This window comes from Battus philenor, unplaced genomic scaffold (assembly GCF_028537555.1).
Source record: "Battus philenor isolate CCGP_79_NKW_IND1 unplaced genomic scaffold, ilBatPhil1.0.hap1 SCAF_1, whole genome shotgun sequence".
Taxonomy (NCBI): Eukaryota; Metazoa; Arthropoda; class Insecta; order Lepidoptera; family Papilionidae; genus Battus; species Battus philenor.
In genome coordinates, this window is record NW_027181661.1 from 4551189 (window position 1) to 4623277 (window position 72089).

The 72089-nt window shown below is 33.3% G+C and overlaps 2 protein-coding genes and 1 long non-coding RNA gene across 3 annotated transcripts; 1 reads left to right on the forward strand and 2 right to left on the reverse strand.

The window, feature by feature from the left end:
- Positions 1 to 287: 287 nt before the first annotated feature.
- LOC137926897 (calcitonin gene-related peptide type 1 receptor-like) lies at positions 288 to 11133 on the reverse strand. The gene is made up of 12 exons (XM_068770672.1): positions 11010 to 11133; positions 10354 to 10480; positions 9687 to 9777; positions 8566 to 8657; positions 7828 to 7954; positions 7416 to 7517; positions 5671 to 5786; positions 4422 to 4495; positions 3214 to 3320; positions 2758 to 2865; positions 1257 to 1374; positions 288 to 396 (listed from the first exon to the last, which is right to left on the reverse strand). Exons 1-12 carry the CDS (start codon positions 11131 to 11133, stop codon positions 344 to 346), a joined length of 1239 nt encoding a protein of 412 aa, XP_068626773.1. The 3' UTR covers positions 288 to 343.
- Positions 11134 to 30495: 19362 nt separating this feature from the next.
- LOC137921554 (calaxin-like) lies at positions 30496 to 35420 on the forward strand. Its single transcript, XM_068764354.1, has 5 exons — positions 30496 to 30616; positions 32304 to 32373; positions 32984 to 33164; positions 34231 to 34341; positions 35235 to 35420. The coding sequence occupies exons 1-5, from the start codon at positions 30496 to 30498 to the stop codon at positions 35418 to 35420; spliced, it is 669 nt and encodes a 222-aa protein (XP_068620455.1).
- Positions 35421 to 41819: 6399 nt separating this feature from the next.
- LOC137921123 (uncharacterized) lies at positions 41820 to 43922 on the reverse strand. The gene is made up of 3 exons (XR_011107363.1): positions 43623 to 43922; positions 42656 to 42828; positions 41820 to 42065 (listed from the first exon to the last, which is right to left on the reverse strand). It is a non-coding gene; the product is annotated as an uncharacterized lncRNA (long non-coding RNA).
- Positions 43923 to 72089: the final 28167 nt, after the last annotated feature.

Here is a 72089-nt window from a genome sequence, read left to right on the forward strand (position 1 = left end):
ATTGAGTAAAACCTTTAAATCTTATAATCAGTAATTATCATGGGTAAGTATTAATAATACTCTGTTTATTATTAAATATCAACAGTTTGATTAATTTTAATACATAATGTTAATAATACCAAGTATTCAATAGCATAATTTGCATTTTATAAAGATTGATTGTTAAATATTATATTATAGTAAATATAGAATATCTTATTCTAGTTAGAGCTAGTTAGTAAGACAATTTTAAAACATTAATCAATATTTTTTTTTGTTATTTATTAATTAATATGAATGTTAGCACGATTTCAATATTTTAAAATAAAAGTAAAAGTAATAATGCGTGAACATATTATAACATTTAAACGACATCCTCTCGGGTGTCAAGCATCACGTTCTCGCCTGCAGTGGTCCCTGGTAAAGAGAAATAAATATGTACATTAGTTTCAAATCGCATTCACAATGGTTTATGTTCATAACATAACTGCTATTAAATTGGGTACCAGTAACCGTTTCGGTTTATGCAATTTCGAGTATAAATCCAATATTACTAAATTGAATTTTTTGTTTTATAATTTTTATTGACCATAGTTGATATCAATTGAACCATAAGGCAACCACTTGTATCCGGCTACAAGCCATTTTGATTTTCAACAAGATCAATTAGAAGAGGTCTGCATCCGGCATCTTCAGATGGACGTCTTACGCTACTCTTGCCGATCCGTGGTCTCAACTCCAGAATCTTAGGGCCACCCATACCGATCGCGGCGTAGCTTGGCCACTGCGAATTCACCGGCCAATCTTCAGGGTTATGTCGGTTAATTTAGTTTTTTTCTCCTATCTCTTAATTTCTCGATTCAACTTCGAGGAGAAATCCCGAGCATTGATCGAATTGAAACACCAATTTTCAATTCTGTAAGACAGAACTGGTAACATTGATTGTTGATTTTAGGTTATTTTCCGAATGCTGCCCAGTCGAAATGGATTCGATTATTCGCATCTTTCTTTAAGCTGGATTTACAAAGTCTGATTGCTTTAAGATTCGTAGCATATAGACGCAAGGAATGAGCGTCCACCACAGAATTTTATGGTAAGATAAAGCATAATCTTTCATTGATTGTATCAAACATACGCATTTATTTAAAAAACCAAATTAATAATTTTATTTCTTTAGTTGCGAGTAAATTGTAACAGACAGTAGGTAAAATAAAATCAAAGATTTTATGATTTACTTGTCAAAAAATGTTTTTGTAGCAAAAACAGATAATAATTACTCGTGGCAGCAGTGGTAGCCGGTGCTTCTTTTTTACACATTATCTTGTTTATTTGGTTCTTCAGCGCGTTGATCACGTCTTGGTTAGTGAAACAGAAGAGCACGGCCATGCAAAAACCCTGTTAAAAGAAGCTGATTAAAATTCGAATTCATAATTTCTTTATTGAGCATACGATTGGTTACACCTCTAATTCACATCAAGTTAAATCAACAACCTGTTAGTATAGTAATTGCCTTCGAATAAAATCGGGTGAAAGAAACTCAGCGGTACTAAATATTTTTTAAATAATGCGAATTACATGTTTAATAAAAATTGGAATAGCCTGGAGACAAACACGTGGTTCTTGAGGTGTAAAATCTTCTATCAGTCGTTTTTTGAGAATTTAAATCTAGCAATTGATCTTTTCTGAACGTTATCCGGGATTCTTCTTTTTGACTGTAAATTTATTTAGGTTTCTCTTAAAATTTTACTATTTGGCACTATATTACTACTTTATATAAAAATAACCTTACTCTTAATACTTCTTCCCTAGGCCTAAAGTATAAATTATGTTTATTTATTTTATTGACTTTTGCAAGTTAACTTTTTTCTATTTCTAAATCTGGTTTCCTTTTGTTGCATTATACATCATTTTTATACCGAATTCTAGGAATGATGGGTGCAGGTTGTAGTTACCCTTGAAAGAGGCAATACTTCCTTCTTCTATCTTTATTCTTAACTTAACCCTGAGATCAAGGCGGAGTTCCAAAATACAGGGCAACCGGTAATCTCTGGTGTCCTATTGTAATATATCCGCGATCTTGTCTTTTTGCCGTGAATACCGTGAATGCTGCAGCGCTAAGTCAGCTTGCCGGCCGATCGGCTATTAGATATAGAGATAGATTGCTTGGAGAATTATTACGATCTTCGTTATTAAAAATAATAATAAACAATTGATATTTACTGCTGAAATAACGTATTTGGTTTTTTTACTATATAAAAAATATATTTAAATTATTAAAATGTCGTTTGACATAGTAAAAAATTGTAGAGAAATTGACTGCATAAAATAGATGTTATGAAAAACATAAGTTAGTATAAAAATAATATATAACAAGGAAAATAGATGAAACCTAAAAAAGTAAATGAAAAAGTGCCAAAAAAATTATGAACCCGAATTAAAGGAGCCTGCCCTTAGTCGGTAATGGTTTCCAGGTGAAGAAGAAAAATTTGTCCTATAAGGATTTTTATATGATATTATTTCAATTAAAATAATACAAGCTCTACGATCTTCATTTTTTTATTTACGATATCATGATATAGAGTTGAATTTTTATCTGTTGTTATCAAATTAAAGTTGTTTCGTTTTCTAGTTTAGACTTTATTTAAGAAAAAATATTTAAATTATAGAGTAAATAATTTAAAAAATCAAAAAGTAAACAAATGAATATAGCGTGGTAATAATGTAAATAAGGGTAAGAGTTAGTGTCAAAGATGAAGAACTTCGATTTACAGTTGTTACCTGTAAGCTCGTCATAATCGCCGCAAATATTTGATAAAACTTCTCACTAGGTGACTCCGGGGGCGGTCGAAATGGTATCAGCAAGAAGTGAAGACCAAACAATGGAATCTGCATTAGACAGAACAGGATATACAACGAAATGTGAACATATACCGTTGTTTGAAATCAGGATGTAAATGTTCAAGGTATAAGAGGTATATAAAAAAGAGCCTTTAACAAACTTGGCGTTTTTTTTTTGGAGATCACTTTCACAAACATGAATATTAGAAAAGTAAAAACAATTAATTGTCAATAAATTATATCAGACAACAATTTTTTATACTGAGTTAGTTTTTGTACTAATATTTATTTAATAAACTTTACCACTATAAAGAAGCTACTAGTATAATGGAGCATGGTCACATGTATCATCGCTATATTTCTAGGAAGTGGCGATGTTTGACTAATATATCTTACCAGAATACAAGCGGCGCGAATGATCTTCTTAGCAGTCATGGCCCGGGTACGATTCTGTCCTGGATGCAGCTTAGTAGCAAGAACCCTCAAGACGTTAGCCAAGAACACTGTGTTATTTAAAATATTCATTTGATTATCCCTCGATAACCCATCATTATCAATAAAAATAGCAACAAGATTTGATTAATTCATCGAGAACAATCGAAAATTTAAAAATAACTAGCAGCCACGGTTGGCAAAAGTACTTCTGTCTTTCGCAGTACACGTGAAAAAAATGATGTCAATTAATTTTATATGAATAATAATGATAATATCTGACAAAATTAATCTTTACACTTCATCATTGCAAGGCTTTAATAATATCATAACATTCTTCTTGGTTTTCAACAACGTCAAATGTTTGACACAAAAAGACGTCTTTTTATTTAATCTGTGCTTTAAAGCAGGAAATTGAGTCTTTCATCGTCATACAGCTGCATGCTTTGATGATGATCAAGTAACATCAAGACAGGGCTGTCAAATTGGCTTTGTTTTAAACTACAAATCCCTTTTTCTCAAAAACGCGATACGTTGTTATGTCACCTTGTAGGTGGTAATGTGGCAAAAAGTCATTGAATAAAATAGCATCTAAATATTATATATTAACATACACACACACGCTATATATATATATATATATATATATATATGCCTGGAGTAATATCCCTTTGCATTTCCCCTATAAATACGCTTTAAAGCATGTAAAAGAAGAGATACAGTAAACGGAGAACGCTAAGTGTTTATTAAAAAAAAGTTTTAACCTTATTGGGCTTACCGGGCGAATTAAGTACACATTAGTAGATATTATTGTATTAAAATTTTACATTGGTAAATTATAATTTTTATTAAAGTAAATTTAATTTTAATTTTAGTAAATTTATATTTTTATTAACATTTAGGCTCACACTTTAAATTTTAATACACGCGTGTCATAAAGCTCTGAAAGTTCAAAAGCCAATAACGCATAGGCACAATGAAAACATTCAATAACATGTATGTTTGTGAATTTAGGACTGCTTATTGGTACAGTGAATAGTACAACGGATAGTAATTAAACCTGTCAAAGCTTTTTCCGCTTACATTCACTGTTTACGTTAGAGTTGCCGTTCAAAGTTGGCCTCGGTATAAAATGAAAATGTAATTTGTTTTTGGTTATAATAATACTTTACCGCAGGACGACACGAGACATATAATAACCGGTACGTTGATAATCCAATTAATATTGCTCGATTCCATCCAGCACCTTGAAAATAACATTCGTATAAACTAAATAGAACCTGTCTCTACTATATAGATATAGAGAGTAGTAGATGCAATAAAATATATAAATAGCTTCGATCATAATTAAATAAATCTACACTAATAAGCTATGAAATATTAATATTTTAATTACCAGAAATAGAACAAGATTACAATTGATTTTAATTATTAGGCAATTAGAAATGTTAAAGGATTAACATTTCTAAAACCAAAAAGCATTGATTTTTCACAACTTAATTATATATTTTATTAAATTATAACATAATGATAAATTAAATTATATTTTTTTTCTTCTTTGTCCTTGATCTTTCCAACCTTAGCAGAGGTTTTAAGATAATCGCTATTGTGGTAGAGACGGCTCAGTACATCCTCACGGAGTGTACAGCTTGTGTTGAGCTGCACCCAAAATTCACTGAAATTTCGGGGATAATTTTTCATTGCCACCCTTCATTAGGGCAATGAATGGTACAGAACGACCGGCCATGCGGCCCTGGTCTATAGCCTTCTGCCATAAAGTAAAATTGCAGAAGTAGGCTGCGGGAAGAGAGAGTGAGGGAGAAAAAGAAAGTGAGAGCTCTTCCTCCGTAGCCGGAGACCAGGACGTCGAAGGCGGCCATACCAGGCCCTTTTTCAACTCCCATAGCAAGGTCTTGACGACAAAATTTGGGAGATCCACCACCCGTGTGTCCTGGCACAGCAGTGATGCGCAAGATGTTATTGATAATGGGTGGAGATTGCAGCTCTACCCTAAGGAGTTGAGATAATAGTCCAACTCAGTTGGAACTGCAGTAGTAGTAGAAGGCTCTCCCGTAGTTTTAAGAAAAGAGGTAAAAGTAGAAGAAGACTGTGATGTTTTAGCCGGTAAATTTCCGGCATAATTTTTACTTTTTTTTGGAAAGGTATACAAGCAAGATTTCCCCACGAGAGAAAATGGACTAATAAAAGCAATTAAATGAGATACAAAATAAAATATTAATTTTATCAGTAATATTATTCACACAAAAGAGGCATTTGATCGACTGGAGAACACTTCATAACGTAACAACGTTATTAGATCGATTTCATAGTCGATCGTGAGGGAACTCACGGAATCGAAAACGGAATCAAATGTATTTGAAAAACATATAATAAAACTGATTATTTTTGTAACTGGAATACCTTTGAGTTTCATCAGATAATATTCGCACAGCGGCGTAGGCAGCGATGATCAACACAGGCAGCAACCAACCAAGACACATGAACCAATGCATTGCTGCTTTCTCCTTTACGAAAACCTGAAATAAGTCTTTTGATGGAATGCGAACCGTAAATCTAAAAATAAAATTTAAAGAATGTCATCCATTGTCTATATTTTGCTTTACGAATAGTAGTTAGAGAAATATTTTACAACAGTTTTTTTTTGAGAGCCGTGCCTTAGTAAAAATTAGGAACTAAGTATAATAATTTACGTATTGTATAATAATTTTGAAATTCGAACATTTACCAGAACTATGTTACACTTAACCCTTGCTTAGATAAAGAAGTCAATTTCATCTTTAAGCCATAAGACGCCTTAAATCTACTAGACATAAGACTCTCCCTTGTATTTCTAATAGGACCATAGGTAAAGAAGTAGCCGTCGTAGTCGTTTTAGCCCACAAACGCCACCTGCAAGTGATAGGCTTCACCCAAAGATATTTATTAGAAGATTTACCTTAAACAACACGCTTGGCAGACGGGATAGTTATCGCAATTTCGTATTATGGTAAGGGGAGGAAGCTGCTGGCGATCCTCTGGAAACTTATCTCGGAACAGTTGCAATCATTAATAATGAATGCACATTGTTAATTATATAAAATTGTATCCCGGGAATCGAACTCGCTGCCTACGAATGCAAATTTTAGACCTCTAGCGCTGTTGAAGGAGTACGTCACACAAACTTACAAAACCTTTTAACTAACTTATGATTAATTATTGAGTTATAGTGTGTAGAAATTATTGATGTGGAGTGGTGAAAAGCAATTCTATCAAGCGTGCTAATGTGAATCAGATAATAAGAAATTATTGGATTAAATGGAATGAAATATTTGTTATTAACTTGTTTATTTTTCGGTTTATCCTTTTTCAGAGTTCATGGTTTCATAAAAAAAAAATTTAGTACGTAAATAGTTACTTGCACATGTATTAAAATTGAATCAATGCAAAATATCTCCTTACAATTTTTTGGCATTTTTTGACGCATAATACTATAAAAAAAGAGAAAATGCTATATTAACTCTGGCCAGCAAATGTAACAGTAAAATGGTTAGTACTTATTTCGATAATCGAAACTTTTTGTAAGATCATGAAAAAATTAAAAAGTTAATTTTGAGGAACTTTTTGATACATTGCAGGCCTTTAACAAATCAGCTTGTTTACCGAAATATACAGCAACTACAAAATCGCCAGAAAGTCTTAAAATTTTTAATAATAATTCACATTGACTTATATACTAATATTTAATATTGTTCTTGGTAAAGTAGATTTACACCTATTATAATTATAAAGAAATAATAAAGACTACCGATAACAATTGCGCTTACTTATAAAATGCGTAATTTGTTTATGCTAGATATAGCAGCATTAGTATTTCTGTTCTAAAAAAATATCTTTCTTTTTTGGGAGAATTATTTAAACGTGTACTTTTATCAAAAACATTAAAAATTATGTTTAAATTTTTTTGTTCTTTATATGAATGAAGTATCGGAAAATCGAAATACAAAAATCTTGTTTCCGAAGGGAAAAAGCTGATACACAATCACATCAGTATTAATAAACTTTTACAAAGCGTGCAACTATAAAACACGAGCTTCGTGTTTCGTGGTAACATATTGGTGGTATATTTGCATAGTCTTAAAAAAAAGACTAAAAGAAGATAGACTTACCACGACAAGGGATAGATGCAGATGCAATCCAGCGCAAAACATCCAGATATAGGACGCCAGCATAAAATAGTTTGTAAGAACATGCAGAACTTGACACCATTCCTGACAGATAAATGAAATGTGTTAATATTGTAATAGTGACTGAACTTTCTTTACAAAAACTTCTTCATTCTTTACAAATTTTTAGCAGGAAACGAATATTTATACTTGTGTAAGATACACAAAGAACTTTCTACGTTACAGGTTCTAGTGCCACGCAGTGAACGTATTAAGTTACAAAGGAAACCACATGATAAATACGAATAATATGTTACAAAACAATATGAATGAATTTTAATAAGAAAAAAAAAACATTAAACTTATTATAAATTATTCGCATATAAGTCTATAGTAGTTAAAAAGGATAACTCACAGTATTATTCTTCACAACCTCCACACGGCTAACAACACACTTGTACCAGATTATCCAAAGCACGTTGTGGAAAGTAAAGGAAATAAAAAGCTGCATGTGGATGCTTACGCGGGTACACTGGAGAGCTCTGTGTATTAAGAGATATGTGATATAATTGTTGAAGCTTTCAAATGGCGTACGCGATAGAACACAATATTGTTGTAAAGAGAGTATGCAGTTTGAACATCGTCGTGTGATTCATCAGTTTAAAAATTTTTGCTCTCAGGGTACCGCGGTTTCATTTTTAATCTTGTTAGACCGAGTTCATACTCGTCTTTATTTTTTAATGGCCTCCATTTTTAGAAACTGCTCATTCCCCTATAATTTTTGGGGACACGTACTTTTATCTCAATAATTTTTTGCATATTACAAAAAACTGAACCGGTATGCCGTGTCTCTATTCATCACGGTTGAAATATATGTTTTGTATTTTTTTAATTCAAATTTGCCTAAGTATTATTCTCAGTTTAAGTTGACAACTTAAAAATAGAATATATACTTGAATTGGTATGTATAATCTCACTATCACCTTTACGATACATATAAAAAGTAAATTATTATCAATTACTGTTAAATAATTTTCAATGACAATAGTTTTAAAACATTGCCTATATGATCAATTGGATAATGAAGATATTATTTTGCTATGAAGTGATATCATCAAAGAATCTTACGGAGAAGCAGTTAAATGTAACTTACTTTAAGTACTTGAGCACCATCAGACTGATGATCAGTGCTACAATCGATATTGCGTACCCTGTCACGTATATATCGTTGACATAGCTACGAAACTGAAATAAACGAATTACTTTAAATTCTTTATGTTTGACATTTATTAAAAGTTATTGCGATTTTCCATAAATTCTAAATCGATTTTCTGTTATCATCATCATTGCATCAGGCGACAGATGCCCACTTCAAGACTTAGGTCACCCCCAAAGATCACTACGTAGACCGGTATTGCGCTGCACGCATCCAGCGTATTTCGCGCATTCCGTGACCTTAACTGTGACGTCAGTCTACCTAATGAAGAGCCTACCAACTCCACGTCTACCAGTTCAGACGAGAAACAATCGAGGTACATCCGCGAGGTGGATTATTCTGCGGATCGCATTTATTATTCGATCTCGTCCCGATGCTCCGAGCCCTGTCCATCGCTCTCAGGGCGACCTGTTATAATGTTCTAATAATTATAAATTATTTCCTAAATAAATATACAATGGTAATTATAAAAGTTAAACATATCACTTGTTTTATTTAGCATTGCTGTTTTGGTTAAGTTAGTTATTACGTTTAGTTAATTAATACGATTATTATTATTTATCAGATAACTTTAAGTTTTGTTAATGCTTTCGTTAAAAGTATATTTTTTACAGAAGTTATTGTTTCAGAAATTAACTCTTCTGATTGGCCCAAAATCTTCTTTTTTAAATAAAGAACAAGGACATTTTTGGACATATTTAATAAATATGTTAATCTCGACATAATTAAATTCGCGAGAAGCCGCTGCACGTAAGCAGCGGATTCCCCAGTCATCGTGACGATCTTTGAGAGAGGTTTCTCTTACCGGTTGAAAAAAAGAAGAAAAAATAATACCTTATCAAAAGTTTTAATTGTATTTATTAGATGCTTTAACATAAGAAGGTTATAATAATAACGTCGACTGACTGTTTATTAAATAATAAAAAAGTTAACTGTTTCTATATGACAACCTACGAAGTTAGCGTTCAAGACGCTCTAAGTTCGAGCTAGCAGTCGATAATACAAAACGGTACTGCTCGGAGTCTACAATTAAAAAAAAACATTCTTTTATTACTTACCTCTAGATCTTCAACGTCAACGCAAGTAGTGTAGTTGGTCCATGCTTTAAGTGATTCAGGATGAAGTTCCCAGGTACCGTTTTCTGAGCACCTAAAGTTGATAAATTGAATTAAAATTCTATTAAAGTTATAAAATAGCAGTTTTATTTCTTTTTTATTTTTAAGATCGCCACTATGACCAGTCTTACGCTGCCCGCATCTAGCGATTTTCATGTCATTAATCCACCTAGTGGGGTGTCAGTTAAAAGATTCACAACGTAATTGTAGGTGCTGATCAGTTTTAAGGTCATACATAATTTTTTTTGGAGTTTGTAAATTGTTAGAGAAACCTTTTGTTTTAAATAATATACTTTAAATAAACAATTTCGAATTCAGAGTTTACTAGTATATTTTAACTAATTATCGTTATTAGTATCAAAGAAATTTTTGTTATTGTAGCTGATTTGTCTTATAAAAAAGGAAAATAATTATTTAACTGCTTGTCTTGAAAAAATCACTAATTAAATCCTTACAAAATAATCAGTTGAACGATTGCAATTCTGTAAAGAACAACATGAAGTTTACTTAATAGCTCCAGATTTATTATCATTTATCCACTTTTGATATTTATTTGTGAATCCTAAAACACCAAATGAATTAGGAATTCTTAAACATAAAAGCACTGTACCTTTTGAAAGAAGTTCGACGTGTGTCAAACCCAACAATGAAGTCAGGGCATGGCTTATAAACAGTGGTGGCTGCTGGTGTTTCATCCCAGCAGGTGAAACCATCGAAGATCCGGGGGCAAAAAGATCCTGACACAAGCATATGTTAATTTATCATAATATTCTTAAATTTAGTTGTTAAATACATGTTAGTCATTGGCAAGGGTTTTGTTGATAAACAGAAATTTGAGTGTTCTTTTCAAAATATGAATAAAGTGTTTTACTGTTTTTAAATATCCTCAACACGCCTCCAGGAAGTGTGTTGATAATAGTACCTAATTATTCCGATGAGCAGTGGTAGCCCAGCGGCAGAAGACTGAGACTTGCGATCTTAGGTCACTTGTTCTAGTTCCAGAACACAATGTTATAATATTCTCATTTTGTGCATTAATTATATAGCATAGCCACTGCTCACAAACAAGTTTCCAGAGGATGCAGTGAATGACTATGGGCTAAAACAACGATTTCGATGAGGCCAGAACTGGCCATTGCGACTGAGTTCAATGAACTCACTTTTTAAGCGAACGTATCTTCTATCATATAAATAAAAAGAGTGTTATCTATATGTAAGAATTATCAATAACGAAACTTATGAAGAAATGGTTAATTTATTATTTACCGCGATCATGTGGCGTAGGTTTAGACGCAGTTGACGAGTAGCACTCTTCCATTAACTTGTTGAAAAACTGATACACCGTGGAGTTTTTAAATTCCTCGGTGGAAGTCTTGTTCAGTTTTTTCATATTTACGAGTATTTATATTAGTACACTTGAGGTCTAAAAAGGAAAAAGATATCAAAGTATTGACAATTATTTCATAAAAAGAATTTTTGATATAAGATATATATATATAATGAATGATTTCTGGAAATATGCTTTTGTTTACACTGTATGTATCTGTAGTTAATTTTAGCTATTATCATAGTGCATGGTGATGATGAGACAGAGCAGGGGTCCATGCGTGCACTATTTAACGATAAATTCATTACCTAACCAAGCTCGTGACGTGACATTGACCTTCTGGCAATAATACGATTTAGCTCTAACGAACTTTTACCCGCTGATCTATCGATCGCTATCCGGTGCCTAATTTCAGATTTTTAAAATGCATTTTAATAACATGGTAAAGGTCACCCAAAAAATTCACCTTTCGGTTATCGTTGTTTACATTTTGAAGTTAATAATTGGTAAAACGTAAAATTTCGATTGAATGTACTTTTTGAAAGAAGCTCCTATTAAATATATCCGATATTTACATTAGAATTCCAAACTATTTCGCGTTTAATAGACGTTTGTTGTTAATGCACCTCGATGCTGTCGTCGTCTAATTGGTAAATTGAGATTTACTTCGTACGTATCAATGACACTGTAATAAACAATACCTTGCCTCCAAGCACATGTTTAAGATCAGACTTGCATACTCTGTGAATGGAATTCTCTATAAGAGTGTTCGTACGTACGTACTTACGTAATCAGTTCAATACGTAACTTTTTATGGAAAACTGTCTTTATTAAAAGGAAGAATGGTATAATTATTTTTTATTTAATTATTAAATTAATTTATCTAAATTAAGGAGTTTATTCCTATTATACCGCCAAGAAACTTTTACGTGGTAATAAAGTTTGGGAGTGAATTGATTTACTACTATTTTCATAAATATGATTGTTGTGGGCTCTTCTCAGATGAAGCGGAATTTGGAACCCTTAACATTCTGAGGTGGTTCAATCTTCTATGATATTGGTATTTGTGTTCTATGGGCTGCTTTACAATACGTATTTATTTAAATATTGTTAAAAATGGTAACAGAAATAAATTTCGTTTTTAAATAGTTAACAAATTCTTCACAGGTCTGAGTGTATCCATAATAAAGTTCCACAAAATACCTTACACCTCTCTTTTCATTGTTTTAAATGTATATTTAAAAAATGATTATTAAACTTATATTATTATAAAATTTAATGGCTTTTACTCATTTATATGGTTAATATTATACTTAGTTTAGAAATTGCAAAAAAATGCAAAATTGTTTAATTTAATTAAAAAGCAAATAAAAACTATTAAGCCAGTGGCAGCTTACTACTTAAAATATCAAATAAAATAATCGACGATTCGAAAGCGCATGTAAACGCTTACTTGAATAAAGATATATAATTTTATTTAAAAAATAATTATTTTATACATCCTAATAGTTTAGGTGGTTTTTTGATAGTCAGCAAATACAGGCGTTTCGTATGCAGCACCAATATTTGAAAGAAAAGATAGGTGTCACGGTATTACCCACCAAAAGGTGTTTAATAAAACCCATCCACACCAAAAAAACTAATACATACGTATTAAATATAATTCGAAAATATTAATTATGCATTTATCTAATGTAATTGAATTAGAGCGTTACGGGTTATGAAGTGCCTTATTAGAGTACTTAATTTAAAATTGATTTGAAAAAAATTTATTTGAATTGAAATTGAAAAACAAAAACTGCTTCAGGTAATAATATTATTATAGTAAACAATGATATGAATTACTTGCTCAATTTAATGTTAGTTTTCACGGTAACCCAACTTTATTTTGGATCATCATGATCGCACCTTTATATATATACACTAATGTATATATATAAAGGTGCGATCGTATCTAAATACGATGTCCATAAACGCAAGGCCTATAGGCCTCCTATAAACATATCTATAGAGGGATATATCATAATCGCCACCCTTGGTCGGCGAGTTGATGGGTTGGTTCGCAATGTTGTATTATGATAGGCAGAGAACGCTGTTTTTCATCCTCTGAAAACTTCTTTGTGAGCAGTGGCAATCCTATATATTTAATGCACAAAGTGTGAATTAAACATAAGATTGTATCCTGGGAACCGAACCCGTGACCTACAGTCGCAAGTCTCAGGCCCTTAAGTCGGGTTACCACTGGCAAAGGTTGAAACTAGCAAGAGCTTCTAATAATTAGCCACTTTTAGTCAAATTTCAATTTCATATAACGACTTGGACGGATTGGGAGAATTATCCCTGAAAACTTTTGTTTATATAACGAAGAAGACGCTTAAAAGCTCTATTTGAACAAAGAATAGAAATGTAATCTAATACAAAGTCTGACGTTTTTGCCGCCCTATGGAATATAATGGAGGATTATAATCGATGCATAGGTGACGCACGTTGTCTTACCCGTCAAGGACAAGCATGCGAAGGTGTTTTACTTACGCATATTAATAACGTCTTTTGTTATAAATTTATATCTATTTAAGTATAATTTATTACAGGGCGTTTTCTAAGAACTTCCCCCCTCTTGTCGTGTTCGCCGAGAACAGTGTTTATTTTAGATTTTAAATTATTATACCATCGTTATATCACCCGATAAACGCTCATTGCAAAGCACAAGTTTTTCTCGAAGATCATTACGATTTTATTTTATTTTTTATTTTAGATTGTTATTTAGATTTTATTTTAGATCTTGCGTTGCCGGCATCCAGCATTTTCCTGGAACCTTTCTGTTATTATTTGTATTATACTTAATACAAAATAAGCGACAAAATAGTCTATCGAAGAATCAAAAGTTTTGGAAGTAAAACAAAACGCGGAAAGGCCATTAAGTTGGTATCACTTAGTAGTCTTTATTAATTATTATTTGATTTAAAACCCCTACGTTTTATTAATTATAGTGACACTTGAATAACAAATATGACAGAAAAACTTACACGCATTTCATTGCTTCACTTCAATACATTCAATGAAATAACTTTATGAGTTTTAACCCTGAAATGCCGATGAAAATAAATTCTATTTGTTTTACGATCATCGGCCGAGGTGTAAATAAATCTGTAATGTATTGCATACATACGTTAGTTTGTTATTTTGTCTAACATTTCCGCACTTGATACGTCTACATACGGACAAATGTATTGAAAGACCACTATGTATTAGCTGTCAATTCGATGGGCAACAGTTAAGGGATTAAGCCCAAACTGTTTCATAGATTTCGACTCATTACTTTCATTTTTCAATGTATTTTTTTTAATTTTCCTCTATTCTTTGAAACAACATGTACTGATCGTCTGTAATATATTTACAATGATATATACACACAAATACATATATTTATACATATGTATATAATTAAATAAAGTAATTTTAGGTCAACTATCTTGAATTATAAACGAATATCTAGTGACAAGATAAGAAGGTTTACTTTGAAATTTGATACTAAAAAGATCTAACCTTTTCAGTAAGTTTATAATTTTAAAAAAGATCTAAACCTTTTTAGTGTCAAAGTTTAGACAAAGGGCATTTTGTTATGTACCATCGTTAAAAAAATAGTGAATTGTTTGTTGTCTGTTCTTACAGCTTTGACGGTATTTGTTGCTTGGTATTGAACCCTAAAATTATATAGTATAAAAGTCTAATTCAGATGAGTAGTTTCCGGGAAGCTCAAAAATATCTTTTCGTCTAAAATACCACAATTTCTGAAGATGGATGTCTATGAACAGTGTGTGTTTTCGGTGATGACCTATAGATATGAGACGATGGATCTTATCAGAAGGTTCAAGATTATCGAGAGAGGAATGGAGCGGTCTATGTTCGCAGTTTCGCTGCGACATTGCATCAGAAAGAGAGAACAGACAAGGGATATATAATTAAAACCAAGATAGCCGCCGTACTCTAAAAGAATTCCACATCTGAAGTGGCATGAAAAATAATACTATGTAAAATTAATTACGGTACACCTTTCAAAGCTAAATCTTAAACTAAATTACCTTTAAGTGTAGATCACTCAGAGAACGGTCGAAATATAAACCGTAAGAACGACGATTTACACAAGAAAGTTCGAGATAAATAAATAAATGTCTTCACTCAGGCGTAAAGTAGTACACCTGCGAAATAGATTTATAATATCAATGTTTGAGATTTATTTCGTAGAGCGTCAATACAAAAGTGTAAAAGTAATTTATTTATTGCAAATATTAATTTCTATTTTTCTTTAAAAAAAATATGAGAGGAAAGACATGCTAGTGTGAAGATAGAGAGGAAATAATTTACAATTGACATATAAATTTTGATGCAATTTACATTGTGGTTTTACAACATTTGCAGCTTAATTACTTGTTAAGACAATTAATTAACATAAATAATATTTTACATAAAAATAAATAACTTTTATTAAATAATTAAACATTTTTGAATTAATGATTCGGTTTACAATTCTGATATTCATGAGGAATTCAGTTTAGAAAGGAAAAAAAAAAAAAAGAAATTTGACATAAATTTTTCCGCGCTTGTTTGGATTATATCAAGTAACGTTTTGTGATGCTCTTTTTCCAGCAGTGGAAAGTAAGCAAAAGGCAAGTGATAAAAAAAATTGTATCAAGAAATCGCATCATTGAAAATAAATAAGTGAATATTAAAAGCAGTATAGAACGTTTTACTATAATAATTCCAATCACAAGGGGTCTTACATACGGTAGTGTCCGCAGTCTATTCCGAAGTTTCTGGAATAGTATCTGTAGCAAAACCGCATATAAAGGCTTCAAATCTCCAAGAAAAACTATTTAAAAGTTTTATTAATATTTATAATCCTATCTCGAAATCTGAATAAAGAATTAAGCAAGAAAATACATTACTTACTGTTTGCTGGAGGAAAAATGTCGACAATGATAAGATCAATTCCCTTTTTTTAAACAAAATTGTATAAAACGCAAGAATAATATTTAATTTGACGTCACAACCGAAATTTTTCTTCACAGACGTGGAATCGATTAAGAAACTTTGCGAGGTCTTTGCATAACCGAAAACATGTTCTGCTACGACAACGTCGGTAAGAACACTGATTTTGGCAGCTATCCCTACTATTGTCGAGTGCCAGTGATTATGTATAGCTTTTCTCTTCGATACGACTTTTGTATATAAAAACGCCCCGACGGCTATGATTTGAAAGCGTTAGTTTGTATATATAATCAGTTAGAGTATATATACATGCCTATACTACCTGATCAGATAGAGGTATACTTGTATTTACTATGAATAATCAATTCGAAGTTTCATAAAAAAAAAGATTAAAAAAAAAACACGACCACATTGTTACTTCTATTTTGGTGCATTAATAAATAATGTTGTTACTTTCAACACATTAACCAACGAAGTATAATTGGTCAGGTAAAAATAAGTATTTTCAAGATTGTCACAAACATTAAACTACCGCATTTTCGATTTATTTATCAATATTGCTTGTACAAGCTTTACCGGAAATCGTTACCAAGTTATATTTCAATCGATAAGTCATTTAAGACATATCTTCTAAATATGAATTTAATAGTCTAAAATTACTGACAATGTTGTGTTTTAAGTAAAGGGTGTAAATTTCATAATCGTTTACCACGAGGAAAAAGCTCTGCTGATCACGCGTATAAAAGGTTTCATCGTCCGGTCTTAGTTTACTTTTACGCGCACCATTTATAATTAAGATAAAGTATTTGTTTAGATAATTTGTTTCTCTGTACAGTTTTTATTTTAAACAACAGTCTACCGTATAGTCAAAACATATTAATTTTGGTATTCAAGTGGGTTAAATTATTTACGGTTTTATAATTGTTCTTGAAAGTGTTTGGAATATAATGTTATAAACTGCTGATTTTATACTTAAACAGATGTCGGGCCTATTTCAATAATATGAAGCTTACAAGAACTAAAGTAATGTATTTTTATTTATAGAATTAACAGTTGACCTTTAGAAAGTGACTTGAAAAAAGCTCTGTTACAAACGACGACCAATTTTTCAGAAAAAAAAAAAACATTTTTTAAAATGATTTTTGTTTCGAAAAAGTAGTTAGGTAGGTTAACTACAGTTCATCTGTTACTTATTATTTATTACTTATTACAAAGGAATATATCTTCTTCAGCTATAAAATCACCAATCCTCTACCACTGGGTAGGCCAGTTGCTACTTTATATTTAATAGATAATGAATTAATAAATTTGGAGCACCCTCACTGCAAGACGAAGACCGCTCTCAAAGATCGTTACTAATACAGCGACTTCTCGAGTAAGAACGTGTCGTATTGTGAATATAATAAGCTAAGCTTATGAAAAAACTTTTTTTTTTAATTTAAAAATTCCGAAAACCTTTTATTTATACCTTATCATTTCTAATAGTAATTATATAGTTATTTTAGTCCCTTAAATTTTAACCAAAAAACTAAATATTGTGTTTTCTGAAGAGATTTTAATTGTATGTATTTTTATTACGTCCAATCGTGTACACGTTAAAACAAGCCGTTGGCTTTCGACTTAATGTAGCATAATTAATGCATCGAATGATTTGAATGACGTTCTTGCTAACAAGTTTTCGCAAGAATGACTCCCTTATACGAGGGGAAGAATACGATTAAGAAATGCTAGACTTTGTTAATATTCAGTTAATATTATAAACATAATTATTTAGTGGAGAGGCAAATATTTATTTAAATTAAAAATGTAATGGGTAGGGTAAGATGTGCTTTAGGACACTTCCTGTTTAAAACCTTTATAGATGTGGGACACTATTGTTTAATGGAAAGATGTGGGTGTCGTCGGGAGTATAGTTAAAACCAACCCTATAGCTGTATTGTTTTGACAGTTCGACTTGAATCCGCGTACAGCGAGCATTGCCTAAGTTTAATTGCATCACAGTTGTATATATTGTAAAACGGATCACAGTACAAATTAAATATCTGAGTCTTTTGTGAAACTTACCTATAATTACATAGAATTTTTTTTGACTTTGTTTCATCCCAGGTTTTAGTATTAACTTATTAAACTATAGAGATAAGAAGAAACGCAACAGAGAAAATACTATTTATTAGATATAATTTAATTTTTTTGTTATTGGAATATCTACTTTAAATATGTATATTTCTTGGTTGTTATATCGGATGAGAAAACGACAATAACTAATTGAGATTTTCAAATTAAAGCAAAGTAATTATGGCCAGGTGAACTATTTTCTGATGAATTTTTTTTTCAGACTCTTGCAGCGCCTAATACCACTTACAAAGCTATATGTTTTTATCAGAAGCGCTTTTGATTTTTTTGTATTACTTGTTCTATCTTGGGAATAAAGAACTGATAACGAGTAATTTATTTTAAACCAGTTTTTTAATTATGCACACATCCCGATAGTTCAAAACACAGAGTAACAAATTTATGTTATTCTTAATTTCTATATTTAAAAAAAAATATTTTAAGATATAAAGGGAAAGCAGCAGTACGCAGTAACTCATTTAATTCCTTATTAATGAGTTACTGCGTATTGAATTCGTTTTATTTCATGTTTTCGGAAATCTATTGTAAAATTCTTTCAACGGTTTTCATATTCGTATTATGCTAAAGTTCAGCGAAAGCATCATTCGTGCAATATTCGAGGAAATTATTACGTGGATATTTCATAATTCCACGTAATTATTCGTATTCAATATATTATTCGTTCGAACATACCAAACGTTATAATTTACTAAAAATATCTTTACACTCCGGGTGAAAATATTTTATATTTAAATGTAAACCTAATTAAATATTAGATTATAGATTTTTTTATTACTAGGCTACCTCTGTAACTCTATGCAAGGGTGACTTATTCCAACAGCTCAGACCAATTGCTGTTCGTCTTTTATTTGGATAAAAATTTCTGAATTGGCCCTAAAAATTCGTAAATAAAACATTCAAAATCAAGTCAAATGATAAAATTTGTAAAATAAATTGTAAAATTTTATTTTAAGAGTCCTTACTACTTTATTGAGAAGATTCATGTCCCTCCTCAGGTTTAATATATTTACAAACGATTGATGCGATAAGATTCCGTAGTGGCTCGGCGAAACAAAACTTCCCGGCGGCCGAAAGAATCCACGCCGGAGCTGCATTCAATATGCACGAAGCCACGGCTTGTTTATTTATATTTGATGTGTTTGAAGTTGCGCTGCTAGCTGATTCATCCTTTGTGCAGCTTCATAAAAATTGAGGGCGGCGGGCTGCCCTTCGGGTAGAGTGGTTTTGCCCAGGCTGACGTAACCGGAGACGGAGGAGGCGGGAGGGGTTCTTCTTCGCATAAACAAAAGAGGCGGTTCGGGCTGCATCCTCGGGCTGTATGAGTTACCTGTTTAGGCGTTGATAATTCAGGGGGGAGCCGTCGATCTCGGATTACGTAGGTTCAACAATAAACGCGATTGCGTGTAAATGCTGTGAGAATGATAGAAAATACGAAAGATCTCTCTCTTTTTTTAGAGAGGGTGAAAATAAAAAGGTTTATATCCAGGTTCATTTCCCAAAAATAGGACGCGGTAAGGGTGGCCCCCTCAAACGAGAGCCATGACAATTAATCCGATTAGTGGCTAGAGGTGAGTTACCACCCGAGCTTGTACCTTTCCCTTTACTGAGCGGAGGTCATCAATATACACAATTAGTGGTTGTAGGTGATTTTATATCCGAGCATGTATTATTCGATGATAGTAAGTCATGATGGTGGAGGAGGTGTGGTGTCAGAAGTGGGATTGAGATGATATATATTTAAATGTTTACAAAGGCTATTTACAATTTACACTTTTAACCGGAATACAATGGCTCCGACCACTTGACCACAACGGCGTTCGAATTTGAGTTCGAAGGCACAACAATGATATAGCATTCAAAAGTGTAGTGTTCGAAAGTATGAAGCGTAAACGCTACATGTAATACATTTGAACCGTCAGATGTATTCATTTAATGTTGTCACTATTTTGGAAAGGTACGCGGTTTGCTGTAACACAGTTTATAACTAGTATAGCTAACAATGAAATATTAGAAGTAAATATGTTGTAATTTTAAATAAATAAATAATAATAATCGTCATATATAATAATAATATTATAAAGTATATAATTTATTATTTATTAATAACCTTTTGAAGATAAGGCGTATGTACGAGGATAACGCTTTGTTCGTCGCATCGCAATCTTGTTGTTTATATAAGAGTGTGATGTGGAAACACGTTTATTTAATTATTAAAACAATTTGTGCGCGGAAAATGAATAATTCGCCTACGCGCGGTTGCGCATCGAACCATGGCTCAAATCCGACTCCCAGAACTCCAACGGCCGCGGGCGCACGTGCTGCGCGTCTTGGCTACCTGCCAAGAGCAAGCAAGAGCGCGTATCGTGCACGCCGTGCGAGTGAGCGAGACGAGTGGGCGAGACAAACAAAAGGTTGAGCGTTGTGACGACGTCCGCGGGAACTTTCACATCTGGCGGCTTTTTATATAGCAATATTATTACATACTCCCCCTTTTGACCAGGACCAGTGACCTCACAACTGGTCAAACCGACACAAGCTTTCGCGGTCGGCCGCGAGGACGTTTTGGAGCCACAGGCTCAGGAATCTCAGTGCATTCACCCTCTCGCGAATGATAGCGTCTTAAGTCAGAGACATGATACTTCCCAATGGTAATGTCGGACTTATCAGGAAACGCTAACAGGTACGTAGTTGGGCTAACTTTCTTCTGAACGACGTAAGGCCTGTCTCGTTTAGGTACGAACTTAGCGCTGACTCCTTTTGCAGAGTTGCTGAGAACGTGCGTTTTCATCAATACGAGGTCGCCGACGTCGAGACTGTCACTTTTACGAATTTTATCTTTAACAGCTTTGCGGAGGTCTTGTTGGTGTTCAATACTTTCTTTGCTGGACTGGAGAGTATCTGCGAGTCTTAGCAGATAAGGTGTGATTTGCGGCACGTAGTTCTCCGCTTCGACAACTGCACGCAAGTCCGTCTGAGCTGCAATTGGTGAGCGAAGTTCGCGAGCAAAAGTCAGGTATGCAGGAGTCTGTTGGGTTGCTTTTGTCAACGATGTGTTTAAAGCGAAACGAATAAATGGCAGAGCTTCAGGCCATTTTTGATGGTGATTTTCCACGAGGATAGCCATTTGCACCTTAAGGTCCCTGTTCTTCCTCTCCACAGGATTCGCTTCTGGATGATACAGGGGCACCAGATTCTGCTTAACACCCAAAACAAACATAGCTTTCTGCATAACATCGGCGACGAATTGGACACCATTGTCAGAAATTAATCGCCTAGGAACACCAAAACGAAGGAAAACCTCCTCTATCAAGATCTTAGCACAAGCTTCAGCAGTAGCTTCAGTAAGCGCAAACAGCTCTACCCACTTACTGGCGGTGTCTTCGACAATAAGGACCCAACGTTCACCCTTGGGACCCTTAGGAAGTGGACCGAACAAATCTACTGCTACAACTTCGAAGCGCTGTGCGGGTACTGGAGTCTGCAACAAGCCTGAAGGCTTCTCATTTGAAGGCTTGTAACGCTGACATTCAGTACAAGAATTGAGATACTCCGCTACAAAACGACGCATTCCAGGAAAATAGAACCGCTGGGAAATACGATGCAAAGTCCTATCAACACCACCGTGACCAGCTGTTGCAGCGTCGTGACATTCAACCATAACTTGCTTCCGACGGTTGACTGGTACAACAAGCTGCGGTTCTTCCGTTTTTGCTTCTGTATATCGGTAAAGTATCCCCTTTGACATATGATAACCTCTATCTGTCCACCTACAAATCTCCACTTCTTCCTTTCCCTCCAGGCCCAGGATAATCTTCGCGATTTCAGGATCTGCGAGCTGATCTTCACGAAGAGCGGTTGCCTCCCATCGTGGCGTTTCAACCACCACCGTACAGACGCCACAAGCATCTCGAGCCTCCTCAACGCATGGCGGTCGACTGAGAGAATCTGCGATGACGTTTGCCTTTCCTGGGGTGTAGTCCACTTGGAGATCGAAAGACTGCAACTTCATAGCCCAACGGACCAATCTACCTGCAGGAGACTTCAAGGTTAGTAACCACTTCAAGGGCTGGTGGTCGCTGGCGACGCGCATGGGATGACCATCGATGTAGCCGCGGAACTTCTCGACTGCCCACACAACTGCAAGAGCTTCACGCTCGGTAGTTGAGTAGTTTCGTTCCGCCGAAGTCAGAAGGCGGCTGGCGTACGCGATCGGACGCTCCTCGCGCGGCGACTCCCCCTGCAAGAGAGCTGCACCTAGAGCATAGCTGCTCGAGTCAGTCCTAAGCACAAAAGGAAGACTATAATCTGGCTGGATGAGGATTGGAGAAGAGGTAAGTGATTTCTTAAGTTCCAAGAACGCGGTGACTTGAGCTTCGCCCCACAACCAAGACTGATCTTTCTTCGTCAGCATAGTCAATGGTTGCGCAACCTTTGCGAAGTTCGGCACGAACTTGCGGAACCACGAGCACGTCTGTAAGAAGGATTTCAAGTGCTTCACATTCGTTGGCTCGTTCATATCGACGATGGCGCTGATTTTGTCAGGATCCGGCGATAGCCCTTGAGACGAAATCACGTGACCTAGATACTTAACACTTTCTCTAGCAAACACGCATTTAGCTCGATTGGCGCACAGGCTGAAGACACGAAGGCGATCGAAAACAGCTCGAAGATCCTGTAGATGCTGAGCAAAGTTTTCAGAGATCACGATGAGGTCGTCTATGTAACCTAAAATAGTCACGCCTTTTAAAGCAGACCCTGAACGAAACCTGTCAATCAGACGCTGGAACGTCGCTGGAGCGTTGCGCAAGCCAAAAGGCATACGCTTGAATCTGAAAACGCCAAATGGTGACACGAAGGCGGTCTTGTCGCGATCCTCTTCCTTGACAGCAACCTGCCAGTAACCTGCCTTGAGGTCGATGGTGCTCATGAAACAACTTTTGCCAGTATACTGCAGTAGATCGTCGATCACCGGAAGCGGATAGGAGTCAACCTTTGTGACGGAATTCAATTTGCGATAATCCACACAAAATCTGTAGGACCCATCCTTTTTAGGTACCAACAGCGCTGGTGCTGCCCACGGAGACTCACACTCTTCGATGACACCCTCCGACAGCATCTTATTAATTTCAGCCTCCATAACTTCTTTTTTCGCAGGCGTCAGGCGGTACGGCGGGACGGCGATCGGCAGGTGGGTGCCGGTGTCAATGCGGTGTTCAGCGAACGACGTCGGTCCTCCCCCTTCTCGGAAAATGTCCTCGTATTCCTGCAATGTCTGCGCAAGGCTTTCTCTTTCAGGTGGTGACAGCATCATACCCTCGTCCGAACGCAACATGTCGGCAGAGGCGCACCCGATGAAGTTACGTGATTTCTCACAACGCAAGGGGTGAATGACCTGAGGTTGATCAGCTGTGAACCACGTTTCATTAAAAATCACAACATCAATAACCAAACCAGCTTTACGTATAAAATCAATGCCTAGCAATGTTTCATTGTTAACTGCATCTGGAAAAATTATAAATGTGATAGGTATTGATGCGCCCGCGAGCATCACCACAACGTCCACCAGTCTGACTGTCACGTCACGCACTACACCGTCAGCAAGTTTTACAGTCATGACGCTGCTACGCATCGGCTGCCCTAACTTAAGCAACAAGGAGTACAGCGTGGATCCGGCAACGCTACGTTTAGCCGCCGTGTCTAATAGACCGGTACCGCGATAGCCAAAAATCTCTATGTCCAAAATTGGACGGCCTTTGGTACAAACATCCGGACGCAAGCGCTCGGTACGCGAGTTATCCACTGACCGCGCATCAGGCACATCATATACATTACAAACAGAATTTAAAAAAACAGTATTACAATCAAAAGAAACATGGGCTTGACATTGCGATGCCTCGGTTTTGGAATATAATTGCCTATTTGTGGACATAAAATCGCATGAAAAGAACGAATCCTTAGTGTCCGTATTTTTTGTATTACAGTTTACACAATTAGCACGAATAACACCTTTCGTACCACAACCGTAACACGAAACTGTATGCGGATCACTTTTAGATTTAAGTCTTGAGCACTCATCACGATCATGTCCACTCTTCTTGCAATAAACACAAAACCGTTTACCTCGATTCGGCGCATTCGCTGCGCTTACTACAGCAGGTACGGCGGCGGCGGCGGCGGCGGCGGCGGCGGCGGCGGCGGCGGCGGCGGCGGCGGCGGCGGCGGCGGCGGCGGCGGCGGCGGCGGCGGCGGCGGCGGCGGCGGCGGCGGCGTTGCACGTAGCACGCGCGCGCGAGCCCGCACTCCCTGCTCGCTGATCGCTTTGTACACTTTCTCGTGTTAATTTGAAACGAGCCGTGCAACCGGCGAAGTTTCCCGACGGAGACGGATGAGCCGAAGACGACGATGGCGATGGTGATGGCGAGGGCGCTCCTGTGGTGAAGGCCGGCGATCGCAGCAAAAGACTCTCGATTAGCTGGCGGTTTGACTCCGCTTGAGCCTTGGCGAACGCCGCCATGAACGACGATAGCTGCCCCTCGGTCATGAACCTGTCCGAGTCCTCATCCTCGACGTTGTTACGGACGGCTGGAGCCTTGCGACGCGGCATCGCAAACAACAGATGCAAACCACTGACGAAATTCACTCCGATAACGCACAATTGTTAAATTTTCGATGGGATTCTTCTACGACGCTAAGATGGCGAACGGTTGAATACGCGATTTCGTCGATAATTAGCGTGTAGGCCCCACGTTGGGCGCCAGTGTGATGTGGAAACACGTTTATTTAATTATTAAAACAATTTGTGCGCGGAAAATGAATAATTCGCCTACGCGCGGTTGCGCATCGAACCATGGCTCAAATCCGACTCCCAGAACTCCAACGGCCGCGGGCGCACGTGCTGCGCGTCTTGGCTACCTGCCAAGAGCAAGCAAGAGCGCGTATCGTGCACGCCGTGCGAGTGAGCGAGACGAGTGGGCGAGACAAACAAAAGGTTGAGCGTTGTGACGACGTCCGCGGGAACTTTCACATCTGGCGGCTTTTTATATAGCAATATTATTACAAGAGGCTTTTACTTTATAAAAGCTTGTCATACGAAACAAAAGATTCTTTTTCTTATTTTTAGAGACAGGTTTTACTTAACTCTACATTATGGCGCTACGTCATGGTTCAGTTTATAGTCACGTAAGACGTCTACAGGTAATTACATAATGAAAAATGTGCTATTTTAATAAAAATAAAAAATTTATCCCTTTTACCTTTAAAATACATACATTTGGTTATAAATGTATAAGCTATAGTTGCAGAGATAATAACGTAATGATGCTAAAGTCCCGTAACTTAAAAAAGGCGTTCTAAATAATCTACGTATTTAAATTATTTATTGTTTGCTATCTGTCCTTGCAGAGTCTCAACTACCAAGTTTGTTGGTCTGTCGCATTATCGTTTTTCAGAATGTAATTAATTTTATAAAGGGATGATTGAAAACTTTATAAGTTTTTGCTAATAAATGGTCTATGCATTCACTACTTATTTTTACATGCATAATTAAAAATGAAAACATGTTTTAGAAAATATGCAAATATATTTTTCACGTAATAACTGTTGTCTTATATCAATCAGTCTTTGGTTATCTGTGTACTATGGTTAATAACACAATCAATGATATTTTTGCCTAAGGTGATTTACAGATGGAATTAGTTCTTGACTAGACAGACGGAGAAAATGAAACCCTTTATCTTCTATATTTACCCTACGGTGTTGTAGATACAATCCGCCCGCCCAGCCCTACAGTGTCTTGTTCCGTGTGCAGCCGGGCGGATTTCAAAAATTACCACGTACTTGGTATTAGTTCCATGATCGCAACCGACATAAATTTCTCTTAGCTTACATGGACTGCGAAACGGTCAAACCATAGCACGAGATAAAGTTAGCGTCATCTATCGTCAATTATATTAAGCTTTCCACGACTTGAAGGATCTTTAACTTCTAATACAATTAATATCCTTATAATATTTGTATTATTAATAATTTAGAAAATTCACTAAAACACTTCAAATAAACAGCATACTTGAAAGTGTATATAGTATAAAATAAGAAATAAGTTATACCACAATAACACATAATTTAACTTCTCTACTAAATTATGTATCATAATTTATTTCTTATCGGTTATCGTTTTTCTTTATCTCTGTAGCTACTCTTTTAAATATGTTATTTTATTTAGCCCCCTTAATCATTTTTTTGAATCATTCAGTAATTTTTATTTAATTTATTAAGGTCGCTGGAAGACACTAAGCGTAGGTCGCTTCCAAACGAATGTTTTTGTAGAATATCCACGGGAAAAGTCTATAGACGCAGCATGTCAGTCAAAATAAATTTCAATATTTTATTTTTATTACACTATTAATTTCTTATATACATTATAAATATACACTTTTAATGTTTGTAATAAATTGTAACACATACAGTAAATTACAAAGTCATCACAATTAAATTTGTTTGTAGTTATAAAGAGCAAATTATAATAAAGGGTTAAAAACTTACACATACATTTTATAAATAATAAATTATAAAAGAGCATTAGACTTTACAACGTTTTCATGGTGTAGCTTGGTCGTGACATACTTCAAGTCAAAGTCTATGAATTGGTGCATAGCTGAGATAATTTTACTATTTTTAAATTCATTTTGGCTCTGTTGAAATATCCCTCCACGATTTTTTTTCTAAAATATTAAGTCAGGCCGTCAATGGATGCTTAGCATGCATACATATGAACAATCATTCTGGAAAAATATAATTAAAACATATTATCACCATCATAATTTCAATATATTTACGAAGGCGATAAGGAAGCAATCAAAATTTGATTTTGACATTGCATTATGTCTTTACGAGGTATACGTATATGTTATTGAAGTAAATCTTCGTTCAATAACAGGTGTGTAGTTAAAATGGCTTACTATATATAATGTATTAATAAAAAATGCTTTGGTGAATTGATGAAACAATACCATAACATTTTCCAATTGGTCGCTCTAGCTTAAATTTTGATATTGTCCGTGGTCATCTATCTGTCGTTAACACAAGTGTGTTGGCAAAGCATGTTTTGTGTCAAGCTTGATGACCAAGTTGATCGAAGTTCTTGACATTTGCAGCAATGATATTATAGTTCTGTTCAATACAGCCGACGCCATCTAGTGGTTTGTGATAGATAATTGTTACTTGATCAGTCAAAGTTGGTACAGCGAATTTTCTTAGTATTGCCATATGCAAATTATTCCGTATTATTTAAAAACCAATATTTTGATTAAATCAATATTAAAAATATACGTTTTTAATATTATATAACATAGAAGTCTTGTGTGTAAATTTATAAATACACCTATAAAATTTGTCCGCTTACAGAGAAAATATAACGAAATAAACATGGATGAACGTTATGAGATGGAAGATCGGATCAATAAGTTCGCACGCAGGGTCGTCTGGGGTAACTCCTCCCATCGGCTACTGGAAACAGATATCATAGAGTCGCTTTAAAATAAAATTTTTAAATAATTGTCTCTTATGATAATTTTTTTTTAAATACTTTTTTTAAAACTATTCAAGATAAAGGATTATAAAGTATATAAAAATTGATTGTAAAACAGGTGACACCTATAACACTACACTCTATATAAAAATCAATGACGTAAAGATAATTTGTTTTCAAATAAATTATTGTTATTACATTATTAATTACAGGTATTATCTGTGCCTGTAGACTGACTATTGTGTTTGTCATGTCCGTCGCATTTCAAAAGAAAAAATAAGGTAACATATTTCAGAGTGATCATCAAGGCTTATATGAAAGAAAGTGGTATAAAACGTTGAAAGGTTTTTGGGAACAAATGTGCTTTATTCGTGCAGTGGTGTTTAAGCCTCTTACGTCTAAAACCAATCACCTGTATAAGATTTAATCCGTCTTTCGTCACGTTATGGCGTAGTATATATATATATATATATATATATATATATATATATATATATATATATATATATATATATATATATGTATATATATTAATATATATATATATATATATATATATATATGTATATATATTAATATATATATATATATATATATATATATGTGTGTGTGTGAGAGTGAAAGTACTTTGCTTTTACCGATTTAATGTAATGATTCCTTAACACACTCTATAAAAGGTATTTATTATATAAATAAAAAAAAGTCACGTAGAATCAAATAAATTAAAGAAAAATATATGATTATTGAAACTTTTCGTATTTAATACTTCGCTTTTGATCTTTGTGCGTTTGAAGATACGCATTTAGATTCAAATTGATTATTCATAGGTAAGACAAAACAGGTCAGCTGGTTATTTATAATATATCGCCACAATGTCGCCTGACGTATATCGAAATAATTTATGTTCGTAAACTACGTCTTTGTCTACGATGTTACAGATTAGGAACAGGTCACCACTATTACATCAGTAGCTAAGTGTATGGTAAAGGAAAACAAGAAACTATTAGAAATTCACGAAATCAGACATTAAAAAGTAAACTGTACATGTTGAGACAACAATTAAAACTTCATCTCAATAAAATGCAAAAAGCTATCGCTCTAGAACTGTGTTAGCGTATGATAGCTAATATTAAGGTTTGCTTACAATAGTGAATTGCAAGAAATGATCATCACTTCCATGATATTCTTTTCAAAAAATTAAATCTGCGAAACTTCTTGTTTTAAAACTACAGTAAATATTTTATTACTATCCATTTGTTGTTGATTCAATTTCAAAATCAAAATATTCTAGCTCGACTTTCTTTAGTATTCTTATTATTCGTACTTCTTACTGTACATATTAACAACATTTTGTTTTCTGAAATTTCATTGATCAATATTGATCAATAAGAAGTCGCATGCGACCTTTACGCTGTCTGACGTCAGATCGATAGACGCTACTTATTGCAGGTGATCTAGGCTAAAGAAAACATCCACCCAGGCAAAACATTTTTGGTCGTCTTATTAACCCACGACTCCATTATTAGCTCATGACCATGAACGGCAGCAAGCGCACAGAACAATGGCTACTGGGTTCTAAAGGTTCTGGAGTCGGACCACGGACTGAGAATGGCAGTGTTGCTATCTTTTTTTGTTTTGCTACCTAAATTTGTTTTGTATTCGAGCGCTACCGTAGTACACCGGGAAAGGCTTTTTACAAGGACGAACTTTCAGCTTCATTTTGAGGTCTCTGTGCATTGCCTTACGTTTTCAATATAATAAGCAATATACAGCCTTAATACATCTCCACTCATGACAACGTAGCTGTAGAGACCTGAAGAGAGATAGAGAGAGTCTGTACGTCATGAGACCAGACTCACAAGAGGAATCAAGATAATTCAAACTTAAAATAAGGTGACTTCTGCAAATTCCGGACAATGATGTTACAATAAAAAAAATATACATATTTTTAACCGATACGTAAACAACCCTTTTTTTAATTATTCCATCATATTCAGTAGGAAGAACTATGGCATCATGAGTTTAAATTTATTTTTATATTCTATTCAAAATACAATTTTTGGTTTTTATTTTGGAATAAGTTGTGAATAACGGTTATTAATTTTTACAAGTCAGACGTTGAACTCGTATTATATACCGTGAATTGAAAATTCGAATAACATTATTTTGTAATGAGATTATAATTATTATTTTTTTATTAAATTTTTGTACAGCTATATTCGCTTATAATAAAAATAATCATATTTTTATGTAATCTTTTAAGCTTTATTGTCATATTTTTGTAACAATCACTGGTGGATTTATATATAATAAATGAATTTATTTATTATTTATAAATGCATAGTAATTATTTATGAACGTAATAAGGAGACTGCCAGAAGAGGTCGAATTAATAAAAACTATGACAAATTTAAGATCTCCTATAATGGAATCGTTCCTTTTGAATTTACTTAGCTACGAAACTCCAGAAGGGCTCTGACGAGAAGACTTCAGCGAACTGTCGGTTGTTTTATTAATACTTTTACATCCCTAATATATGTAGAGCAATTCCTTCGTGACACCATGTAAGAATGCGGTTTAGTAATAGATTTTTTACTGGTTTATGCGTTATAATTGGCACTCTACACAAAACAGTTAAGAAACATTCGCGCAGTGACGTTTTAAATATTTTGACAGAAATATCTCGAATATTTGTTTACAGCTGTCACAATAAATTTACTATAAGTGCATTTATTTAATCTTTCCGTTGTAATACATTATCGGTAAAATATTTCAACATGTCGGCGTCTTTGGATTCAGATTTAGATCCCATGGAAGAAATCCGTTTTCGGAAAAAACACGGTGGGATGTGGGTGGAAATTCAAAAGACTACACATTTTAATTTTGACGAGATTGAAAGTAAGCAATATTTCCTTAAATTATGTAACTAGAGTCCGATCGAAAGAACTGTATAGCGCCTTAGGTACTACTACCTAAAGCGCGGTACACTGGTTCCGGTCAGACTTTTAATTGATAATACTGGTATAGTTTAATGTATTACTAACAAAGAGTTACGTTTTATGTAAAGTTTCACCACATTGATAAAATATTAGAGGTGGTAGGAGAATATTCAGAAGCATATAAACCTTTGTGAATAAGTCGCTTTAAAAGGAGTTTTGTATAAGGCATGCATTCGTGTTTTTCGAGCGTAAATGAGGGTAAATTTAGTCACTATTGGTTTTGCGCGTCGCGTGATACAAAGCCGTGAGTGGATTACGCCTAAACCTAGCTATGCCACAGATAACGGAAGCCTAAACTTTGGTGGATAAACTTTTTAATGTACAACGTTAAAATAGGAGTATACAAAAATTTCGTCGACATATATACGAATAATTTTGTCCTGTTTTATTAGGTTTACTATAAGATAACAGCTTTCTGTATGCTCCATAAAATTAGTATAAGTTTTGTATAGCACTTTTATAATTAATTTCCGTATATCACTGAATTCTCATGTAGCAATTTTAGCAAAAAAAAAAAAGGTTTATAAACTTGAACTTGAAAAAAATCTATTGCAGTATTTAAAGTGGTAAAAAAGCTTAGGAAGAAATTGTTCTTACTATCGCGTTAAGGATATTGGTGAAAGTGGTAAATAAAGTAAAATGAAAAAAGAAATTTCCTTGTGTGATAAGATTACCCATTGTACTTTTTTGTTTATTATTATGCCTATATGTTTATAATAAAGAATATTAAGTGAATAAATAAAAACTTGTCAAGTTTGCTGTGGATTATTCCTAGAACAGGAACCTCATCGGAAATCTTCACAACTTTTTGTTGAAGAATGTTATAATTATCATGATCATCGTCATCATTATAGGCACAGGACGTTCACAGCTGGACATTGGCCGGTGAACAGAGGCCTTTATCCAATATCTTTCGGCGTTTTTGATGGACGTTCTAAACTACGTTTGCCGACCCGTGATTTCAATTTCGAAACCTTAATTCCCCACCAGCGATCCGTTCTGGGCGCTATGTAGCCTGCCCATTAATATTGCGGTAGATCTCAATTTGATTCTAATTTATTTCTATTCTGGAATTCTTCTCTTGACATACAAAAGTGATTACAATAAAAACGGTTATGTCTAAACACCTCTCTTGGCAGACGGGTCGGTGAAGGAAATCTAGTATTATAAAGTACGCAGAGGACATTGCTTCCCATCTTCTGGAAATATGTTTGTGCACAGTAGTAATGCTATATAATTAATGCACTAAGTCTAAATTATGTAATATCTCTGGAAACGAACCTACGATCTACAATCGCCAGTCTCAGTCCTCTACGCTGGGCTACCACTGCTTAGTAAACAAACGTCGGCTCAGGTGTGCTCTTAAGCTAAAAAAAATCAATAACTTATAGAGAGAGAGTTAATCTATGAAAGACTTCCTTGTATATAGCTACAAAACAACCATATCATGAGTTGGTATTGCAAAACAGAGAAGAATTCTTAGATTTCTGAGAAATTAAATATTATTGTAGACGCTATTAAAGGATAAAATAACAAACGAATAATAATTATTGAGTTATGGATTTTCTGACAATTTATATTTGTAGAGATCATGGTTATATTTTTTAAAATACAAAAGAGGGACGAGAAACCGGCTGCATCAGATTTAATATCGAGGTAATTACAATTAATTGTTTATAGGTGAATTTTAAGTGATAAATGTAGCATGTCTATCACTACAAAGCAGCGGTGCTATATTTTTGAGGTATAAAACTGGCAAAGGTTTTATAGTACAAATTTTGCATAGTTACCTTTGGGGTTACATTGGGACAAAAATTTATGTTTATAACATTACCACAGTAATATAATGTACTAATCTATGAAAAAGGATTTACTTAAATAAGTATTTCACACAATTTTTTTTATGATTACACAGTATATTCATGTTTTATGATTATCTATTTCCATATACCGTATTTACACAAATATACTTAGCTGTCCTCACCCGGCTTTGCGAAATCAATGAACGCGCTCTTATCTCCTTTGCGAGTAGAATTTCGTAAAATCATAGCTTTTACTCGACTGTTACAGTCGAAGTTTTAGTCCACATTCTAAAATTGACCAATGGCTGGCAAAGGGATTACGATGCTTTTTAGTACTCCAACGTGGGCACTGTTTAATAAAAAAAAAATTAAAACGAAGGAAGTATTTTTAGATCTATCAAAGAGGTTTCGATATTTTTGGAGCTGCTACGTGAAAAAAAAATAAAACGAAAGAGGATTTTTAGGTCTCATTTTAGAGACGTGCTGCACACCGGACTTGGTATGACGGACTCTTATATGATGGAACGTGTAATGGTCGCATTGGATCGCGGCACTTCTCCCTATGTCACGATGGCTACATTTGCGAAAGCACTCTCTCTTTACCTGCGTGGGAACCTCGAAGAAAGAATATCATACGCTTTTACTGTAAGCATTACAATTATTTTCTAAAAAGTGTAAAGGATAAGTCCTTTAAGTGACAATTGCCACAAAACACCTGACTTTAAAAAAAAACAGTCTATTGTGCACTCTTCTTAAGCCAAGGCATTCGGAACCTACTTAGCTTTAAGTTGAAGAAGGGATTAGGAGACTCAAACTCATTTTAGGTGGGGTTCTTCTGGTCAAATACATGAATGAAGAAACCAATAAAATAAGACACAAATACTTATAAAATTGTGATATTAATTACTTTCAAAAGTTATTTTATGTAAAAAGTGTATTGTTTTTTCATATTAGAGATCAAATTTATGCCTGCAATGGTTCTTATTGTACTAGTCTGTATTTATAAACCCAGCGGAAAAACCCACGGGCATGAGCTCTTCTCAGATACTTTAAAACGGAAGATATCATTATCATTGTCAACATTTTCAGGCGTGGGATGTCCACTGCTGAACATAAGTCTGCCCCACAGACCGCCAGTCAGCAGCCGGCATCTAGAGTCTTCCGATGATCTTAACATGGCCGTCGACCTCCTTGTAAGTGGTATACGTCATACGCTTTGTTTACTGGTTTGTGGGTTGACTTTAGAACTGTAAAACCCTAGCGGACATTTATTTCGCGCAGATTGTGGCCTGTCTCTGCTACTGCCCCTTGCCAATTCTCTGGACGAGTTCGAATACCACGTTTCTCTACGATTCTTCTTATTCCTGTTTAGAAATAAAATATAGGTGAAGTAAATACTAAATTAAAATTAAGGATCGTCCCCTGTCGGGTGCCTATGTACGAGTATATATATACTTGGTGGAGCGCTCGCTAAAGCGATCTAAAAACTCGGCGTTCTTCGAATCTGTTAATACATTTATATAACAGCGTATGCTAAAACGCCCGAGAGAGTCCCCGTGTTTACTAAAAACTTACAGCACTCTGCAACAAAAAAAAAAACAGTGAAATGCAGATCTGAATACGCTTTATCTATTATTTATTAAGTGAAAGATATAAAAAAAGAATTTTTAGAAGGGAGTTCTAATATTCATTTGTTTCGTTACGTATGCAGTGCTACGATTTGTTGGGCGAAGGCTACTTGCGACGAGAGACTATGTATCAGTTAATGAAAAAGAGTTTAGCGAAGGCATCCAGAGATGACGATGTAGAGGAGGCAGTAAAGGTTAGATGACTATCATAAAACGATTAATAAGTTATATGGATTGATTTCCGCGCTATCTTCCTTATATTATTGGAACTCGAAACCTAATCTATAATAGTTCACTTAATAGCTTCTAGATGGCACTGATTTATAAAATAATTTATGCTTCTTTTCAAAATGAAAATTTAATCATTCTTTTTAAAGGCGAATTACGTATTTTATTAGTATTTCCATTTAATTTAACTGTTAAATGGTTTTACATTTTTTCACAAAAAGTCATTAACTACAAAGAAATATGAATCGCTTACTAAAAATCGTAACATAATCGACCTATACACTAAAAGCTTATAATATAAAAATTGCGTAATTTGAAATAGTTAATTTGTTTTTAACCAATGTCCTTAAAGGCAAGTAACTAGATGAGAATTTTATATTTATATGAAAATACAAATAAATAAACATTAAAACGTAAAATGCATTGAGACAATCTTCAAGAGGACAAGCAAACTTCAAGAGGACTGGTAAATCAATGTTAATGTCTGTTGTTACAAAACTGTGTATTTATGATAAGTACATTATAACGATTTAAATTGTTTCTAATTGTGAACACTTTCAAATGACATTCTCATATCGATGATTCGTAATATAATTTAACCTAGCTGTAAATAAATGAAAATAAGTCAATGAATAATTAGGCATATCCTTATGAAATAATTATTGTTACATTCATTTACAATGGATAAATTAAAATCATCTTGATTTTTTGTAACAAAAATGTTCAAAGACTAAAATAAATTTTCAATAATAATCATTTTTCTATGCTATGGGTGAACTAGTGTTGATAATGATGATTACAATAACCTTCGTAATATTTTATTTTTAAACTTTATTAGAATAAAAAACTCATATTACAGGAGCTAGTGGATATAATGCTGAAAAGGATGGACGCTGATCTCGACGGTGTGATAAATTTTAACGATTTTCACACATCGGTGACGAAAACTCCTTCGCTATTGGAAAGCCTTGGATACTGTCTGCCGGAAAGGCCAGCTGTTTATGCTTTTGTGGCAACCTGGTGCCCTTCGTGGAAACCGATGTGAGATTGTTGCGATGAGTAGGAATATACGCGGATCTTAATCGCATTTATTTTGCCATACTTCGTGACATTTTTAATGTTGCATGACTAAATAAAAGAGATAACAAATTTAAATTCATAAAACAGGTACGTAATAACCTGTTAAAACAGTTATTTATGCCATCAATTGTGTAGAGTAATCGTTGTAATTCAACTGAAAATTATTTATGTGCATCCGTTATCAAACTGGAGTTTTAACTATTAACCACTGACCTTTTGTTCAATGGAATTTTCTGCGCCTTTTTTCGATATCAAAATGGCAAATTATAATATTGTAACAGTCACTATTTTAATTCAACATTAGTTATTTCAATGTAATTCTTACACTTCATAAAATGATTAAATAGGTAATCATTCTTAAATTATAAAGAGAACGTTAGTGAAAGAGAAAGGATATAAGAAAGGATACTGTTCTACATTTTATATTATTATGTATTTTATAAAAATCGTAAAAACAAATATTTTTCTGTTGAAATTATATTAAAGAACTGTATTTAAATACTTCTTTTATTATTGGACTTTTGTTTTTCAGCCGATAGGCGCCCACTGCAAAGCATAGGTCTGTCTCAAAGATCGCTGCGACGACCTGCGATGCCTGCGACTTTCCCTCACTTCAGCTTTTTTATCGATTACTACACGAGAACCTTTCTGCCCAAACAGCCATCGGTTGCAAGATCGGTTGTTGTAGTTATAATCTCCCAAAATTTATTATGGGGTGTGTCTAGCAAATAAAATCTATATTGTATCTACGTATTGAGATTATGATAGCGTTCTTTCTACCACACTATTGTAAACCATAAAAGTAGATAATAGTAGCCTTTTAAGTGTGCAAGAAATACGTTGAGTGTGAACTACCAGGGCGCGTTTGGAACCCTTGTAGTTTTGTGGAATGTCATCATAGAGGAGCTCAATTTGATTCTAAATTCTATCCAATTGAACTCTTCCTGTTTTTTCCTCATGGCGTATACAATGATTATTGTAAATTCTTCCTCGTCGTCGTCAAACCATATATACCTACTGCAAAGCATAGGCCTCCTATTTTGAATTTTTTTCCTCAGATATATCTATGGGCTGAATTATCATTGCCGTCTCGCATGGCGATGGCAGTGACCTCTGGATACTAGTTTATGAGCAGTGACAATCTTATACAGTTAATGCATAAATTGTGAATTTGCGACTTAACCGCTAGTCTCAGTGCTCTACTACAGGGCTACTACTATTTATTGCATTTTTAATACGAACGAACTTTTCTGTACTTACAAAGAATAAGTTTGGTCAATGTTTTAACGCATACTTTCGTTGGTTCAGACCCATTGCAACTACATTGGTACCTTTCGTTAGTAATTGTAGCGTTGGTAGAATCATCATCATAATTTCAGCCACTGATAAACATAGGTATCCTTCAAGAAGCGAAATGCATTCAGGATCTTATAACCACCTTAACAAAATCGTCTGTACACCTTGTGGGCGTACTTCCCACGCTGTGCTTGATGGTTCGTGATATTTATGCCAGAACATTAAGGCCCCGGCCTTTTCTGTGCTGTGCTACCACTGCTGCTTATATAAATACATAATTTCACAACTGCAGTTCATAATTCTGTAACATTTCGTTCTTTGACATATGTAAATACAAGTAAATTAAAAAATTATTTAAAATTGGTAATAAAATTAAAAATAAATACCAAAGAAAGATTAAGTTAGAATACATAACTACAAACATTCTCGATACTAATAAAATAAAAAAAAAACAAAGTGCAATATATTTATATTTTTTTGCAATATATATTTTAATCTTTATCCCAATCTTCACTCATAGTGCTCACTTTAAAGCATAGACCTTCTCTAAAAATATCTATGGAGGGATATATTATTATCAGTTCGCTTGGCACGCAGAGGACAGCTAGAGAATTGATAAAGGAAAGCTGCCCATCTTGTAGAAACTTGTTCCTGAACAGTGTCAATCTTATATTATTAATGCAGAAAGTGTGAATTACGTAAGATTGCACAACAGGAATGGAGCCCGCGACCATCGTAAGTCTGAATCATATACTGCTGGGCATCATTGCTCATATAACTATTTATTAATAGTTGACAAAAATTATTTCTTTTTCTATTTTCAAATAATTTGGTATAATAAAAGGCGAAGTAAACAAAACATAAACATCGTTGCGCTGCGCAATCGTGTGGACGTACCTTGATTTCTTTTTAGAAGTTTTGTTAGCTTTCATCAATTTCACAAGACGCCCGACTCAGTAAACTTGTTTGAAAACAAATTTGCGAAACTTAAAAAGGCCTTCGCAAAATGTTTTTATGTTACACAAGCGGTACCAGGAATCAATATAATAATTATATAGATAGCCTATCTATATAATTATGATTATTACAGGAGGTCTATTATATATTGAACGAATATCGGCTGACATAAATGAAAGAATAAAATAATTTAAATATTTAAAAACACGTATTGTCATTAAAAAAAGTAAATTAACTTTATGGACAAATCTATTATTATATTTTTTTTCTTTCGATGTTATTGTATGTTAAGTCTTTTATCATACTTTGTAATGGGAGACGTTAAGAGTATCAATTAGGTTCTATTGGAAATCTGTGGGAGTGTTCCTATGTCTAGTAGTGGATGTCCTATAACTCAAGTAATACGGCCAAGCCGACAAGTACAATCAAACAAGTACATCCCTTCCCAATTTATTTCTACATCCAATTTTTACGCATTCCATTTAAAAAGTTTAATTTCCTACCTTTTTTGGGATTAGGCACTGCCTTGAGATTAATATGTATTGAATACACGCATAAACCTATATATTCTCTAACAATACCTATTTAATATGAACAATTGTATATTAAACAAGGACGTCTATTTATATCACTATAATACGAGATAATAATAGCCACATTAGTGCTAAATGTTGACCTAATAAGGAATTATAGACAGGCTTTGACCCAGAAATTAGCATTAGGTTTACCTGTGGTGGACTTAACGTTAATCTCTTCAAGTTTAGCACTAAGACTATAATTAACGTTCCACATGTAATATAATGTATTTTAAATTCGCCTTATTATTAGTGAACTACGCACATATTTAAGCGCGGTATAGTGTATTAATTGATTTGAGTATGTATAATAATTATCTGATTCTTATTATATTTATTGAAGTGTCTTGTGATCTTTTTATAAAATTACGTCAAAGTTTATCGAATAGTATTGAATCTATAAACTCCCAAATCTTTAACAACAACAGTTACTTGTTTGAAGTTTGAAGATATTTATTATATATATCCTAGATAATAATTTAGAGTGCCGAGTGTACACAAGATTTCTAACCAAAAAAAAAGCAGATTGTGACATTTTAAAATAAACGAAAATCATTTACTAATGCTATCACATTAAAAAAATCAAATATCTTTTGAAAACTTGTATTATAAAAGTTAAATGCTATTTATCATCATTGACAAGGCTTTAATTTATTTCTTATCTATATTTAATGTAAGTCATATTTACGATTGGCGACAAAAATAAAAATTCTATCTACGCCTGAAGGTTGATTGATTAGAATAATATTAGGATAGATTAATGATGATAGGATGGGGATTTACTCTGGAGGTTTTGAGTGTCTGAAAATAAATATTATAAGATATTTTTATTGTTATACATTTTTATTAAAAATTAAAGCAACCTTATTCTTCCAAGCCTTTTCTTTATATTTTCAACCCATAGAGGCTCACCGCAAAGCATAGGTGACACACACACACATACACACATATATATATATACATAAATATATATATATATAGCTTTGGAAAAGATTGTGTTTTAGTGTAGCGATCTCTCTCCATCATGTGATTATTCTGGGGTCACTTGATCAATTGCATTATTTTAAAACTAGCTTGAATGCGAAACGCGCTATCATTAATATACTTTCTGCCCTGAAAGACTTCGTAAAGTTAAGTTATTATATGATATTATCTACTAAATTATAATAAAAACTTTAAGGCATGCGAAATATTCTCCTATCGCTGATTTTTTTTATCTTGTGCCTTAATGGAATACGAATGAAAAATTGGTGAATTGTACCATCTAAATAGATGAAATAGAAGTATTAATTAATGTCTATGAAATTTTGACGGACAATTTCATTCGTGTTTGTGTTCAACGCCTAACCTCAACAAAGCGTTACTAATTAAAACGTCTACATAAAGTATTTGACTCGGATTGTGTGGTTTCACAAGCGTTTGTAATCAATCCGATCGAGCATCGGGTTTTCGGTCACAAATCAAAGGAGACTTACCACAAGCGCACTCAGTCTCGTTTTTGCACTTAAAAATAAATTACTCACTCAAGCATGTGAATTTTTGAGAAATATTAGATTCTTAAAATCAAGATGTGAACGACCCTATTATTAGCTTAAAAGAATTGTGTTCAAAATATAAAATTACACAATAAGCCGTTTACCGAGTTAGTAGTTAGTAGTTAGTAGTTTATTTTCTCTAGTTGTTTCATCCAAAAAGACTTTAATTCTTTAAAATTTAATATTTTTTGATTACTTTTAAGAAATATTTAGTTCACACAAGCCGTACGACCGTAGAGTTTTGTAGTTTGCTTAAATTTATAACAGCATACAAGAATCATATAATAATCACTAGTTGGTTCACGCCGGCTTCGCAAACTTAATTAGCGCCTCGTCAATCGGGGCGGGCGGAATTTCAGAAACGGCGTTCTTTGGTTATCATATTTAATGGAATCATACACCGATTAGTGCCAAACACAGACTCTGAACTAACACACTCCAAAACAAAACACTAACTCCTGAAGATGCCCCGTGGAGGGGTGAAACACGTGTTGAGTGATTTGACGGTGGCAGTTGTGTAATTCGCATTGTTTGCCACATACGCATTTACCAGCGGGCTGGCGGGCGGTGTACTTTGTTGGACGACTTCCACTGCATGTGCGGAAGTGGCTAAATATTGGTCCTTTTCTTACTTTGGTTATCACTACTGAAAAAGTATTTTCATACTAAATTTCTTTATACCTCAGGTTTCCAGAGACATTGTTATAGATTAGTGCATAGGCAGAAATCTCATATATATATGTATACACACACACACACACACACACACACATATATATATATATATATATATATATATATATACAGATTACATTGCACAACAATATCTTTTTGAAGTTAGTTGTCTGTCTGTTGTAATAAATGACGAAATATTTTCTGTTATTGGAACAAGACTACATCATCATCATATTAGCGGATAGATCCCTGCAAACCGATGGCCTTCTCAAAAGATTGCCAAGTTATTTTGCGCTTCTCGCATCCAGCGACTCGACGAAATCCAGCGACGAAAACAATAAAAGTTTTTGTTCCATTTCGCTTTAGTGAGTATGATTAAAAATCAAAGTTTTACAAGAAAAGTATAAGGTAAATACAGTTTAACTTATTTAATGAAACTCTGCTACCCTACTTTATAAATAAATAGAGTCAAAATAAATAAACCATATTTCTTGTGTAACTCTAAATTAAAGTCTCATTCATCCAATATAATTAATGTTTTATACAAAATTTTCAATTTTGATGTTATTTTGTACTTACGATATACTGATATGATATACTGGTAAACTTCTACATTTATTCAATGACAAAATGGTAGTGGATATAAAATTCTTACTGAAACCGTGTATAAACTACAAATTAAACTAATCACTTACTTGTAAATTATTGTATTCAAAATAGTTCCCTTGACAATAGACACAGTGTTGGCATTACACTATTGTGAGAAAAACGGCGCATTCCTCCTTAATGATTAATTTTCTCCTAACCGAATGCTGCCATTGCCTCTTCGACGTCTTTAAGCCATATTCCTTGGGGTTTTTTTTTATATTTGGCAATAAATGTAAGCCCCATGATCGGATGTGGAAAATGATCCAACAATTCCAATATATTCCCTCCGTTTCAGGATCAAATCAGTAGATCTAAATTTCGTCATCTACGAACGTGTTAAAAAATACTGTATGTAATTGCCCGACGTCTAAGGGTATAAATTAATGTACGGGTGTACTATCAATAATAATCTAACCTCACACCCGTCGGGTTAACAAAAAATTTTGATATCCCACTGCACAGTACGAATCTTATTGTATATTACACGATTGGCAGAATGTTCAACATTTATATTTGATTCATATTTGAGGAATATTCGACTTGGAGATTTTTGAAAACTAGAAATTCGTACAAGAATATAATGTAATACTTTAGATAAAGTATCTATAAAATCTCTGTAATGAAAGAGCACTTGGCATATAATTAATTTCACATACATTATTTTTGAACTCTTTTTAATACTTTAGAGTTTCGTATTGTTTTTACAATTAAAGCATTTATTAAACATTACGCTAGTGGTTGGGAAAGAGCCCTCGTTCGACCATTTAAGCCGCGATGTCAAAAATTAAGATTGCCTAAACAGTCGCCGACTTTCGTAAGAAGATGGCATTGCCATGGCATTAAAAGGAAAATTGAAGATTAAATAAGCCAGCATTATTGTAGTAGTTTCAATGAATAAATAAAAGCCCGACGAGAGCCTGTGACCTGAAAGTAACCCAAAGTACAATAAATATAATAACCAACTGTTCTCGGTAAAGTAGACTGAGATATGGTCTAGAATAAGGACTAAATATAGACAAACATAAATTGATTAATTTAAATTGATTAGCAATAAAGATAATGTAAATAGATTTAAATAAGTCATATATATTTATATATACATGTGTATATATATATATACATGTATATATGTATATATATATATATATATATATATCCTAGATGTTTAGGATAAAGATGATTTTTGAATATTATATATAATAGCTGTGCTAGGTTTCGTAACCTAGGAATCAAATTTACTTTAATAACAGTCTATGTATCTAGATATATGTATCTAGATACATAGACTGTTATTAAACTAAATTTTTAACTAACCACATCAGGAGAAAATGTTAAAGAAAGCATAATCATGGTCATGGTTGTGTACTCCTGCCTACAATAGGCAAACATACTATAATTTTGTTTTATATATAATACAAAACTAATGTAAAATTATATTGTTTTCCTATTTGCGTATCTAATTGAAACAAATAAATAAATGTTATAACATATGTTAAATTGTAACAAATATATACCAAGTGATATTATTTCCCCAAAAAGAATTTTCTTATCCGATATATTAACGTAAATATTTATTGCATCATATTTCTTCACAGGTGTAAAGGAAATAAAACGTGCAATACATATACGATTTTTCTTGTGAAGCGGCGCAAGTGTAAGATGACATTTTCCACCTGAGATATTTTACCTGAAAATATCGAAACTAGAATTATTTAATATATTGTTGGTTCAAATGACGAAATCATTTTTAAGTAATATTATTATTTGTTGGTAGAGTCAAGATTATGTAAGCTGTTTTATTATTTGTTTCGAAATACATTCTGATTTATATTGATTTATTTCGTGTAACTAATAAAAAACACTAGTCATCAATTCCGTTTCACTATTTAAACAACATCGTTTACGGCATAAAATTTCAACGTCAATATATCCGTCAAAATACCAAGAGGGTTTATAAAAAAATGAATTATTTATACGCCGAATTATTAAGTCGCCTTTTTTAACAAGACAAATAAGGCTGCTGATACACAAATGCGTTTTGAAAATGACGGAATAATGGAGATAAGTCTAAAATCGATTACGATTAAAAGTACAAAAATGAATTAAAGAAACAAATAAAAGTGACGCTTCTTTATTATTAATATCCTACCTCATGCATGTAAGAAAATATAAAGAATAAGTTAGTCGAATTTGTAAAAAAAAAATTGCGCCACTAATTTGTAACTATCATGCGATATTTAGTCTGACCTAAATTCACAGATTTCGTGCTTTTGCACGTTTTCCTTCCATTCATCCAGTAACTTTTTAAATCATTGTCACCTGCAATTAGTTATTAGATTTTCATCGTCATAACTTCAGCTAAAGGATGTCCACTGCCTGCCTATAGATTTTTAATAAGTCGTGTTGAAAGCAGGCTGCAGCTAGCATCTTCCGACGACCTAACTAAGTCCACGTTGGGGGAGGACCTCTTATGCTACTTACAGATCTGAGTTTTCCATTCTAAAACTTCGAGGCCTAGTGGCAAGGCTATGTGATGTTTTACAACCGGGTCTTATTGGATTAGATAGTTTGTTATAAACATGATTAAAATAGAATAAAATATTTTTGCATTTCGCTCTACGATTTAACGAGTGAGAAACTTTCACGTCACGTGTGTTTATTTATATGACCTTCATCAGGATATAATTAGGCGCCTCGTGCATTTCACAATGAACGGTCGGCGAATCACAACCGCACCAAACTAAACCTAGTTTATTTATTTCTACTTCTAACTTTTAACGACGTCGGAATCAAACAAACAATGAAATGTCGCTCTATTATTATTTCACAATATTGAATATTGCGCAACGGTTATTGTATTTTTCTGAGAGCTGAAAATAAATTAGTCTGTACGTTATGAAATATTTAAGTGAATTGTTCCAGAAAATTCGTATACAATATTTTAAATCAAATCAAACTGCCGTAGCAATTGAGCGAAAAGGAGTATTAAAATAAAAAAAAGCGCTTCGTTCATTCGGTTGAAGTGATTGCATTGTATTTGATATTTATTTTATATATTCGCATGAATATAGGTATTATTGTTATAGGTTTTCGATTTTTCTTATATATAAGTAGATTTTTTGGTATTAGTAGTGTATTCTTGAGCAGTGGTGAACCAGCGGTAGAGGACTGAGATTTGCGATCGTAGGTCGCAGGTTTGATTCCCTGAACAGAGTCTTATAAATAATTTACACCTTGTGCATTAATTATGTAGGAAGATAGGAACAGCTCTACAAAACAGGTTTCCAGAGTGTAAGCAGCAGCGTTCTTTGCGTACAATAACACCACACTCCGATCTTCCACACGCCTGACCAGCGTGTCGATGTATAAGTCCATATATATGTCTACTGCTGGGCTAGTACTGCCCAAAATAAATATATACTTAAGCAATGTCTTTAAAATACGTCTTGTAGCCATTTTATACCACTTAGCCTTTACCCATCTCACCGAGGTGCCTCCTCGAGATCGCTAATGACATTAGGGGTCGACTGGGATTTCGCAAGGAGTTGGGTTAGCTTGCGCAAAGCTAACTCCAATGCAAATTGTCGCTTGGTTGCGGAACCCAGCTTTCAGAGACATGACCACTTTAAACCTTCATAAAGGTGGTTCATCTTTCGATTAATTACTGGATAAACATCCCGAGGTGTTATTTTGAAAACATTTATATAAAGACGTTGAGAATTTGAGCTTAAAATATTACTCATATTGGAAACTAAATTTTTTAAACAATATTATTTTACTTTTTAATCTCACTTAGAAAAACCGTTGTGAATATTACGACACAATTTATCTGATCTTTTCTTAATTTATATAAAATATAGTTTTTTATTTCACAGTGTAGTTATTTTGACTGTTTTTAAGCAATATAAGCTTATATAGCGAGCCTTCCAAATGTTAATGATAGGAAGGAATAACTGCAACCAATAACATATATGTCTATGTTCAAGAAAGTTTGATATATACTTGTGTATTGTGAACTGAAACACATTGTGGTTTTTAAAGTTCAGTCGTGAAGTAGGGGGATATGTATGTATAGACACTAACGTATATAAGTTCAAATGTTTTTAAACACACAGCGTTTTAATACGATCAAATAACTAACGATTTGAGTCTAGATTCCCAAGAGAGCCCTCGAGGTTAGTTACAGCAAAGAGCTTTAAGCTAAGTACACTCACCGCTCATACAACTCAAGCTCGTCGAGACCATAAATGCCAATGGGCAAACGGTACGGTACGGTATCTATTTACACACTTAAGCTAAGAGAGATTTATCAGGAATTAACACTTAATCAAAGTTCATTTGCGAAATTTATATCTACAGAATATGTCTCTTGCATTTATTAAAATTTACCCGTATGTTTGCTATTTAAAATAATATCATAGGTGTGATTGCTAAAGGAACGTAAACCAAGCCCAGGTGGCAATCATATATTCAAGCAAATGACACCCATTTATTAAGCGCTATTCAAACTTTGAAGTTGAATATGCAACTAATGGTAAAAGTAATAACTACAAACAATATGACTTTGATGAAAGTACGTGACTAAAGTCATGCTGGCACTATGACACGTTTCAAGTGACGAACCTATGCTTGTTGTATATTATAGTAAAGGCCTTTTACGTCTATAAAATATGTTTTTGTACAAATAAAGCTTCATTTCTATCTTTTCATATTGTACGGTATTGTCTATAAATGATATGAAAATCTTGAAAAAACTATCTTAAAAGTATCTACTGCCTAACTCGCAAAGACACATTGCAAAAATACTAGACGAAGACCTATTTAACCTAAGTACTAATACGGTGCAACAAAGCGTTCTTCCTTTCCTTGCGAAATTGCTTCTTTTAAATCGTGTCGATATAATAACAGAAATACACACGTTTACTAAATTATTCATTAATTTTACGTACATTTATTGGATAACTTAATTGTTAAAATGGTTTATTTTGGTTCTGTAAGTTATTAGAATAAATATTAGCTTTCGATTTTATAAATAATTAGAAAATAAAATTGAATGAACACTCTAATATAAAATAGGTATATCGATATTGCATGACACTGTGTACAAAAGTAACCTATATTCTAAAACAAGAAAGTGTTCGGCATGTAAAATTGCATTTCGCCGTACATGTATGAGCTCTAACGAGTGCTTTGAGTACGTGAAAATGTATTAGCTCCTTTGAAATGTCGTGTTCAAGTTACACTCATTGGATTCTATATTCACCCTCTTATTATTAATTTTAACTTTTATGAAATTATAGTATTATGTGATTCTTTAATATACATAGTACTATTAGATACGATTATATTGATTTTATTGGAGATGTTCTTTGAATACTTATATATATATATATATATATATGTACAAATATATATATAACCTTATTGTCAAGCAACGATGGTTCTAAGCTACCCAAAATCGGCGTTTGTTCTCCGGTACGAAAACATGTCCAAAAATAAGTTCTTAAAGACTGTGAAATTAAATTGCACGAGACAGTTGAAATCGTGATTATAACAAAATAGTGTCTACAAATTCAAATCAAAATTTGGATATGACTTAAGTTGCTTTTAAAATAGGTGCCGATTTGCACACACAATAACGCTGATAGGTCAGCTGTTTGGAGCTTTTAAACAGAAATAAAAATTATATTTTGCGTCGGTATGTGATAGGTGAGATCACATATGAATACTCCAAGTGATCCTTGAAATATGTTTATTGGTTTGGAGCCAGTAAAAGTGTCTAAAAGCGCCCAAAAGTCAAAAGTAAAAATCGCCTCAAAAGTAAAAACGGCTTGAAATAGTATAGCGTCATTATTGGAATTTTATTCAACGACTTTCAATAGTAAAAATTTCATTGCATCATTAAATCGACTGAGTGCAAGATTAAAGGCCACAAACGGAAAACCAAAGAAGTTGTGTTTCATCAGGAAAATAATCTGATTATATCGCATTAAATTTCTTATTATTTTCAATACTCTTTATATTAAAAAATAAATAAATAAAAAGATGTTCTTTGAATTGAAAGTAAACTTGCTAAAGAAGTGACTGTTGAAACTGAAGCTTATTTCTTTAAATTAAGTTTTATTTTTTTTAAATTAAGGACATGTAAAAGTTAAACTAGTGTTCTAATGAAATCAATTTATGACATTAGATTCAGAAACAATTTACATTTATTTAAACCGTCATTTCAACCCATAGACACCCGCTGCAAGTTATTGGCTTCCTCAAAGATATCTATAAGGGGATATACCATAATCGCCACGTTTGGTAGGAGGGTTGGCGATCGCATTGTTATTATGATACACAGATATGCAATGGCAATCATATATAATTGCCAAAGTATGAATTATTTATGACTGTATTCCAAGTAGCGAACCCGGGACTTGCGATCGAAAGTGTCAATTCTCTACTGCTAGGCTAGCGAAATGCTTTGCTGTTCGGCCACCACTGCTCGGCTGGACTTTAACAGATTGAATTAATAATGAACTTGACTCCAAATCAAATTCTAAGAATAGATTTATTTCTCAATAAATAAATTGGGTACAATAAATATGTTTAATTAAAACAATGAAATGTTATTTACCAGAAGTAAATAACATTTCATTGTTTTATTTGAAAAATTTATTTGAAAAATGCTGTATTAGCTAACGTAACTTTGTACAGGTAGTTAAAATTTCGCCCAGTTAGCTGCGGTCAGACGTTGATGAAGCAACTGTATCTAAACCAATATTTGAATAACCCACAAATTGTTGAAACAAAGAGTTTATTTAGTGCCATGGTTATTTATCCTTTTTGATTTAAGTCTTGGATTGTATATTCATGTATAATACTAACTGCTTCTGTAGACTTAACTCTGTTAAAAGTTATTATCTTGTTTAAGTTATCACTTTACTTAACGATTTAATCATTTAATAACAGGCAATGATTACTTGAAAAATCAAGTTTTCTATTTTATACATTGCAGTTTAATTGTAAAGTAAAAATTTAATTGTAGTGCTTTAAATTGCACGGCATATCGGGATAAATTACATCCTTTTTACAATTTTGTATTGCTTCAATTTCTGGACAGTCATGATCAAGAGTTTTAATTTACTTTAAGGTTTTTCGTTGTGGTTAAAACACTTCCGAATTGATCCAGTAGTTTAGGAGTTTTCCGTAATTGAAACATATTTCGTGATCATTTTCATACAGGTTTTATCCAGTTATATTTCATAACTGGAGAAATAAACATGCAATAGACTGCAATTTTTTTGTAGCAGGTCGCAGTTAGACGTCTACTTCATAGCATATGCCACCTCCAAAGATCGCCACTCTGACCGGTATTGAGCTGCCCGTATTCAGCGACTGCCCGCGACCTAGTCTATATCTTTAGTTCACCTAGTGGGAGGCGTACTTACGTTGCGTCTACGTCCACGTGGTCTCAATTATTATATAGGTAAATTATATAACATTATAACTGCTCATAAATGGTTATTGAATTATTCTAGAACAAATATTTTTTGTAAATCCGTCATCCATTACGCACGCCGTGAAGATTATAGTTATTGACACATTTCATGCCTTTCTTATATTTCAGTGTTAGAATATAACCTACCAACAAACTTCTTTTTATCACAAAATATGTATCACAGTTCAACATTAAAAGACAGTAAAAAATATAAATCGGGCTAAAGAAGAAATACAAAAAGCGGTCGGATCGCCGTCGGCGATTTCTTCCAGACTGCCATTAGAAGGACTTATTTACTAAAGCAAATATAATAGATCAGACAGTAATTAAGTGATAGAACGAGTTGAAAATCGGATGCACTTAAACGAAAAAATACTATTAACAGAGTATTACAATTTATATGTATAGTGAAAGCATAAAGATAAAATATAATAAATACATACAACCAGTGATATGTATAAGTATAGAGACGAAATGTTACGACGACTATTATAAGCTTTACTAGCATTTTAAATATATACATTGAAATTTGACCTTTAATTACGCCCACTGCAAAACATAGGCCTCCCCCAAAGAACACTACGATAACCGTTCTTACTAACACGAAACTTGTACCACAAGCATACAGCCTGAATAGTATATTATTTGTTGGAGAAATTATTTGCATTTATGGAAATATTTTGAGAATCCGCCGACGAACGAAACTACAGCTATGTAATCCAGCAAATGGCTGCTATGATTTCAAAGTTCTAGAGTAGAGATCACGGATCATCAAGCGCAGGTTAGGACCATCCGAAGACACTGGATGCAAAGCGTTTCCAACTACTATTGTTGGAAATATAGGGCAGGTCAGCAGTGGACAGTAGCGATGTATTACAGTTGAATCGTTGATGAAAATGGTGGTAAGAATATTCAATTCAATTATGCGCTTTGCATCGTCTATTGTTTAAACATTATAAGTACTATGCTACCTACTACGTACTATGCTCAGAACGCAGATTTATTGAGAAGAGCCGGCCAGAAACTCAACATTTGCTCTTTTAAATAAAAATTTTCATATCTAAATTAGTAACTTGATTAAAGTTCAATATTCTCTGATGATCGTAAACATCGAGCGTGATTAATACCAGTCTACGGATCAGGCCTTTCAGATTTGATTCAAACAACATCTTACATAAATCGTCCTTGTCGTTTACTTAGTTGTGTCGTCTTTAAGGTCGCAATCCAGTTAAGTGCCTATTGAAATGCTGTCTTGCAACAGAATTTATACGCTCCGCTAAACGTTCAAGAATTCTTCGTCTTCTACACTTCTATAAATTAATTATAGATACTGTTTTTAAAATATTTCTCTTAGAAATTGTAAAAAAATCAACTAACCACAAATTTAACAAAATAAAAAAGAATATAATTTGAAAATAGAACTGTGAAGATTTCAAATTATAAATAAAAATTTTCGTTTCAGATTCTTTTTGTTGAAATGTAAAGAAGCGAAATAATTTAAGTAAATCAACAAGTGACGTAGAAATTAATGGCTTTCTTAGCCAGCGGCTTTCTAACGGAGACTTATCTTAAATTTCATAAATTATTTCTTAATAGGTTCGTAGAAATCTATGAAGGCCTATACCTAGCAGTGGATGTCCTATGATGATAATGAACTTCATGTTTAAAAATCAACAATTTACACCTATTACTAATAAAATAACACAGTAGCATTCAATATGTAATAATGCATTATAAGTAAATACAAATATTATTTTTGGTACTGTAAAAAACACATGTATTTATCACATAATTAATTAGAAATATTTTTGCTCTTTCGTATATTATTGATATAGTCTTAGAATCAATGGTTACTCTTTTGAAATAAAGAATACCGTTCTAAATGTTCTTTTTTTTTAATTAGTTGAAAAGTAATAATATCATATCACACCTGCTTCTGTGAAGCTAAAAAGAACTCCTTGGGGTATAAAGCAAGCACGAGGCTGGATGGATTCGATAGGCCCACTTCAGATGTTGGGCAAGGAGCTGTGGGCAGGTCTGCCATTTTTAAACAGCTGAGGCAAAGTTGCGAACGAAAAGGAGTAACAGTATTTGTTACGATACGCCGCATTCATTACCTTCTCGACAAACTGTAATGTACACTGCCAATGCCCGGCCTGAATTTTTATTGAACAAAATCATAGGCAAAATTACAATAGGAGGCTTGTAAGTGTTCGTAGTTATTAATGATCGCTTTCTTGGTTTCTTAATCTTGTATATAATGTATTAAAAGAAATCATGTACGTGCAAGGAAAGGAGATTTATTCTTCGAATAGGGTGGGCGATTATCGCCGGCGGGGTTATAGACGTGTGAAACCGTTCTTATGTCTCTGACGTATAGCGGTGAAGGATCATCGTGGGTGTTTTAGTCGTCCCCGTACAATACTAAGCCGTCCTTGCTCCAGCAGGGGCTACTGTGTATATATGTATATAGTATACGTGTACATAGTATCTGTCTCCTTTGTAAAACCAATAAATAAATTATTACGATCGCCAAAAAAAAAAAAAAAATCATCTTTTTCTCAGTCGTGGTGTCATCATGTCAATCTTTACAACTATATATATTTTTTTCAGTTTTCAGAAAGCTTTATGGGGCCACGAAACTCGTGGTTTTGTGACAGAAAACTACCGTAAAATTAAGTTTTTGTTAAAGTTATGGAATCCATTAAACAAAAAAAAGATGCGAATATTCACCGAGCATGTAGATATTTCAAAATTCATTATGGAATTTGTAGTGGCAAACATTAATTAAGTTCCACAGTTAAATTCTGCAACTATTGTTTGTTGCAACTATTGTTTGTTGCAACTAATGTGTTCTATTCGCTAGCTAACTTCTTGTATCGTCGCTTCCATTTTCAACTTTGGCACATTTGTACACAAGTTTCGCACTTGCTATTTGCCTTTATGCTATTGACCGGGGAATTTTCGTATAAGTAAAATATGTTGGCTGTAACCGAAGTCTTTATAATGACTAATACTATGCTTTATCTTATGCGTAATTCAATAAGAAAAATATATGGAAAATATTGCAAAATTTTAGTTGACCAAATTAAAATAATTTTTTGTTAAGTGAATTGTTAGTGGTTATAAATTGTTTACAGTACAATAAAAATATTAATAAACATCATTTTACTACTTTTTTAGTTATGAATTAACATCTTAATAATAAATAACTTATGCTTATAAAAACACCTTTCTATTGTGCGTTTCGTACACTGCAAGTATTCAATAATAATGTAATAATATTATAATTGTTATGTTTTATGGAACACGATATTTTTTATTATATTATATTCTAACATATCTTTTTTATTGTGATTGATGTCAAATATTTAAGCCATGATTTGTATGTGAAAAGAACTAAATGTTTTTTAATATTTTTCTCTCAATTTATTTTTCTTTAATTTATTTTTCACTGCCGGACAGATCCAACCGTTATCAACGTAGTAACATACGTCGCGACGCCGTTTTAATTATTTATTTATTTTTCTATCTATTTGTTTTTCATTTCATGACAAAAACTAAATTTTGGTATTTTATGTTTTAGTCGGGTTAGTTTTAATTTCCTCAAATTTACGTTAATGTTTTGTTGTTAGTGTAATGGTCGCTAGAAGCGACATGAGCCTCCTCCATCTTTGACCATGAATTTCTCGCAAAGTATATAATATTTTATATGTAATATAGGGGTGAATTGTTAAGATCAGGTTATAAGGTATTAATATTACATCAAGGTGATGAGATATGTGGTTTGGAAAAACGTTTATTTAATACAATTTAACAATTACAATAATTTGTGCGCGGAAAATAAATAATTCGCCTATGAGCGGTTACGCATCGAACTCTAGCTCCAAACAGATTCTCAGAGAACTACTAACGGCGGCGTGCGCGTGCTGCGTGCCACGGGTGCAAGCAAGAGCGGGTATAGTGCACGCCGTGCGAGTGAGCGAGATGAGTGAATGGTTATGAGCATTGTGACGACGTCCGCGGGAGTTTTTAAATATGGCGGTTTTTGGAAGCAATATTGCTACAGATATATATTCTTTAATCCATTGTTTCCATTTTTCAGTACACCAGCCTCTTAACCATTAATGTGACACTATTTTACACTACCACTACGAGTATAATAAACAATTATGGTATTCTAGTTAAGAAAATAGTGAGACCAAAATTTTGAAAATACCTTTACCCATCTATAAGTCACTATTTTCCTATGATTATTTAATTACAGTTCCAAAATGGTGAAAAAGGTTTTATGTATTTTGAACTAACAAATTCTATGCAAAATTTCACTATTATATATCACTTTCAATCAAGAATACGTTTTGTTTTTCGAACCACTTTTTAGTATTAAAAATAAAAGCGATACTTCAATTTAGAACTAATTGAGTTTACCTCAGTGCTGGTAGTTACTAAATTATCTTCAGAGAACGTGTTAGAAACGAGTACTTGAATTATTTAATGTATTATTTATGCTGCGAGCGTTTAAGCTTGTCACATTTTTATTGACAAAATCTATATTGCCCTATTGATCATAATCATCGTCATTCCAGTTGTAGAACGTCCACATCTGGACATGTATCCCCCCCCCATAGATTCCAAATAAGGCTGGTAAAAAGCGGCCTTCATACATCGTTTTTAATTACCTTTTTAATATATTTTTAAAATCTTTTCTCTCTTACAATAGTTCATAGTTGTTTTATACATAAAACTTGTCGGGTCTAATAAAACCGCCAATTGTACTTTTATTTTATTAATACACCATATTTGCTCTTTTTTACGTGTATAAAAAGTGTATTAAATTAAAAGAATATATCAAAATGTTGGAGTTCGTAAAGAAAGTTAATATTCGAATAATAAAATCTTTGCGAAAAGCAATAAAAATACGAAAGCGAATGTTATAAAGTGTGTACGTTTTACTATAGGATTTCACTAAGAGCTCCAATGTAGAACTCTCTAGCTGAGAGCAATACCTATGCGGGCCTTTGTGCAAAAAGCCAGAAGCCGTAAAACCAATTACTGCACTTGAGAGCGAATTGAAGAGCGAAATGCTTTTCCGCCGCGATCGACACGTCATTTAGATTCCTCAACAGGTTACCGTTCTTTAAACTGAATATGAAAATCGAATAATAAAGTTTTAAAATAGTATGTATTTAATCCTTAACAGTAGTTACCTACAGACAAGTTTCTATAATTACTTAGGTGTTTCATTTGTTCATTTAAAACTATAGAGAATGTTGTATGAATACTAACTTACATATAATGCGCAGAACAGATGGCCACTGGGGCTTTAAGGTTCTGGAATGGAAATTAAAGACCGACAAACACAAGGGGTAGTCCACCTATAAGGTAGATAAACGATCTAGTTGAGGCCGTCAAAAGACGCTGGATGCAACCCACTTTCTACAGGTAGATTAATTCGTTGGGGAGGCCTATGTCCAGCTGTTGACATCTCACAGCTGAAAGGACGATAACTTGCTGAACAAAAAGATGTAGTCTATCTTAACTATGAGCCATCAATTCGAACATTAATAAATAATGATCACTGAATTGATTTAATTTCGGCTATATCTTTAATATAGAGTATATGTATATGGATACACCTGTATTGTTAAACTTTATTACAAGATATGTTTTTGTGGTTTGTTTCTGCTTTTTGTCCAAAATTATGATACCTTACGAAATAGAGTAAAATAAAAATATAAGTATATTTAAAAAAATATTAGGTAGGCGATCAATAAGGCTTCTGTAAAAAGTTTAAATTTTGAAGAAATTAATTTTAGAATTGAAATTTATAATAGAAAAAAAAAACTAAAACTTAGGATCATCGGCTTTGTGATATAGGTATTGTTCTTTACCATGGCCCATAGGTCATGTGAAAAATATGGGCTTTCAAGGTCAGAACTGCGTTGAGATTCCTTTACCGAAATTGGAAAAAAAAATTCACGTTGGATTTTTTACCTTAAGGACGTTTTAAAAAGTATTAGAAATCTTAAATAACGTGAAAGAGATCAGTAAATCCGTTCTCTAGTAATGGCATAAAAAATGGAAGTAGAGATTCGTTTTTATACATGTAAACTTTAATGTTTTCCATTTGGATATTAAACAAAATATAATATATATATATATATATATATATATATATATATATATATATATATATATATATATATATATATATATATATATATATATATTCATTCATTTTAAAACTACACACAAGATTTGAACTAATTATGTGAAATTTTAAGCGACACTAAGCATAGTCTTTAATAAATAACCTTTATATTTATTACATACCCATATAGTCGGTAGAGTAGTAATTCTTTATTAGTGAATAAATTTTCAAAGTAAATTATGAAAGTGTATATTATTTAAATAATAAATTAATCTTTATAGATTACATAATATTTACTTTATTAAATACTGGAGTTAATTTGCAATAAAGGCCGATAGAGATTGCATAGGTTCTTATGAAATATGATAACGTTCCGTTCTCCGTGAACTGCATAACGCACTGATTATATTTTTTACAATCTCAAAATCTAAGTCAAACTTTCTAAATTCTGCCTGCGATGAGTTTTATGATCATCATCATGTAAGCCAATATCATATTTATATGCCGTAGTCACTCCAAGACATGTGTTTCTCCGATCAATTATCACCAAATAAATTCACCCTTTTAAACCTTTATACCTACATCTTATTCACAAAACTAAAAAAAAAAGTTTTGTACATAAATTTTCTTATTGTTAATATTTATTCAACTCAAATAAACGAGTACGTACTTATATGGATGGGTTCTTACGCAAAACCAAGTACGCAATAACATCAACATAAATGTATACAATATAATTAAATTTTGTAACATTAAGGAGTCGCAAAAAGGTTGTGGGTGTATTTGACAAAGTACAAATCCGATCAAAACGAGCTACCGTTCCTATGGTTACCAATCTTTTGAGTTCATTTTAATGAGTTATTATTTAATAAAAGCTGTATAATTAAAATTAAATTCTGGTTCATAAAATGTTTGATAACATTTATGTCTTCAAGTCTCAATATTAATCTTCGTTCAATCTAATGGAACGAAATAGAAAATACACTAAGGAACGGTAATATAAATTGTACGAATCGACGTGGGAGCTACTGAAGGGCATGATTCTAAATTTATCTTTCCAGCTCTTGTATTTTATATAAAGTACAAAAGTGTCAACGTTTCAAATAATCCCTTTATCATTATTTTGTAATTGTCATAACGATAATATGACAAGGTGGCGTAGAAGTTTCGACAGAGATTCATTTTAGTTAAAGGAAAATGTCAATTCTGTTTTGACACTTGTGAATTTTTAAGATACAAATTTTATATCATTTAAGCATTGTTAGCTATCAATGTTTAAGCGGCGGCGGTAAACATAACAATTATTTAAGTTTTTTTAAGGACATTAATCGCTTGTTTTATCTTGTAGAAGCTGAAAAAAGTCAATAACGTACAAAAACTAAGGTAACCGACATTGCCCAGCGGATTTGCAAGTCGAAGTGGTATTGGGAAGGCCACGTAATGCGCAGAACAGATGATCGCTGAGTGAGTTAAGGTTTTGGAGTGCAACAGTAAGGTGAGGTAAATGACCTCGATAAGATCGACGAAAGACGCTGGATGCATGCTACTTCGAACTGATCCTACAATAGAAGTTCTATGAATAAAGCGCCAAACACGCCCTTTGTCAGAAATAATAATAATAAATATGTTGAGGAAGATGTTGACATATCTACGAAACGTCATACTAACACTTATTGTTTTGAAGTTTTTCTCATAAAGTACGGACAGTATTATTGGTTAGGTTTTTATCTCCGAATGCCTATTAATTATGATATAAAAAATATTTCAAACCAGAAAAGTAGTTTAAAAGCCAATACAGCTTACTTAGTACGTGATAAAAATAACTATCGCCGCAAATGGAACTGAAAATGGTTGTATATGTCCCGAAATTCTCGACTGTTATAAACGCTGCGATCCAAATATCGTGAATAGAAAGCAACGTTAAAACTATTTTCATGAAATAAGTCTACGATACAACAAGCTCTAAAAAAGAAAATCTATCAATAAAGCATGATCTGTCCTAAGAAGTTATATCAAAGAAATGGAAAATGTCATGAATCGAGCCCGTATAGAAATTTCTTCGTCGATAAAATTTTCTTAACAAAACGAAAAAAAAAGAAAACAAACAAATAACCTAAAAGCATACTACTGTATTTGTTAAGCCCTCAGATAAGACTGAAATGGCAATCTTATTACATTACTGCAACTAATAAATTACAATTTTCAATTTAAAGAAGTAAGTTAAGAGGATTGGCTACGCGTTAAGCTATTGAACGTGATATCTTTTATTTTTCTATGATCTCTACATGGATGATGCCCAAATGAATATGCTACGGAAACTGCTTTTACTGTATCCTGAATATGCATGCGGTGAATTAGAGGGTGAAGGGAAGGATCGACCGGTCTGTTTCGTTAGTTCGAAGTCAACGCTCGCGGCGTTTATACTTGATTTACCTTCGCCACCTTCCGATTCGCCGCGTTTTACAGTAACTTTAGTATCACTATAATACAAGCCATCGATATTGAAAACCAAATTCGCGATTTCAAAATGATTGAATACAAAAATTGTGAGAAATATTTTGTCGATGTAAAATTGTCATTCTCTTCTCAAGGCTGGTTAACGGATATTATGCACAATATATTACAGAACTAGCTGTCACAGACAGTTGAAAAGATTTAAATTCTTGTATAAATTTGAAATACTGATATTGTGCATTGTGATAAACAGTACATACTGCGAAAATCTACAGTATTTCGCACTGAGACGTAACTTGAGAAATTACTAAGCTAATGAAATCTTGAATCTCGTCTCTCAAATCCTGCTGAGAATATTATTCAATATAACCCTATCCAAATGTGAAATACCAGTAGAAAGGCAAAATTTCTAAATTTATCTCTAAATAATTCTAAATATATATTTATAATGATTTCAACCACAAGACGTACTCTGCTGGAAAGTAGATCTTTTCGCAGATTTTAATAAGACCGGTTGGAAACGGAATGCATCCAGCAATTTCCGACGATCTTCACAAGGTCGTCTGTTCACTTTTTATATGGATGCCCTACACTGCGATTGCGTATTCGTGATCTCAACTTAATAACCTGGAGGCAGCTCGTTGGGAAGTCTATTACTTTATAAATAGAATGGTTTGGTACGGTAAATTTATTGTGATGATAAAACAGGGTGTGTGGTAGCAGATTTATGTTTTTAATTACGATTACTTAAAAATATAATAAACAGTGCGGGTGGAAAGATTTATCTGTCACAGTATTGGATCAGTCGAGTGAGCATCGCGCATTTGCCTTTGAGATTTGATTTTTAAGACTAATGCTTCTTATGCAGGAACAATTTTGTTCACACTTCTGTATTAAACGGATAAGTGATAAACCTAGTGTTAATTTAATTTGTTCCTGGGCTCTGAGATTCCACGTTACTACTTCAGCAATGAACACCCCACGACGAAGGCCCAGTTGAATATATTGAACTGGCTAAAAATCCACGGTTTTTTAATAAGAAAAAAAGCATTCTCACTCAGATTTCCAAGAGAGATTATTCATAAAATATCAACTAACGATCTCATGTTTCAGTCTTTTAAAATTCAAACTTTTTAAGAACTGTTTCACACAATAATGACAAATGTTAGAGCTTTTCGCCCTGTAAGTCTAATTTTTTGAAGCGTGACCCATTTTTACTGAAAACGTCTTCAAAATTTCGCAACTCTTGTCCGAATAATCAAAAACCATTGCATTGTCCCAGGGTAATAGTTGGTTGTGCCCAATTGTCGAATGGGATAATAGGACCAATTTCTTTTCCAAAATGCTCGTCAAGGCTAGGTGATGAATATCAAGTGAGAATTGATTACGGATTTCTCTTTACCGCACCTTCAAGCTCATCACACCCATCACACAACGGTCGTGGTACTAAAAGGATGGTGTGACATACGGTCAGAGCTTCGAAGAATTTGCTTCGGGAAGTTTTCGCCCATAAACTGATTAGTAGCTTTAAGGATATCCCGTACCCAATGATGTCACTCAGCTCTCATGGATTTTTACGAGGCTATTCCAAAGAGAGACTGTACAATAATAATCCTCAAACTCTTGTGAATTGAAAAGAAAATATTTGTCGGGAAATCAGCTTAATTGAACCAAGTTTTTTTGCAGTTTTTTAAGTGACATTCAATGACAATCGCTTGAAAAAATGTAGTACGCATTTGTATTATAACGTATAACATTTTAAAATTATATACCAGAAATTACATTTCTAATTAAAATTTGAAAACATAAATCTGTCACTCTATTCTAATTTCTAAGAATTATAAAATACGCAATGTTTACCTATGGAACTTGTTTTAAAAGCTATAGGTAATTCCGGTTTGGTACTGGAAATTTTTAGTTTAAATTGATTGTGTTTATATAAGATAAATTTTTGTCGGAAAATATTTTTACGTGCCAAATCAAATGCCACCTGTATTGTCATTAATGAAAAGTGAAAATGTATGAAGTAAGAATATGATGAATAAACTTGACATTTCATAATATTTCTATGAAAGTACAAGTAAACATTACCGGTTCGTAAAAGGCAATATGTTTTGATATGTTTTTTTAAAATTAAAGTCTACATCAACTCTTTGACCTTTAAAATTCATTACAGACTACACAGGTTTGTTATTAGCCAAGTAAACAACTACAGGGTCTAGGTTAAAATAAAAATCGTAGTTTTATTTCAATGTAAGAATTTTTAATTAAACTGGTGTTCAGCTATAAAGCAAACATCAACTACAAACGTTTCTTATGCCTTACATAAAATGCGTTTATCTAAAGGTTAATTAATTGTAAAACATTTCAAAGTCTGTGTTACAAAGATTACAATATTCTTAGATCTGGCATAAATTAAATTGATTTAAAATATATTTCACTTTTCTTCGACGTAAAAGTGACACCTTTTTCAATTTTAGCTGAGAACAGAAAGATTTTGTTATTACCCCATAGTTATAGTTTTACACCCCATTTAGAATTTGTTTTTATTCATTTCATTTCCTTTTGTTCAAGTGATTATAATATTATAAAATATATAACAAGAATCATATTTCGCCGAAGAAGAACCCATCTATTCTTCTTTTAAACATTAATAATTTTTAATCATAGGTTACTACCTATGTAAAACTAAATTGCATTTGCTTTGACTTAATATGTCTTTAAATGTCCCTCGCATTTAGTTTCATATTAAAAAATGTTATCTATCAAAAAGCCTTAAGTCAAAATAAAAATGTATAATGAAAGGAGGATTTCGAGAAGCACAATTGATATAAATATAGAATATACACAATTGATATATATATCAGAATTTAAAAAAAAATTACTATTCATTACCTTTCACTCGTTCTTTATAAGGCAATGTAAAATTTTAATACAATAATATCTACTAATGTGTACTTAACTCGCCCGCCGTTTACTGTCTCTCTTCTTTTACATGCTTTACAGCGTATTTAGAGGGGAAATGCAAAGGGATGTTACTCCAGGCATATATATATGAGTATGTGATAGCCTCATAATAAAATAGCGGGCTATTTATCCGTCCTTACAGTTTAAAACGTGTTCAAATGCAACAACACTGACCTTGAACTGGACTATTGATTTTCAGCTCTCAACCAAACGGGTTTCAGTTCGCCGTAAAATTATGCGGGGAATTTACTAATTAACATCGTGAACTGATCGTACCGTAACAAGGATTTCCTTGTGAATCTCGCAAAACTATTTGGGAGTATTTGTTAGACATATTTCATCGATTCTCTTGCTGGCAATAACGGATACTTTACATACTTTAATCGGTTAATTAGTAACTTGATTTACGCTTGGTAGTAATACACAGCTGACCTGTATTTAGATTGGTCATGGTCGCAGTTACGATGATTGATTTTTTACAAAAATATTTTTAAATAAAGGTTTTTTTTAAGAATATGTTACCGACGTGGCCCAGTGGCAGATTGAAGTGGCAGGGGGAGTGCCACGTAGCGCAAAAACATGATAGCTGCCGGGGCATCTTGCTTCTATAGTGAAAGCCACAGAAAGGCAAGCAAAACGTTGAATGTTTACCTACGAAGATAGACCATTACAAGAATACACCTATAAGAATGCAGACTGCTTATAACCAGTCCTATTGGAAATCTATAGGGAAAGCCCATGTACAACTGTGGACGTCCTGCAACTGAAGTGATGATGATATCTCTTTGCATAATATTTTGAAATAAAAGAGCCAAAGCTACTGCTACTACTCCTGCTACTACTCCGCCTTCTCCTCGCACATACTTTCAGAAGCTCATGTTAACATTATTTTTGTACCTCTTTCTTTTTATCATTACCACGTTCTCTTTATAATTTACTTAATGTCTTCATATATATTTTTATGTCTTTTTTCGAGGGAGAGCTCGGTGCAGCAGAAGTGATATAGTATTCTGTGGAACTTTTACGGCACGAACTAAGGTTAGCGTAAAAATGGGAATTCGGAGAACATAATCAGTTTTTTTGTCTTCCAAGTACCTAACATTCATTTCTAGTGTAAGTTAATTTTATATAAAATAGGCTCGTGAGAAACATTATAGGTATTTAATGAAGAAAGAAAAGATGAAAGAATTATAATGAGTGCTTCGTTATAAAAATGTAATTTAACTTCAGTTTCATTTTTCAAGAAAGTAATGTCGGGTTCGAATAATGTTTCCTGCATGCCTTGACAAAGGAATGAGTTATTATGCTTCACAGAGAAGGTATGGCTTCGGCAGCTGCTAAATATTGTATGCACTAGTCACATTACGACTTTTTCGGCAGGAAACTACATTAAAACGTCATACAGTATATAGCTTAACATAACTTAGGTTAAAAAAAATACGAAATTGTACAAAATCATTACATCATTTCTGCCATAGGACATTTACTGTTGGACATAGATCTCCCAAAAAGATTTTCAATATGACAGACTGAAGGCAACCTGCTTTCAGTACCTTCCGACGACTTTAACAGGGTCTTGTGTCTAAGGTTGTCTGTGGGTTGCGATTCCACTCTACGCTTGCTGGTCTATGTCTACCACTCCAGAACCTTATGGCTCCAGCGGCAAACAAATATGCGAGCGATAATAATTTATTGCATTAAAATTTCAATTTAAATTTTTAAGTACAATATAATTATATGCAGAGATTATAAAGTTTGCAAAAATACAAATGCCGAGATAAATAAAGATTCGTTTTCACTATATTTAAAAAAATATACAGGTTCTAATTACGGAACTTGTTTACTGAGATATTTATATAGTCCGATCAAATTAAAGGAAGTGGTAAGAAAAAACGAGGTAAAGGTAAATAGATAAAGCGATGCTAAAAACGAAGATCGTTGTTCAATAATAACGATATTCGTTTTTAGTTCATTAATATGAACGATCCTTCTAGCGTTACTTTTTATTTCTAAAAAAAAAAAAAGATTAAGATACACGATGTTTCGTCAATAGGATTTTGCGAACATTATATATTTAATTCAAAGAAGAAAATGAAGAGCACTTTACGAGAAAGCGATACGTGAGTGTGTAATTAGCAATTAGTGTAAAACTAAACATTTTATACTTAGTCGCGTATAGATGAAATAAACACTACGCCAGAGACGTGCCAATTAACAAAGAAAAACATAGATTCACAGGTGAAATGGTATCAAAGGATATTAGATCGCAAATAGATGTTTTGTTAATTGAAATATTATATTACGCCGTAGTCAATTTACATACGTAAACACACAAGATTAATAATCGACTATTTTAATAATGTTTAGCAAAGCGGAGAAATAAAAAAAAGAAAATCTTTTTGTAAGGACAAAAAGTCGTTATAACAGCATAACTTTTAGAATTTACCCGATGTAATATTTTATGATAAAATGAATTAAATGAGAAATTGCTTCATATATTATTTAATACTTTTGAAACTTATTATTTCTCTTACCGTCTCCGAGTATAATAACGTCGATGTAATTGAATTTGGAAAATTTTATTTCTTTTACATCGTATACTTTATTAATAACAAATACCATGTATTTGTGTAAGGCTTTAAGAATTTAATTAAAATTATTATTTCTCACTACATACGTTGTACAAGACTTAAGTTATTTCGTCGCTTTCATCAAACTAATTGAAAAAAGCAATTACGTTTAATAAGCGTAAATGGCGAAAGTAATTACTTTTGAGAGTGATTACGCACATCAAAAATATTTTGAAGAGCGAACGTTATTAAAAATGTATAAACTTTGGGAGAGCAAATATTGAAATCGATTTGCGTTAAAGAGATATTAGAATAGAGGGAGGAACATGTAAAACAGTGAAAGTGTATAAACAATCAACTCCGGCATCATTTATTCATATCTTTTATTGTATCAATTTTTATTTATATATAAATTCATTTACACATATTTTTCAGTGCAATGTTTGGCTTGACTCCTTGGTCAGATTATTAGCATTGTCTTGGTTCGTTTGTCCATAGCAAACTATCCACTGAGCCTTTTCGGTATAATGCTACCTTGTTAATAGTTTATGGGGTAACGATATATCTAATAGTGGACGTCCTGTGGCGGACATTATGATGATCATGACGACAGTGCTACTAACAGCTGTATCGCGACTTAATAAAGCACGGCACGGTGCTTTCGTATTAAATACGTTCTTTATTTTTATGATTTTATTAATCGCGTTATTTTAAAGAAACAGATAATCGAAATATTTCATAGTTAATTAAAAATTTTATTTTCCCGACATCTCTTGAAGCGCGCATGATACCTGTAGGATTGAAGTTTTGGAAATGTCATATTATGAAGTACGTTGGAAAAATAAACCGCTTGTCTTTCCGATTTTTTCTTTTTCTTTTCTTTTCACCAATTTTTCTTATTAATAGTAAGATCTGTGTATAATTAAGAAGTTATTAAATAAATTTAGATATAATTGTGATTCAGGCCAACGGCTCATATTTAAATAGAATGATAAAGTAGGAGCACATGGCGGTATAAAATCTTTAATAGTCAAAAATGTTATCATCAATTGAAAGGTGCCCGTTTGAAGTTTGAGGAAATATATTTTGTTAATTCCAAAACTCACCAACATCGGCATCGAATGCCGACATACTCGTATAATATATGAAAACATAATTCGCCCGAAGGCATCGTCACGCGCGCCCCTAAATATGTACGGGGGGATTTAATTTTGGTATTTCATGTCTCGTTAAAGTCGCCGAAATTCTCGTATTTTCATTTGCGTTTTAAATGGTTTCCATTTTGTTACTTTCAAATTAAATTTGTAGATTTTCTATTAAATTACAATCTATTCTCATATTTTAATGTTCATTTTCTTAACATCATCGTAATGCAATAACGTACTAGATTTTCCGTTTATATAAAACGTTTGAGCATAGCTTGTTGAAAAGGGATCTGTGGCTTAATACCGTGGGTTCGTTTCGTGCAAACTCATGTTACTCATTACTTACCTTTAATATTATAACGCACATGATACCATTTTATTATTATTATTTATGAATGCTTCATTGTGGATTTAAAACGTGAATATTGTTGTTTTGTGATTTTGTACCACTTTCACTGCGGTATCAGTCAGCAACAAAGTTCCTAAAGATTTCGGATAGCTTTTTTGATGGGCTCTATCTCGTTCTTTTTAATAAAGGGATTAACGGTCGTAATAATGCGACTCTTGATAGAATCTGACAAGAGAGTCAAGTTTAAAATTTTATGCGTGATCATATACGCATTATGAACGATGAAAAATGTAACTTTGTTTTAGCCGCTGATTTTATGTAATTTATATAAGATTGCTGCTATCCATACACGTGGAAAAAACACAATAAAAATTTAGTTCATTCACACAAATCCATCGATTACAATACACAAGAGAAATTCACGATGCACATAAACTAATGCGAAGTGTTTCGTAGACAAGCATGTAATATAGCAACATTTGTCTTCGTCTGTAGGGGATTGTCTGGGATGTGCAATCCTTGTGGGGTTTAAGATGGATGCAAAATAATTTCCATTGCTTTGCTATTTTCAATTGCAAGTCAGGTAATGCATAGATTCTTCTTGATTTGAGCACGGTGTAATGCGTCTTAGTTCCCGCGAGATTTGAATATATTCGTAAACAAAATTACTTAAGGCTAAGTGTAAATTATCAAGACTACATCACAATTCCTTCAACATTTCAGCTTCACATGCACGCAACATTAATTACACAAGTTTCATTAATAGTCAAAGGTTAAACAATTCAAAGGAACGCCGGGCGCAGACAAAACCTCAAATGCCCCTGACAAACGTAAATGTACAAACAATATTTGCGATACGTTAAATGTTATCGTGTGGTTTGTACGCTTGTATAACGGATACTTGAAAATCTGCAATGGACAGAAACGATTCTGAAACGTGATATTCGCTTTTAGAACTCTAAGTATGTTTTAGAATATATTCTGAAACACTAGAAGTAGTCATTGCGTTATTAAAATTTAGATACTTATGTAATATCTCTCAGTGTCTTATGACGAGAAGTCTACGACCAATGAGTATAACCAGTTATAGCTTTCGGCATAGGAATGTGGTATCAATCTTATAGTCGCTCAACCAGCCACGGAGAAGGCAATGTTAAGGATAACTCTACGAGATCGAATCAGGAGATCACTAAACAAACGAAAGTAATTAAAATAGTCCTGCGGATTAGCAAGTTGAAAATAGTGGGCATGTAACATAGCGAGCGGAACAGATTACCGATCATAGTGTGGAATTACGATCTTGTTAGCGTCGTTGGAATACGCTGGATGCAGGTCGCTTCACATTAGTCTTATTGGAGGGTTTATAGTGGAGATCTACGTCAAGCAGTGAACGTTTTATGGCGGAATGATGATGTGATGATAAGATATTTATTTTGTTGTAGATTGCGCTTTTTTAATTTTTCAACATATTAGTTTTCTATTTATTATATCTACTACACGATGGAGATATTTATTACAATTTTATTTAGTAATGAAAAATAAAAGTGAAAAATATTTCTCGAATACATATGTTTTAACTATCGCCTCAGGCATAAGCGAAAACCTATCCGAACGAAGTTTTTTTTTTTTTAATTTGCTGCCAATGACAGTTCTGTTCTAAATATTTCTAAAACTTTTATACTAGATAAAGAATTTTTTTTTCAGTACCTGTATATTGTCATTTCTGATTTTTTAAACTTAGGACTTTAGAATAGCGTATTGTATTACAGTGCCATGTACGTTGGCGACACTGAAAGTTTTTAGAACAGCTTAGAATATTATTCAAAAAATATTTAAAAAAATAATCTATACAATCTTCTATAATATTATTATGTATCATGATATATTTTTATAAATTTGTGGTCATTAAAATAAACCTATCAGTATCATTGTAGCCTTCACGCGTAAAAAAATTGGTTTATTGATTTAACGATTTAAGTTTTACACGAATCAAACTGTAAATAAATAAAAATACTTTGATTCTATCGTTTAGGCTCCTTGAAGCGTTGTCCTAGATGGATATCTCACATTCAGACCGAAGCTCAACAATGTTGTCGCATTGATCGATGCTGTGAAATGTTATTGAAATTCGCTGGTGGTGCCTCAAATGCCATATTTGACATTTCCGCAGGTGACGAAACTATGATCTATATTTCTTATTCATAAATCAAGAATGTTCACATCGGATAGTGTTCGACTTGAGAACTGAAGAAATATAGAGGCGCAGGGAAAAACTCTCGCAATTATGCAGTAAATATTCTCGTAACAAAACATTAAACATTTATTTGTACATCAATTTATTAATGCAACAATCAATGTTTTAACTATAGCAGAAGTGGAATTATTGAGTTTATCCAAAAAATAAAAGAAAAACTTAATGGAATACGGTTACAGAAGGCGAAAAAGCGGTGACAAAAAACGCCGTGGAAAAGTACGCAAAGTGGAATGGGCTCACTATCTCACACAATGGTTTTAAAGGATGAAACAATGCATAAAACGTCAAGGTGACTATTTTGAAAAACAATAAATTAATTAGTGAATACTCAGTTTAATATTTTGCAACGGTGAACATAACAAAGACTTTATTTTTGCATAACACTACTACTGATTGATTTATTACTTACTTGAATTTTCATTATGCCACCTGCATTATGAAATTAAGTAAATTGTCACAGATAAAGCCATTTTAAATACAATTATCCATAAGATATTAAAAATATTGATTGTTACAAATAATGGACATTATTGTCAAACCAATAACGTCAATAACCAGTGAACGAACAGCGTACACTTGCAACTTGTAAATAGCCAAATACTACAAAGCGCCTACGTAAGGGAGCGTCAAGCGAATTCAAAAATGAAAGCGGAACGGTTGTGCACAAAGTTTGTCCCAAGTCTCTTGTCGAAGTCCCGCTGTTATAGTGAACGGATCGTCAAAGTAACAAGTTGTTTGTACGGGCCACGTTTAACTTGAACTTGTGGGCAGCTTTACCAGCTCATGCCATGTTAGTTTTGCATGCAAATAGCTCTTATTTAATATTACAAATTTTCATTACCATTTCTGAAAACATTCATATTAATATTACGTAGTATTCAACTCAAAGTTTTGATAAATATATTAGTTTTCACAAGAATGATTTTTTAATATAAAACGACGGGACTATCTCATATAGCGGCGGCTTGGGATCTGAAATAAAGTCATATCGTCACTGTAAATAGATAGATCTACGATGTATAAAATATATTAGATATGAAGAGATTGCTATACTAAGAGATACTTTACGTAAAGTCCTGTGTGTTTTCAGTGCTTTATGATAAAGAAACGTGACAAAACCAGAGAAAGAAAAAAATTGGAAATTTGATACTGATTAAGAAAGTTCCACATCTTGTTTTACAACGATGTTTCACCTTCTTCCTTCAAGAGCCCAAGATTAAATATCGTATAATAAAGAAACGTTATGTTAATGTAAGACGGCGATATACATACTTGTTTCTTCTTTTCTTTGTAATGTGTTGATAAAGTGAGGGCTCTCTCGGTGTTGCTCCTGAATCTATAGTAAACTATGAGCTATGAGCGAACTGCCTTTGTGAGGAAAAAAGGACGACAGACTGTTAGAAGCTACGTCTAACTACCCCTAGATCATGATTCTCTTCAAAAATCATTAATTTAAAAAGAAGTTAATAGCGCAATATTTAAGGTAAGATGCTCCAAAGGTTTGATTTATAAATTCCATTATCCACGAGTCCGTTTGACCCCAAGATAGTAGTGATTTGACTTTTCTTTCGCGTCAAACATAGATTACGAAGTAACGAAAACAATAATATAATAGCGTATATCTTAATAGCACTGTATAGAAGAGTCTTAGTACTTAGTAAAATCAAAAAATGAACTTCATAATCATAATCATTTTCGCCGTAGAACGACCTCTCTCATAGATTTTAAAAAGACCAGTTTGTAGTACCTGCTTACATCTTCTTCAAGGACTTTAATAAGGTAGTCTATCTACCGTGTCAGTCCGTGGCCACCACTCCAGAACTTTAGACCCTAGCGGCCATAGTTCTGCGCGTCATGTGGCCTGCTCGCTGTCATTTCGATTTGCCAATCTGCTGGGCAATTTCATTTGGCATATATGTAACAGTGCAAGATTAAGCTCAAGAAAAAGTCTAAAGGAACAAATACTTTAATAATTTTGGCATAAACTTCTCCATTCTGCAAAATACGCAATGCACCGATCAATAAAACCAGAATTGATTTTGAAAAATAACCGTGTATTAATATAGTAAGCACAGTTATTGAAGCGATACAATTGTTCACAAACGGATATCATTTCGAACAGTTGAAGCGCTACAAACCTTTGAAATAATTTTTAAACGCTTTTCGAACACGCAATTGGTTCTCTGTTGAAACATTGTTCTATCTTTCTATTTGCATTTGATTCAATTTCAATTCACTGAGACCGCTTATTTCATTGTTTCAACATTCTATGATAACTGCGGCATTGTATTCTTTAACTATAGACATAATTCTATTATAAATAATGAAAACATATGCAAATACTAGTAGTTATTTTTGTTAAATTTAAAGTTATAAGGTTAGTTATATTATTTTAGATATATGGATAAATGAGGAATGCTCGAAGTATTGGACGTCTGAAGTGGCTGTGGGCGTTGGGGCTGAAAGGTTCTTGAGTAGCTACTTTATGTCGGTAGACGCAGCGTGGGTAGGCCTCTCATTAGGTGGAACAACGATTTAGTCAAGGTCGTCGAAAGTCGCTAGATGCGGGCAGCGCAAGCGCAGTATTGTGGTGATCTTAGGAGGAGGCTTGTTTTGATAAGTGATGACATCATAATGATGATGATTATTATTATTTTTACGCAAAAAATAAGCTTTCTTTATGTTTTGTTACATTTTAACACGGATATTTTTGTTATTATCTACGCTAAATGTTTGCGGCTAGGGCCAACAAGTGTTTTAATTTGCTTTGTGGTTTGTATGGGAAAAATTAAGAGATATTTGCTAATTATAGCGCATTTTCTCCACAACAACATTATGCGTGTATTTTACGAAAATTTATACAGTTATAGCCGAATTGGTGGAGGTGTTCACGGTTTACCGCAACACATTTGGCGATTAATTTTTATTTATATAAGAGCGACATTTTAAAAATATAAGTTTCATTAGTTATTTAACGACACATAAATGACGATTTGAACATAATAAATCCAGAAGGCAAAAACTGGGTGGCCCTCCACCAAGACTGAATTACTATGTAACATTGGTCTTCACTGGTACAGATAATACCCTAGGTCCCAGGTTCTATTTTATGCTAATGCTTTGCGAGAGTAAAATTACGATGTTACTACTTAAAAATGAAGACAAAGACATTGTGAAAAAATCGGGATATTATAGGAATAAAAATCGGTAAGATGTATAAAATCGTTTCGTTATTAGATAGTTCGTACCTTCGTCATGTGATTCATGACAGATGCCATGGTTTGTTGTGGTTACCCGTACCTCAATACTGGGAAGTCAAATTATACAAGACCGAACGTTATTATCCACCATTTGTGTATATTTTTAAAGGTAAAAAGTAACCATTTTAAAAATAACAAAATAGAACGAACGTGACGAGTGGGAAACCTTGTATAGGTACGCTTTCAGGGAGCCGTCACCCGCGGTAGCTAAAATCGCTTCCTTTGATCGAGACATTTTAATCGAAATACCCAGTTGCGACAAAAATTTTGTTTTTTTTTTAACTAATTGGATAACGTAATTTCCAAGCTAGTACATTTGTATACATATAAGTTAAAGTTTATCGCCAAGTGCTTTGTTTGAAATCGAAATCGGCTATGCCCATTCGCATGGTAATAGAAAGAAAAATTGTGAAAAAAATAGTAAAAACAAAATTTTAACCTTCCAATACAAACCGCAGAGATTAAATTTATAACATTTGTTCCGAGCTGTCAAAAATTTGATCTCAACGAAAGCAAAACATTAAATTATAATCAAAGTTAATTGTAATAGATATTAATTGGAATCAACTTTTTTATCCAGTTCAGATGGGTAGTCTTTAGGAAGCTCGAAAATATCTTTCACCTATTATTCAAAATACCGTAGTTAAGACGAAGGTCCTAGACCATTGTGTATTACCAGGCTTCATAAGAAGGCTGAAGGTTATGGCATTGGACGTCTAAATGACAGGTCAAGTCATCAAATATATTATTTAATCGAGAGTGCAAGATGATAGAGGGCCATGGAGCAAATGCAGCCTGTCTGTTTTTGCTTGGTAAGCTCCGGCTTGGTACTTCCCGTAGCCCGGGGTCCTATAATGGGCAAGTGGTACACGAAGCCGTAAAGCTAGAAGATGGTACTAGGCGAGCGTGTGGTGGGGAGTAGCATGAAAAGGTACGACTTCGCGCTTGTAGTTTAGGCCTCAATGGCGTTTTAGAATAAAATTTTAAACAATAAATTAGTAATTTTTTCTTTTCAATCGCTTGTAATCTTCTTTAAATAATATATATACTTTCCATAGCGTTATTCCTTTTTTTATGGTCTTTCTTTATTGACATATACAGATATCAAGGAATAGATTGATGCGGAAGTTTAGCCATAAGCCTCTTTTTAGTTCTTTATGTTTGGGAGCTCATCTTCATATACCATTAACCACATTGGAAGGCCGCTGAGCTTTAAGATTGCGTAAACGGACGTTTAATGAAGCAACAACGCGTAATGGCCACCTAGATCGAAAATCAGCTTTGGCTGACTCAATGCGCGTTTAACATATCGATTCGTGAAAGCACAAGGAAGCTTTTACTTGTTCAGTTGTTATTGTCTGACTGAATTTTATTTTTTCAGAAATAACATATTCTATTTTTGTTATTTAGAGTCATTACGGTCCGGAGCCCCTCGTCGCACTACCAATGGGTAAAGCCACATCTCTAGTATCTGAGCTTACTAGGAGCCAACACAGCGAGCTATGAGGAGTGCCGACAAGCAAAAGAGGCAATGTCTACATTAAGCTGCCGGTTCTATAACACTCTGCACCAGCTACTGCGACTCTCACTGTGCTTGGTTGCAGGGAAGTTAGCCATTCATTCTCTTTTTTACCAAATATCTATTTACATTAGACATTGCGGACAGTCCTTTGTTTGAAGTGTACTATTCATTTACTACTTCGGTGTCCGGATTAAGAACCTTACAGAGCTACCCATTTCGAATCACCGCGGTGCCTTCCCGAGATAGCCGGCAACATCAAGGGTCTGCTGGGATTTCTCGAGGAGTTGTTTTGATTAAGGCCAACCCTGATGCAAAATGAGCGCACTGCTCCTTGGTTGTGGAAACCAGCCCGCAGAGACATGACAAGACAAGTTATATAAAGTCAATTTTAATTCCTATTGGAAATGGAAGTAAATTTTGTGGAAGACGAGTGTAGTGGTTATTTATTTTACAAAGTAATCATTTTAAAACATGTTACATTAACATACTTTTTCTAATCGCCAGATTTAGACCAATAATTTTAGAACAGTCTTTGGGACAGATAGCAAACAATAGATAGTTAATATATGTAATCAGATATAATCGTAACGGTATTTATTATTTCTGAATCCGTTGAAATTTGAACAGTGTACGTTAGAACTTTTGTAAATAACTATTAATTTGGAAACTTTTATAGCTTGGCTATTGCACGATTGGTTGGATTTGTTTGTACAAATTATTAGGGAGAACAACATCAAAAGCGTTATTACATAACTTTTCATTTAACATTATCATCATCATTATGTTT

What these genes read in the sequence shown, in the direction of transcription:
- LOC137926897 (XM_068770672.1), bottom strand. Translation starts at nt 11,133, where the DNA reads ATGAAAAAACTGAACAAGACTTCCACCGAGGAATTTAAAAACTCCACG. An exon ending in CGTCGAACTTCTTTCAAAAG is followed by an intron (nt 9,778 to 10,353) that starts GTACAGTGCTTT and finishes TATCAACTTTAG; the next exon opens with GTGCTCAGAAAACGGTACCT. An exon ending in ATGTCTCGTGTCGTCCTGCG is followed by an intron (nt 3,321 to 4,421) that starts GTAAAGTATTAT and finishes TAAATAACACAG; the next exon opens with TGTTCTTGGCTAACGTCTTG.
- LOC137921554 (XM_068764354.1), top strand. Translation starts at nt 30,496, where the DNA reads ATGTCGGCGTCTTTGGATTCAGATTTAGATCCCATGGAAGAAATCCGT. An exon ending in TAATTTTGACGAGATTGAAA is followed by an intron (nt 30,617 to 32,303) that starts GTAAGCAATATT and finishes TTATATTTGTAG; the next exon opens with AGATCATGGTTATATTTTTT. An exon ending in ATGTAGAGGAGGCAGTAAAG is followed by an intron (nt 34,342 to 35,234) that starts GTTAGATGACTA and finishes CTCATATTACAG; the next exon opens with GAGCTAGTGGATATAATGCT.